The sequence below is a fragment of the Silene latifolia genome, chromosome 11, assembly GCF_048544455.1.
Source record: "Silene latifolia isolate original U9 population chromosome 11, ASM4854445v1, whole genome shotgun sequence".
NCBI classification, from domain to species: Eukaryota; Viridiplantae; Streptophyta; class Magnoliopsida; order Caryophyllales; family Caryophyllaceae; genus Silene; species Silene latifolia.
Window position 1 is genome coordinate 207,806,865 of NC_133536.1, and position 72,089 is coordinate 207,878,953.

General features: G+C 36.8%; 4 protein-coding genes and 1 long non-coding RNA gene across 5 annotated transcripts; 1 reads left to right on the plus strand and 4 right to left on the minus strand.

Annotated features, from left to right (window-relative positions):
- Nucleotides 1–16,269: 16,269 nt before the first annotated feature.
- On the minus strand, nt 16,270–17,772 carry LOC141612486 (ribulose bisphosphate carboxylase small subunit, chloroplastic-like). Its single transcript, XM_074431279.1, has 3 exons — nt 17,455–17,772; nt 16,836–16,970; nt 16,270–16,744 (listed from the first exon to the last, which is right to left on the minus strand). The coding sequence occupies exons 1-3, from the start codon at nt 17,626–17,628 to the stop codon at nt 16,520–16,522; spliced, it is 534 nt and encodes a 177-aa protein (XP_074287380.1). The 5' UTR covers nt 17,629–17,772; the 3' UTR covers nt 16,270–16,519.
- A 2,445-nt stretch (nt 17,773–20,217) lies between these two features.
- Nucleotides 20,218–21,779, minus strand: LOC141612487 (ribulose bisphosphate carboxylase small subunit, chloroplastic). Its single transcript, XM_074431280.1, has 3 exons — nt 21,458–21,779; nt 20,759–20,893; nt 20,218–20,663 (listed from the first exon to the last, which is right to left on the minus strand). The coding sequence occupies exons 1-3, from the start codon at nt 21,629–21,631 to the stop codon at nt 20,439–20,441; spliced, it is 534 nt and encodes a 177-aa protein (XP_074287381.1). The 5' UTR covers nt 21,632–21,779; the 3' UTR covers nt 20,218–20,438.
- Nucleotides 21,780–26,131: 4,352 nt separating this feature from the next.
- LOC141615406 (uncharacterized) lies at nt 26,132–28,340 on the minus strand. The gene is made up of 3 exons (XR_012529841.1): nt 28,194–28,340; nt 27,986–28,095; nt 26,132–26,263 (listed from the first exon to the last, which is right to left on the minus strand). It is a non-coding gene; the product is annotated as an uncharacterized LOC141615406 (long non-coding RNA).
- A 9,599-nt stretch (nt 28,341–37,939) lies between these two features.
- LOC141612488 (small ribosomal subunit protein eS7-like) lies at nt 37,940–40,858 on the plus strand. Its single transcript, XM_074431281.1, has 6 exons — nt 37,940–38,025; nt 39,229–39,322; nt 39,424–39,497; nt 39,584–39,707; nt 40,006–40,188; nt 40,505–40,858. Exons 2-6 carry the CDS (start codon nt 39,248–39,250, stop codon nt 40,625–40,627), a joined length of 579 nt encoding a protein of 192 aa, XP_074287382.1. The 5' UTR covers nt 37,940–38,025; nt 39,229–39,247; the 3' UTR covers nt 40,628–40,858.
- A 1,912-nt stretch (nt 40,859–42,770) lies between these two features.
- Nucleotides 42,771–47,432, minus strand: LOC141612482 (mannose-6-phosphate isomerase 1-like). The gene is made up of 5 exons (XM_074431274.1): nt 46,543–47,432; nt 45,721–45,888; nt 44,831–45,043; nt 43,741–43,998; nt 42,771–43,233 (listed from the first exon to the last, which is right to left on the minus strand). Exons 1-5 carry the CDS (start codon nt 47,077–47,079, stop codon nt 42,919–42,921), a joined length of 1,491 nt encoding a protein of 496 aa, XP_074287375.1. The 5' UTR covers nt 47,080–47,432; the 3' UTR covers nt 42,771–42,918.
- Between the last annotated feature and the right edge of the window lie 24,657 nt (nt 47,433–72,089).

Consider the following 72,089-nt stretch of genomic DNA (forward strand, 5'->3'; position numbering starts at 1 on the left):
GGGACCATAGTGGCGGTGAGGTGCTTATTGCTGTCAAACAAGTACACAACTCTAAACTCAACCTTCGGCTTGACCTTTTGGCAAATCTTCTGGATCTTTGCTTTGACAATGGGGCCAAGCCGGAGTCCAACGGAAATAAGGTCAATCTTGTCTATAAATACATGTCTTAAGGAAATCTACGTGATCACTTGTATGGTTTGTCTGAAAGAGAGAAAAATGTAAATTTTTGTGATAGGGGGACATTCTTACAAATGTCATTCTTTTAGCTATGACTCTTCTAGGAGTTTTTGCTTAAATGGGGTTGAAACCCAAACTATTTAATAAAATAGGGCGGATTTCAAACTATTTACAAAAAATGGGTCCACGTCATCATTTCTTAATTTTCTAATTTTTTTTCTTGAAAATTAGACTAGTCGCTGTCCCGGACAGCGACTTGTTGCTCTCATATTCGGGTTTTTGACAAGCTACCTTCGTCGTCTCCGTTCTCCTTACTCCGACCACCAAATGATGAGATACGACTACCTTTATCTTCTTCTCACTTCCCTTATTGTATTCACATCGTTTCTTGAGTTATTAGCTCCATGGTTTGCGCAAAAAACGACCCGCAATATCGCCGTTCAATAACAAATTTGCTGCGAAACCATTTATACGTATTAAATTAATAACTCATGTAAAAGGATAGCTGTGAAACCAAAACCGAAATGGCTGAATGTTTTATGTTCACTATTGATTTACCATATAATGAAGAAAATGAATATGCGGGTAACAATGTGTTTCGAACGTCTCCATTGGTAGGAGTAGTACCATCAATGTCTATGATGCGGGATTGATGAGAGGGATTCATTTCTTCGGAAACTTTCGTCGAAAGTTGAGCAATGAAGTAAATGACACAAGCAATACTTAGATAATTTGGCTGAAATGATCTGTGGTTGAACATTTTCTATAGGAGGCCAATTTTCTGTATAGTTCTCATATTTGTGGATCGGTGCGAAAGCGAAATTGTCAGTGAACGGCGATATTGCGGGGTCATTTTTTGCGCAAACCATGGAGCTAATAACTCAAGCAACAATGTGAATACAATAAAGGAAGTGAGAAGATGAGAATGGTAGTCGTATCTCATCATTTGGTGGTCGGAGAAAGGAGAACGGAGACGACGAAGGTAGCTTGTCAAAAACCCGAATATGAGAGCACCATGTCGCTGTCCGGGACAGCGACTAGTCTAATTTACAGAAAAAAAAAATTAAAAAATTAACAAATGATGACGTGGACCCATTTTTTGTAAATAGTTTGAAATCCGCCCTATTTTGTTAAATAGTTTGAGTTTCAACCCCATTTAAGCAAAAACTTCACTCTTCTAAGAGATGGACTCACATCTACGATTGTCTTAGACAAGTTTTTGTTTGATGCGGCTTCTTAGGTTCGAGCAACACATTTTTTAATAGCTTGTTTTCTTAGCTATTCCATAATCAAACCTGCTCTTCTTATCAGACTGCAAACGATATACTTGGGCATCGTTACTCTGACAAAAGCGATTCTTTATATCAACCCATACCTGTTTTGCCTCGGGGCGATATGAGATCAACTTGCGAAGACTTGGTTCAATAGAATTGTAGATCTAGGCGGTCACCAAGGCAGTGGTGGACCTCCAAGATGCAAAATTGACGCTGTGTCAGCGGGTTTGGACACGGAGCCATCAATATAATCTTGTTTTCCTTTAGCAAGGAGCGCAAGCATGAAGGAGCGAGACCATTCGTCATAATTTTCGCCATTGAAAGCAACTTGTGTGATGTTGCTCCCCGGATTTTCCACATGTACCATGTTATACGATGCGACGGCTTTTGGATCAATTAACTGAGTATCATCTGAGTTTGTCATGGAGATTGTTCTCCTAATTTAATTTTTTTTTTCGAGAAGGAACAGAAGAACAAGGAAACGAACGATGTTATGAATTTTGTGAATCTGATACTGATACCATATTCGAACATGAACATGATATTTAGAGATTATTGACAATTGTATTATTTCAATCACTGTGTTTTCAAGGTATGTTAACAAGCTATATATATATATATATATATATATATATATAGGAATGGGATCATGTAAGTATGGCTCATATATTTGAGGATTGAGGATTAATACAAGACGTCGGATTTAAGAGATCCAACGTCCATTACTGTGCGCGGACAATAAGGGCAAAATTGTCATTTCGCGCGTGCATATATATACTCCTTTCCTCAGTAAACTCCTTTCATTCTCGCACAAATCACTTATCCCTCTACCTTCTCTCTTCTCTTACTCTTTCTTCCTTGGATTCCCCAAATTTTAAGCGCTTTCTTTCGTTATTTCTAGGTTTTTTGGTCAATCTCAACCCATTCTTCTATTTTCGATCAATTATCATACTATTTCAATCATAATCGCGATGTCGAAGTACGTTATTGTTGTTAATTTCAGATTTATTATCTCTTTAATTTGTAATTTCAGCTTTAAATCACATGTTATTTTTGTTTTTTCGTACATATATTTCGAATTCGTAGTCATCTTACTGCGTTTGTAATAATTTTCTATCTAGATTTTCAATTTCATCTAGTTTTATTGTTATTTCAGCTTTATTTGATCTTTTCCGATTTTGTTTACCCTAATTTTAATTTATGTGTATTTTTATTCTTATTTTCATCTACTTTTATTGTTATTTCAGCTTTATTTGATGTTTTTTCGATTTTCTTACAAAAGATGATTGTTGTGATATGAATTCTCAAATATAGCAGCATATGATGGTTCTGATATGTATACAGACTGTGTGATATTGTTTTAAAGACTATGTGATATTGTTTTACAGACGGTGTGATATTGTTTTACAGACTGTGTGATATTGACAATTTTGTGGATTTGAGTTTTCAATGAATATATTGGTTCAAATACATGTTATTTTTCAATGATATTGACAATTTGTTATATATTTAGTAATTTTTCCCGATCTATGTTCAATTCACCTTGTGTTCTGATTTTTTGTTCTCGATTCGTAATTTGATGAGATTGATTCATATTGTCTTGTTATTTGATTGTGATTTTAATTTATTGCACTTTGTTCGAGTTTTTTTGCCATGCACACCTAATTTCCATGTGTACTATTTTGTTTCAAATCTTTTTAAATTTGTGTCAGATTGATTTACATATGTTTTACATTGTTACTCTTTAATGTTAGCTAGTAGTTGGCATTCTTTTACATGTGTAGTATCTTGATCTCGCATGTCACAATGTTTTGATTGGTTGGAAGGTGTATACAAATGGTACTGTGCTACAAATAATGTCATTGTGCCCAAGGCTTTGTTATATGACACTTTCGCTTACATGTCTTATTTCTCACTTTGACTACCTTTTTTTTGTCCAGGTTATAGAATGGTGGCTGAATGTGCTCATAAAGCCTTGTTGATCATGTTTCTTGACAATAAACAAGATGTTAGTATTGACTGCTGGCCATCCTCTAAGGAATATGCCTTCATTTTCTTTCCAACATGAAAGTCCTAATGTTTTTGGATAGAGGACCTTCTTTACAAATAGTTTTAGAATAGTTGATGATCTTGATCTGTTAACAATTTTGACTTTTATACTTCATTGGTGTTGCAAAGGCAGATAAATTACTAATGAATCAACATGTGATTGGAATTCATTTATGCTGGTGAATGTCACGTCTGTCGTGGTTATTTGATTATGCATTTAATGTACAGAGGACCTAATTGCAGAGAAGATGCTGAAGATCATGGACAACAGATCGAAATAAGACCAGTATGATACAAGACCGTTGCAAATCATAAGAATAGAGGTAGAAGAAGCAATTAGAATGAGAACTAGATATGTTGGACAAAAATGTAATTGAAAGTACATGGATGTAATGATGGTAGAACTTTTTTCATTCGTTACTCAATCCTCAATTATTTCTGGTGTAGGTGAATATTATTGTATCTCAAGATTACAAAAGTAGTTATAGCTAAACAATTTCTTTTGGCTCTGATATAATTCTTGGTAAAGTGTGATATTGTTTCAAATATCATGTGATATTTTACTTTAATGGGTGTGATATTGTTTCTCTGTAACAAAAGCGGATAGGGATTTAAAAATCCTTTTTACTTCAATATTGTTTTGTATATAGTGTGATATTGTTTTAGATACAGTGCGATATTTTATTTTACTAGTTGTGATATTGTTTCAAAGTAGCATAAATTGGAGAATCCTTTTAAAATACTTTTATTCTTGATATCATTTTGTATACAAATGATATTGTTTATAAGTACATGTGATATTGTATAACAATATCAATCAAAGGGTATTGTCTACAATTAAGTGCGATGTGATGATATTATTTCAGAAGAATGGTGATATTGTTTCAAATGAAGTGTGCTATTGTTTACAATAACTTGTGATATTGTAAAATACAAAAAGCAAATCTTGGTAACACTATATTATTGATTCTGAGGTTTTATGATATTGTTAACCAAAAATGGAGAAAGAATACAAAATTGTTGTCTACATCTAAGCATAAAAAAAATTGTACATGTGAGTAAAAATGATTAAAAAAAGACGATTTTGCTAAGTTGATGATGTAATATAGACTTTCTCAGCATGAAGACAAGCTCTTAATCAACATCTGCAAGTGAAGAAATCTGCAAAAAAAGAAAAAGAAAAAAAGAACAAAAACATAATGTCAGGAGTAAGTTTAACACATTAATAACAAAACTGTGATATTGTTTCTAAAGACTCGTGGTATTTTATTTTAATGGTTCTGATACTGTTTCACAGTATCACAAAATTGGAGAGTCATTTAAAGCACTTGTGAAATAGTGATATTGTTTTGTATAAGGTGTGATATTGTTTCTAATAACGTGTGATATTGTTTCACAATATCACAAAAGTAAAATATAAGTAACAAATATGTTCGTCTGTCTTTTACAAGAATTTTGTGATCAGGAAAAAAAAGGGCCTAGTAACAGTAGTAAGCTTAAAGTGAAAGGCGGAGATTGGTGGAGACCTGAATTGGGAATCACTCTCATCCCGATTCATCCTGTAAACGAAATCCATAAACAAAAACAAAAACAAAAACAAACCTACAAAGACTCCCACAAGGCATCATTATTTCACCAAAAGCAAAGTTATTGTGATGCTGCGTAATTACTAGTACTATTACACTTGTACAGACAACGCTAGCCATAAATAATCAAAAGTTGCCACAATTTACTCCATTCCATTTATAACGAAATTGAACTTTCTTTCAATAAAACTTTCAAGCCAAATCAATAGAATCCATAACTTGCTAAACCATCACCAGTTCACTACCACAATCACTACAATAATTTATATCCATTTACTCAATCAACATAGTCAAACTAATTGTTTGGCTGTATGCACATGATATCAAGACTAATGGCTTGGCTGTATGCACACAATCATCTCACACGGGATGTTGAATCGCTGTTTACATCCGTATATTCCATCGACATAACAAAACCGTTCACCTTGTTGCACTTCAAAAATCTTAATCCAATAATATAAAACAAAAACTCCAAGTAAATTATTCATAATCATCTATAACTCGAGGCGAATTTGACTAGAAATTCAGAAACAAAGATAAGATAAGTACACTCAAGTTTGCACAAAGCAGATTCACTGTTGAACCCTAAATTTCACAATCGAACAATATTAAACCCTAATTTTCGGGATTGAAACAAAAAACATCTAATTAACAACTATAAATGCAATTGATGATAGTAATTGGTTCAATTATATGAAAATAAATGAAAATTAATAAATTTTAGTAATAATTTTTATACCTAATTTGAGCAAAAACGAATCAAAATCTGAAAATAATTGCACAATTTCCCATAATTATACCTAGTTTTTGATTATATCACAAATTCAAAACAATGATACAACATTTATTGAATAATTACTCGATTTTAGCAATTAATTCACTAAAATATATCTAAATTCAAAAATTCGAGAGCATTAAGGCAAAAATTGTACCTGAATTCCGCTCAAAACGCAATTATCATGAAGAATGATCGGTATTGCTTCGTAATTTTGATTGATTCGCCAATCTAATCCCTCGTTCCCTTCGTTTTTGATTCAGTTTTAGAGAGAGAAAGTGTAGATTGAAAATATAATCTTATGCGTTTTTATTTTTCAAGGCTGAGTGTTTTTTTTTACCTTTAACAGCGACTGATATTGTTTAGAAGAACAAGTGATATTTCATTCGTTACTCAATCCTCAAATATTTAGGAGTTCTCACCGGATCCCGACTCTATATATATATATATATATATATATATATATACTTACAAGATCGATGTATATACGGAAAGAAATAACCAACAGCTATAATATTTACAATATATGGAAAGGACGATATTCTTGCCGTGAATTGTGAGATGATGATCAAGAGAGCAACGCCTCTCCTTGGCAACGGCTATGCGTGTGATCCTCGCTAATAAGGTATGGATTTGACTCATTCCAAATTCATACCTTATACTGAATGTTCGTAAATTTATTAACCGGAAACCCTAAAATCGCGTAATTTTGGAGAATCAATCATAATTGCAGCCCAATAGTTAGTTAGGGGAAAAAGATACAACATGGAATGCAACTTAAAAAAACTAGATTGAATAATGCAGAATAGATATTCAATTAATCGGTTACGGAGTACTCCGTATAATGTAGTGCATTCTCAAGTAAATCGATTTGTTGTTCGAATTTTCATTTATTTTCCCTGTAGTTTTACGTATTTTTTCCCCATAGCGGTTTCGCTCTGACTCGGTTCTTTGTACTGCAATTGTAAACACTAGTTATGCCATCTTAAAATTTTCCGGATAAAAAAATTGAGTATTTTGCGCAAATTGTCAAACCTCAAGGGCACCGCGTGCATTATCCGTAATTTTTTTTGCGCTATGTATGTGGGCGCAAAATCTTATTTCAGACGGGCACTTTTCCCGTCTGAAATAAGACCGACAAATTGTTGCCATTTTTTAAGAAAATGTAAGCAGTGAATCTACAAAATGTTATCACTAGAGGTGTCACTTTTTACCCTGAAAATAGTGGGAAAAATAATGGTAACATGTTATCACAAAAATACAAACATTTTACTGTCAAATAATAACATGTTGTACGTCTTATTTCAGACCAAAAGCAATGGTCTGAAGCAAGACCCACTGGTATGTGGGATAGTCCTGACCAACGAAAATTGAAATGAACCTAACTCGAATTGACATGAATAGAGTCGGCCGAACTGTTAGGGTGCAAAATCTTATCCCACATCGGTAGAATAAAAATGGAAGATCATCTTTATAAGTGTCTAGAAAATATAATAGTACGAGGCCTTTTGGGAAGGATCACAAGAGTAAAACCGTGAGGGCTTGGCCCAAAGCGGACAATATCGTACTATTATGAGCAATGGACACGGGTACAGCAGAGGCCCAACACGGATATTCACGCCTCCGCACAACAAGTGGTATCAGAGCCCAAGGTTCGACTTGGGCTAGACACGAGGATGCATCAACAGGCCCAAGACTTGAAGTTGTACACTGTAAGGTATGGAACTCCTAGCTCGGGGTGAGTCCTTGAGCAAGCCCGGTCCAGGGCTAAATGGATGAAAGGCGTCATAGGTCTTGTGGAGTAAAGACCATTTGTGTACTAGAACTGTTGATCAGGTGGACCCTTATCAGATTGGGTGCCACAGGTTTGGTGGGTCCTTTCCAGGTTGGATGTCAGAGACCGTTTGTGTTCTAGGACTTCTGAAGTGATGGACCCGGTCCAGGGTATATTGGATGCAGAGGATGTTCGATATGCATGTGTAGCAAAATCCCCAAGAAGGGCACATGGACATGCTGGCTCGTGGTAGCATGGTGTGTCGGCTAAGGGGAGGTTATCAAGACTTGTGATGTCTCAGGTGTCTAGAAGTTGGGGCTGTAGAGTGTGGGAGTCCTCCATAGAAGTCAAGGTGCGAGTCAAGATGATGGTCCTTGGTTTGAGGGGAGGATTGTTAGGGTGCAAACCCTTGTCCCACATCGGTAGAATAAAAATGGAAGATCATCTTTATAAGTGTCTAGAAAATATAATAGTACGAGGCCTTTTGGAAAGGAGCCCAAGAGTAAAACCGTGAGGGCTTGGCCCAAAGCGGACAATATCGTACTATTATGAACAATGGACACAGGTACAGCAGAGGCCCAACACGGATATTCACGCCTCCGCACAACAAGTGGTATTTGTGCCTTGAATTTGTGTCGAAGACAGACTAAGTTAAGGCAAGAAGAAAATAGAAACTAAGGCAAAGGAATTTATCCGAGCAGCATGCGAGTCGCCTGTTTTTCTGTTAAGCTTTGGAATCTCGCTGCTGACCTGATCTCGTAAGTGACATCTATGCTTTGAAGAGTTGGACGTCCGTAGCCTTTGTTTATTGGGAGGTAGTGGGTGTAGGCCCCACTTAGAGTTTTTATTTGATCTTTGCCTTAAGTGTGTTTGTTTGTACGTAGGTTTGTATTAGGAAATTAGTGATTAATTTCCTATTAGTCTTATTTCTTTATTAGTCTAGATATTTTATCTTGGATGGAATAAATATATAAAGACCCAAGTTTTATTCTAGGTTAATTGCAAATGAGAGAGTTTTAAGAGCACAATAAAGAGGGTCGATTTGTGAGGTTCCTTCTGAAGAAGAAAACTCAGTTTGTTTCGGGCTCTATTATTGGTATTCGTCTGTCTTTGAAGATCGGAGGAGTTTGTTCAGATCTTGGTAGGCCTCAAGATTATTGTCCTTCGTCTTATTGGGGTAGTCTCTTTTGTTCCTTTGAGACTACTATATTTGTTGGTAGAATAGGGTATACTTTTGGCTCATATTGAGCGCGTGTGTACCGGTCTACTGCTGTACTATTTTCTCCACTATAATGAAATTTGATCTCCTCGCAGGGTGGACGTAGCCAGTTATTTTACTGGTGAACCGCGTAAATCTTTGTGTCAGCTTTATTTACATTCGTTATTTATTGTTCTTATCGCCTTATCAATTAACTGTTTGGGTAACGGAACGCCTCTGTTACAACAATTGGCACCAGAGCTAAGGTTCTGATTTGGGATCTGCTTCCGCATTAGTTGTGTTTTTAGGCGTTATTTGGGTTTCTTGATTTTCAGATGAAAATATGTCGTCTACGAATGTTTTGAATGTTGAGAAGTTCACTGGGAGAAATAGTTTTGGGCTGTGGCAGTTAAAGATGAGAGCTTTGCTTAGACAGCAAGGCGTATGGTCTGTTATCTCAAAGGCAAATTCAGCAGGTAGTTCGTCTGATGCAGCAAAGACAGCAAAGACAGATGCAGATGTAGTGTAACACCCCGGCCCAACGGGCGGGAGTGGTTACTTATGATAGCTCACCAGGTTGTGTACATGGCCCACAGATCAACACGGGTCCTTTATAGCGCATTTTGTCCTCACTCATGCGCATCCCGAAAACCTTCCCAGGAGGTCACCCATCCTAAGACTACTCTCAGCCAAGCACGCTTAACTTTGGAGTTCTTTCGTATGGATGGCCATAAAAGAAAGTGCACTTTGTTGATATGAGTAGTACTTCCAATCCCTTTAAGCACTAGTCATTTAAGCCTATCATTGGACCTCTTCAATTACCGTGGGGTGTTACAGTCACCCCCACTTGAAGAACGCAACGTCCTCGTTGCACCTGGGAGCATAACCGCTAACCCAGAATCCTCTCCCGCTAGGTGTGTGATCACAATAGAGCGTATAACCACTGCCTCCAGGAGCGTATAACAACTGCCTCCGATCACCACACGGTCGCAGGGTTGCTCTGATACCACTTGTAACACCCCGGCCCAACGGGCGGGAGCGGTTACTTATGATAGCTCACCAGGCTGTGTACATGGCCCACAGATCAACACGGGTCCTTTATAGCGCATTTTGTCCTCACTCATGCGCATCCTGAAAACCTTCCCAGGAGGTCACCCATCCTAAGACTACTCTCAGCCAAGCACGCTTAACTTTGGAGTTCTTTCGTATGGATGGCCATAAAAGAAAGTGCACTTTGTTGATATGAGTAGTACTTCCAATCCCTTTAAGCACTAGTCATTTAAGCCTGTCACTGGACCTCTTCAATTACCGTCGGGTGTTACACTGTTCTCCAAACTCCACCATTTGTAAGTTGAGGGGCCTAGGCTCAAGTTGAACCATGGGCTCTTGATACACTTGTTGTGCGAAATTGCGCTTTGGGTCATACCCTCAACTGATTTACTATTAAATTCCTTCTCAAAAAGACTCATACTATTATATTTGTGGAACACTTATAAAGATGATCTCCATCTGTTCACCACTGATATAGAACATGAATTTTCACCCTAATACGCTACATTAGTAATAGACAATATTTATGACATACACCCTATATGATAATTGGTAAATGGTAGTCTCATCAATGTTTTTATTTATTTATTTATTTATTTTATTTTAGTTTTTATTGTGTAGTTTTCAAAAGGTACACATTTATTTAAAATGACTTTATTTTAATTGTTACTGATAATTTTTTTTTTTAAAAAGAAACAAATAATGTTTATAGTTTGTTATTGTATAACTAAAGCTCATATTTGATATACTTTGATACTCATTAATGATACTTAAATACTCCCTCCGTCCCGGTCAATTGTTGTCCTTTCGTTTTGGCACAAAGACCAAGGAAAGAAAAGAGGGCCAATAACTAAATGACAAGTGGAACAAATTGAATGAGAATGATCAAATTACTCATCAAGTTCATTATTAAAATAGAAAGGACAATAAATGACTGAGACACCTCAATATGGAAAAGGACAACAAATGACCCGGAGAGAGGGAGTCTATATATTCACAAGTATATATATTCACATCATTGTATTTTAGTACAGTATGAGTGTATGACTTAGTAAGTGGATTGTTAACTTTGCCAAGTTCATTTAAAAAAAATGATCAGTTATTAGAAACGTAGGAACCAGAGAAGCATTTGGAATGAATAATTCTTTCTATTGTATTTTCTTGATTGTGTTAATTACATGCTATTATGTGCCTTATATACAAGCTAAGAGAACAACTAAATATGGTAAATAATATTTACAATATCAAACATATGGAAAGGATTATTTTGTAGCCTTGATTTGTGATATGTGAGGAGCCTTTTGCTGATCTTGAGCAACGACTCTTTGGGGTCCTATTACCCCCCCCCCCCCCGCAAGTTGGAGTGTGGATAGTTGACACACCCAACTTGGATAGAAGATCATCAAAGGAGGCACGGCCGAGAGCTTTCGTCAGAATATCTGCTAGTTGGGCTTTTGTATGAATGTAGCTTGGCGCGATGACACCTCGTTGTATTTCGTCACGGATGAAATGACAATCGACTTCGATGTGTTTGGTGCGCTCGTGAAAAACCGGGTTTCGGGCAATGTGAAGAGCCGACTTGTTATCGCATCGAAGCGGGATTGGCTGTTGTTGAGAATTGCCGAGAGACTGAAGAAGGCCTTTAAGCCATTTGAGCTCACAAATTGTAACAGCCATGGCTCTATATTCTGATTCGGACGAAGATCGTGAGACGGTGGGTTGCTTCTTTGTTTTCCAAGAAATGGGAGATGATCCCAAGAACACAATATAAGCCGAGAGAGAACGTCGACTGGTGGGACAGGCCGCGTAGTTCGCGTCACAGTAAGCATTGAGACGTAAATCACTGTCGGAACGAAGAAGTATACCCTGTCCCGGAGAGTTCTTCAAGTACCGAACCACTGTAAGAGCTGCGTGCCAATGGTCACTAGTTGGAGCATGCATAAATTGAGCTAGAGTGTGGACCGAGTATGTAAGTTCGGGTCTAGTAATTGTAAGGTAAACGAGGCGGCCCACGAGTCTTCTATAGGGTTGTGGGTCTTTTAGTAGTTCGGCCTTTGAATGAGCAAGACGGTGATTTTGTTCCATAGGTGTGGAGACGGGTTTGGTACCCAGAAGGCCCGTTTCCGTTAAAATGTCTAGAGCGTATTTTCGTTGAGAAATAAAAATTCCGGAATTATTTCTTGCAACCTCGAGTCCGAGAAAGTATTTGAGGACCCCGAGGTCCTTCATGTAAAAGCACTTGTTCAAGTATTCCTTGAATTTTGTAATAAAGGGAACATTGTTCCCGCAAATAACCAAGTCATCAACATATACTAGTACGTGTACCTCGGTGTTGGCGTGGGAAATGGAGAATAAAGAGTGATCGAGAGGACATTGTTTAAAACCGTATTCGCGAAGGGCAGTAGCGAGCTTGGCATACCAGCATCGAGGTGCTTGTCGAAGGCCATAAAGGGATTTTCTGAGACGACAAACCTTCCCGTCAGTGGAGGGAAGAAAACCTGGCGGAGGCTTCATATAGACTTCCTCATGAAGGTCACCATGGAGAAATGCGTTATGAACGTCCATTTGGTGAATGACCCAACGTTTTGCGGAAGCAATGGCAAGAAGAGTACGCACTGTAACCAATTTAATTGTCGGGGCAAAAGTTTCATTATAATCGACCCCTTCTATTTGACGATTACCCATCACGACTAGACGAGCTTTGTAGCGTTCGATGGACCCATCGGCATTATATTTAATTTTGTAGACCCACTTCGATCCAATAGCTTTCTTGTGGGGAGGAAGAGATTCGAGGGTCCATGTTTTATTTTTCTCGAGGGCATCAAGCTCCTTTTTCATAGCCTCTCGCCATTCGGGTACCTGTGCTGCATCTTTATAAAAAGTAGGCTCGTGGTGTTTAGTCACGGCCGATAAAAAGGCTTTATGGTTAGTAGAAAAATTTGCATAATTGAGATAATGAGAAATAGGATAGACGGTACCTGAAGACGATGATGTAGTGAGGAGTGAATTTACCGAAGGGCGAGGTGTCGAGAGAACAAAGTCTTTGAGATTCGAGTTGGGTATTTTTGTTCGATGCCCCCGTCCCATGTTTGGGATATCGTTGGAGGGCACCTGATCAGTGGGCGGGTCACCAGAAGACGTGTCAGAGGTGTGCTCGGGTTGCTGCGGGTTTGTGGTGGATATGGGCTGGTCAGATGGAGGTGAGTCGGGTGTTGACGACGTGGTGGAAGTGGAGGACTGTGACGTTGGTGAGATAATGACCGGAGATAGAGTGTCAAGAGTGTAGGAGGTCGGATCATTTGTTGAGTCATGGATGTTGAGTTGTTGATACGGAAATTCGGTTTCGATAAATACAACATCCCGTGACTCAAAAAATGTACCGGTGTCTAAGTCGTAAAGTCGCCACCCTTTCTTCCCAAATGGGTACCCAATGAAAATACATTTCCGGCTTCGGGATGCAAATTTATCATGAGTTCGATTTAAGGTTTTGGCATAGGCGAGGCACCCGAAAATTCGAATATTTTCAAATGGAGGGGGTTTATTAAAGAGGACTTCATATGGCGTTTTGCCTTTTAGAATAGGTGTCGGGGTACGATTTATTAAGTAGACCGCACTTAAGACACATTCTCCCCAAAAATAAATAGGTAAGCTTGCTTGAAAAAGAAGAGCACGGGCGACATTTAAAATATGACGATGTTTTCGTTCTACTCTCCCGTTTTGCTGTGGGGTGTCGACATTAGAGGTTTGAAATAAAATGCCATTTTCTTTGAAAAAGGGAATAAGAGGTCGAAACTCCGTTCCATTATCGGTTCTAAAAATTTTAATTTTCGTTTCGAATTGTCTTTCTATCATAGCAAAAAAATTGAGTAGTTTTTGTTTAGTATCACTTTTGGAGCGTAAAAGATAGACCCACGTAGATCGTGAGAAATCATCAACAATTGTGAGAAAAAATTTGGAACCACAAGATGCATTTTCGGAATAAGGCCCCCACAAATCGCAATGTATAAGTTCGAAAGGAGAGGTAGCATGACTAGAACTTAAAGGAAAATGTTCGCGAGTTTGTTTAGCACGTAAACAAATGTCACAATGTTTGCTATGAAAATCATCGCTAGTGCAAGAGTTCTTATTGAGAAATGATAAAAAACGAGAAATGTTGGAAGAGGGATGCCCCAACCTTCGATGCCAAAGTTCAAACGAATTGCCTTTAGTAGTCATATGTGCGTGAACATGATCATGGCGAACACCCTTCAAATGGTAAAGCCCTTCGTATTGTTCACCCGCACCAATCACCGTCTTCGAGATACGGTCCTGGATAAGACACATATTGTGAGAAAATTGTATTGTTAGAGATTTATCCATTAAAAGACTAGAAACAGACAGTAAGTTGCAATGTAGATTAGCCGCGTATAAAACATCGCGTAAAATAAGACGGGGAGCTAAATGAATATCGCCACTTTGAGTGGCAATTGTGAGGTCCCCATTCGGCAATCCAACAGAGAGGGGAGTAATAGATTTTAAATTCGAAAAATGCAATAGACAACCCGACATGTGGTGGGATGCCCCCGTGTCAATAATCCAAGATAAAGGAGAAATATTACCATTGAGACGATCATTGTCGGTTTCTGATTTCCGAGCTTGTAATAAACGGCCCAGTTCCTCCAAAGCTTGTGGCGTGAGGGAGTTAAGGTCTATATTATCAAACTGGGCAAGGGGTTGGGAAACAGAGGCAGACGGGTTGGGAGTATTAGAAGCAGAGGTTTTACCCGTTGCCATATGTACCTTCGGCGACGCTACCTGTTTCCCACGGTCAGTCTGAAACTTGCCACGGGATTCTGTCATAGATAGAGCAGCAAGAACGGATGGTTCAAGGTTGACGCGGGGACGAGGTCTATCACCCCATGTCTCGGGATAATTACCCGTCACCTGGTAACAAAATTTTAAGCTATGTCCAGGTTTCTGACAGAGAATACAAAAATATTTGGAGGGTTCATTCGGATTTCGACGACCCCCACCATGTGTTTGTCGAGACCCATTAGAAGCACGAGCCGCAAAGGCCATAGCATCAGGTATATTGTCAGTTTTAGCAGAGGATAAATTTCTAACACCCTCATCTTGTAAGAGACGATTATAAATAATATCGAGAGAGGGAAGAGGACTAATACCAAGAATTTGAGATCGTGTATTAGAAAAACGAGCATCGAGACCCATTAAAAAATCACGTACCCGCGTCTTTTCCCTGCGATTATTGATGAGAGTGACCCAGTCGCAATTGCAGGGGTTGCACGAGCACCGCGGAAGCGGATCTTGATCGACGAGGGCATCCCAAATCGCTGTCAATCTGCCATAATAATCCACCAGTGATTCAGAAGCCCCTTGTCGACAAGAATGAAGGTCCGTTTGGAGTTGATATATGCGTGCTTCGTTGGCCTGACAAAATCGATTTTTGATATCGAGCCACACTTGTCTTGCTTCCGGCCTCAGAGAAATTTGTCGTCGTAAAGACGGAGCAAGTGTATTGAAGATCCACATGGTAACCAAAGCATTGGTTGACTGCCATGCCGCAAATATTATTTACCATATTTAGTTGTTCTCTTAGCTTGTATATAAGGCACATAATAGCATGTAATTAACACAATCAAGAAAATACAATAGAAAGAATTATTCATTCCAAATGCTTCTCTGGTTCCTACGTTTCTATTATGGTATCAGAGCCCAAGGCAAAAAAGACCTGGGTCTCGTGTTTAAAACTGAGCCTTTATGTGCCCCGACCCGCCGTGAGGATGTCCAGTCCCTCCGGTTTCAAAGATGAGGAAGTCCGGTCCTCGGGTCGAGTGAGCACTGTGACGGCTGTGAGGATGTCCAGTCCCTCCAGACCGATCTTTAAGTGGGCTCACAAGTGAGGGGGTGTGTTGGAGTATAAATCCACTTGTGAGTCCCACATCGGTGAAAAAGAGAGAGATTGTCTATCTTATAAGGCCTAGGGGTGTTTCTCCCATTGCCAATTGGTTTTGGGAGATAAGAGCATTCTTGGGCTTGTGAGTTAGACTTCTCTCCCACACCGCGGGTAAGGCCAGACCCATCTCGTGTTTATTATCAGTAACAATAAAATGACATCACAACGATTTTGTTAGGGTGGCAGATTAACTCAAACACTTCATTCTAAATTTCTAATGCTAATTGCTGTGTACAGTGCTCCTTTTCTGTTGATGGATGGCTAGACCGTCCTATTTGTTAATTGGTTTACGATATTTTAGATGACTGATTGTCGAGTAAGCTCTAACCATACCATTAAGAAACTTGAGACTGTATAATTGTTCTGGACGCCTTTCAGGGTGTAAGGAAATATCGCGCAGTATAAAAAAAAAAAACAGAATTATCGCGCAGTATAAAAAAAGCATTCCATTAATCCGGGATGCACAAATTGAGATACAAAGAAAGGATGAACATAGAGAACTCTGAATAGCAGCAAACAAGAAGCTAATATCAAGAGTAGAATATACTCTATATTACATTCCATTAATCCGGGATGCACAAATTGAAATTAAAAAAACAGAATTGGGAACGGAAATATTCAACAAACATTAATTATGAAAAAGATAATCAGCAACAACAACATAATTTGAACAAGCTTCCTTCTTATTCAGGTTTGTAGGCAATGAAACTGATGCACTGGACTTGACGCTTGTTGTCGAATCCAATGATTCTGATGTGGGCATCAGGGTAAGCGTTCTTGCACTCGACCACCTCAGCTGCAACTTGTGCTGCGTCAGTGCATCCGAACATGGGTAGCTTCCACATTGTCCAGTACCTTCCGTCATAGTATCCTGGGGACTTGTTGTTCTCACGGTATACAAATGCCGTCTGCCACATCACATCATTTTTATTAATTAATGTCTTATTATTGTAAAACCGTCTTATATATCAGAATATCAAAAAACAAATTAGGACTTACTCCAACTTCGAACTCAATGCAAGGAACCCATCCCTTGACTAGAAGGTAGTTAATCTCCTTCAACAATTCCTCCTCTTTTAGAGGTGGAAGGTATGATAGGGTCTCGAACTTCTTCAAGTTACGTGGTGGCCACACCTACGTACATAATATTACCAGCATCGTCACCAAGATTAGTTCATAAACATCTTAAGCAAATTACTACTATATTCCGTATCATTAATATTAGGATATTAGGTCCATTAAGACAGTACATAATACCGTACAGAAAACCTAAACATATCAAAACGCTAGACGACAGCGGGCCTTAATGGGCCTAATATCCTAATAATTAATATTTCGGATTTCTCATTTTAGTACATAATTCAGCCAATTTCACATTTGGTCATGCTCCTACAAGAATTTATGAAAATGGTTTACGGATTTTAGCTCAAATTACGTATCAGTTTGTTCAACCGTCCACTGTCCTATACGAATTAACCTGCTTGAGTCTATGTGGTCGTCTATAGTCTATACGAATAATTAACCCTACAATTGGTTCATGGATAAAAACAACGGAATATAAATGATCTGACGATAAACTTATTATGAAACCGAGTAAATATAATATAATATAATATACCTGCATGCAGTTGACTCTGCCACCGTTGCTAGCAAGAGAGGTAATGTCAACGTTACTCTTCTTGGAAACAGGGAAAGCAGAGGTGGATTTCAAACCACTGAATGGTGCCACCATGTTAGCCTGAGCGGCTGAGCTAGCGGTAGCGACCGCCGCGTTAGACATCAAGGAAGCCATTGTCTACTACTGTATTTGAATTTACCTTCTTTTTTTTTCTTGCTTGTATGTGTGAGGGTTATGCACAATATTATTGTACAATATATAGCATGTACATGATCATCTACATCCTTAAATGTAAGGTCATAGTTTTGTTACCAAGATAAGGTTTGAAAAATTCTTGTATAGTGCCAAACTTCTAGTTGCTAATAAAATTATTTCTAAACTTCTCAAGCTAATTCGAATTAGCTTTTGGTGAGATAGTTACTCTTTAGTAACCATTTTGTTTATAAGAAAACTCTCTCATTATTCCGTAATGAATGAATAAATGAGAGACCGTCTCTCCTAAGTTTTAGTGAAAGAAAAAACACTCCTATAAATAAACGAATAAAAAAAAACAATACCGTGCAATAATAATCTTATCTTTATTAATTCAGAAGACAATACTCAATCCAGGACGTGCCACGTCATTAATTCAGCTTTTTTTTTTTTGAAATACATGTTATGGTGGGACATGTTAGTGTGCAATGTATTTATTTCTTCAGAATTCCGGCTATACAAACATGCGACAAATTCCGTCTTAGAACAAATACTATGAAATAATTTTATACATTCCGAATAAATGAAATTAATGGCATATAAGCGGAATGAATTACAAATCGGAATAAATGAAATTAATTACAAATAAATGAATTACATAAGTTTTAAAAAAAAAAAATTACATAATTACGAGAAGGAATTATATTTAATTAAGGGATTGAATTACATATAATGTGAATAAATTACATGCATAATTTTTAAAAACTAGATAGTACGATATATTGTTAAAAAAAATATCTTTAGTTATTTTCTCTTAAACCATTGCATGTGAACAATTATTTATAACAAGTTTAAACATTAATGATGTAGATCACAGATTTAGATCAATTAGATAAGTACAATAGAAATTCAAAAAAAAAATATATATATCCAAAAATATTAATATCGGCTCAAATACATGCCCGTGCAATTTTGCACGGGTTTAAAACTAGTAGTGTTCTATCAGTAAAAAAAACACTATATTGTGCGGAAATGTGAATTATATCTTCTGTTGTGCCTTTGTTGCACCGGTCTTCATTGTCTATAATAGTATGATATTATCCGTTTTGGGACAAAGTCTCATGTATTTACAGTTGGGCTCCTCCCAAAAGACCTCATACTATTATATTTGTGCACCTATAGGGATGATCTATTGATCTTCCATCTTTTCACCACCGATGTGGGACATTAGTTTGCACTAAAACAATCATCCCTTCAAACCAAGGAACATCATATTCACTTGGAACCTTAACCTCTATGGAGAACTTTCACACCGTACACCCTCAACAAATTTCGAGGCACCCCAAATATCACCAAGTCTTGATAAGTTCCTTTAACTGACACACCATGCTATGAGCCATGTTTACACCACATGTCACCGACAGATCAAGTAAGTGCTCTCACATGCTCCTAGTCCCGCATGTCCATCTATAAATGTGTCCCAATGGGGCTGTGCTACACTTGCATATTGTACTTCCTCTGCATCCAATATACCTCGGATCATTTCAGAAGTCCTAAAACATAACGGTCTCTACCATTTAATCTGAAAAAGATCTACCAAACTTCTGGCACCCAACCTGATAAGGATCCACTTGATTAACAAATCTAGGACACAAGCGATCTCTAACGTCCCACGAAACTTATGACGCCTTTATCCATATCGCTCTGGACCAGGCTTGCTCAAGATTCCTCCACCCCGAGCTAAGAGTTTCATGCCTTATTACAATATACGACCACCTTCAAGTTTTGACTCGATGCTTTACCAATGTACCACCCATGAACTTGAGAATTTCAAACAGTTTGTCACATCGAGTCCACACGTTGGTGACTCACGAGTATTATCTGTTCTGTTCTTCAAACACCACCATTTTGTACGTTGAGGGGCCTGAGCCAAAGTTGAACCATGGGCTCCTGATACACTTGTTGTGTGGAAAGAGGAGATGACTAATTATTTGATGACAAGTGATCAAATTGAGTGCGGAGGATCACATTGTTCATCAAAAGCATACCCAAAATAGAAACGTAAACAATTGATTAAGACACCTCAAAATATAATAAGTAAACAAATAATTGGGACGAAGTTCTCAAAATATAATAAGTAAACAAATGATTGTGACGGAGTTAGTATTCTTTTATGAAATAATTTATTATAATGATGGGTTTAGGGAGAGTTTTGGCCATTTGATTCATGAAGTAGGCAGAGTGTCAGTATGGGGACCTTATACATCCCTTAGCAGTCTTGCAGGCCTGCAGCCATACAAGGTAAGGTAAGGTAAGGGACTTCCTTCACACCTTGTTCTTTTGCCAACCATGTCGTTTCGATATCTTCCACATTGTCCTGTACTCCAGTACCTTCTGTCATAGTATCCTGCTGAGTTCTTATTCTCACAGTATACAAACGCGGTCTGCGACATCACAACGATTTTGTAAGGGTGTGGCAGATTAACTCAAACACTTCTAATGCTAATTGAACTTATATACGTTAAATGAATTATGGCAATATAATAAAAGCATTAATCCGGGATGCACAAATTGAGATAAAAAGAAAGGATGAACATAGAGAACTCTGAATAGCATGCAGCAAACAAGAAGCTAATATCAAGAGTAGAATACTCTATATTACATTCCATTAATCCGGGATGCACGAATTGAAATTAAAACAAAACAGAATTGGGAACGGAAATATTCAACAAACATTAATTCAGAAAAAAGATAAATCAGCAACAACAACATAATTTGAACAAGCTTCCTTCTTATTCAGGTTTGTAGGCAATGAAACTGATGCACTGGACTTGACGCTTGTTGTCGAATCCAATGATTCTGATGTGGGCATCAGGGTAAGCGTTCTTGCACTCGACCACCTCAGCTGCAACTTGTGCTGCGTCAGTGCATCCGAACATGGGTAGCTTCCACATTGTCCAGTACCTTCCGTCATAGTATCCTGGGGACTTGTTGTTCTCACGGTATACAAATGCCGTCTGCCACATCACATCATTTTTATTAATTAATGTCTTATTATTGTAAAACCGTCTTTTATATATATATATATCAGAATATCAAAATTAGAACTTACTCCAACTTCGAACTCAATGCAAGGAACCCATCCCTTGACTAGAAGGTAGTTGATCTCCTTCAACAATTCCTCCTCTTTTAGAGGTGGAAGGTATGATAGGGTCTCGAACTTCTTCAAGTTACGTGGTGGCCACACCTACGTACATAATATTACCAACATAAGATTAGTTCGTAAACATGTTAAGCAAATTATTACACTTACAATCTATTTCCGTATCAGTAATAATATTTTGGATTTTTCATTTTAGTACATAACTAGTATAGATCCGCGCGAGTTTTTAGGTAGGAATATTAAAGAAAATAACAATTATACAACTAATATTTAACTCAATCTGAAATTTAATTGTAAAATTTATTATTATTAGTATTTTGTATTATTAAGTGGAAAAGAGAAAATTTATTATAATCCAGGTGTAGATATTATAATATAAGAAAATTATTGATATCTCTTATTCTTTTTTAGGTATAAGGGGGATTCAGCCAATTTCACATTTGATCATGCTCGTACGAGAATTTATGAAAATGGTTTACGGATTTAAGCTCAAATTATATTTCAGTTTATTCAATGTCCACTGTCCTATACGAATTAACCTAATTAACCCTACAATTGGTTCATGGATAAAAACAACGGAATATAAATGATCGGACGATAAACTTATTATGAAACCGTGTAAATATAATATAATATAATATAATATACCTGCATGCAGTTGACTCTGCCACCGTTGCTAGCAAGAGAGGTAATGTCAACGTTACTCTTCCTGGAAACAGGGAAAGCAGAGGTGGATTTCAAACCACTGAATGGTGCCACCATGTTAGCCTGAGCGGCTGTGCTAGCGGTAGCGACCGCCGCGTTAGACATCAAGGAAGCCATTGTCTACTACTGTATTTGAAATTACCTTTTTTTTTTTCTTGCTTGTATGAGTGAGGGTTATGCACAATATTATTGTACAATATATAGCATGTACATGATCATCTACATCCTTAAATGTAAGGTCATAGTTTTGTTACCAAGATAAGGTTTGAAAAATTCTTGGCCTATGAAATTTTTTAGTGATGGGCTGAGTGATATTGTGGGTCCATCTTTATTTTCTCATATAACCACATAATTTAGAAAATTTATTATCTCACTTTTTTCTAAAAAAAATTTTGGAAAAAAAATTTGGACTTTTCTGCCTCAAGTTGTACTATGATCTATGTTTTTTTTTATAATAAATCAGACTCAGTTTTCGCGTTGAAGTATCTGACAGGGGTGCGTATTCAAATGTCGGATTTGACTATTTTATGTAAAAAGTCATGTAGTTGGTCTAAAATAAATGTCTGAGTGTCTTATCCTTGTTTGAGTGTCGAGTGTCAGACAAGGATATGAAAGGTAAATTGAATAATTGAGCAACATAGTCTCTCGTCATTAAAACACACAATGTGGCGTATGTTTGACCCTCTACTAAATTTTCTTTACCTTTTATATTCTTTGTGAGGGAAAAGAATTTTATTTTCCCTTAAATTCACTACATCGATGCTTGGAGAGGAACGAAACACGAATACAGTTAGGCAGTAGTGCAGTACTGTAAGTCTGTAATGCACTGGACGCTTATGAGTTGTAGCCTGTAGGTGCAGTTGTCTTAGAGCACCAACAATAGAGAGGATGAAGCCTCCTCTTAGCACACTCTCTCCTTTAAGAGGAGATCCTCTCTATTGTGGAGATGCATGAAACATCCTCTTAGCAAGAGGATACTTCCTCTACTTAGAGGAAGTATAGCATTGGCCCTTGTGCCAACTATCTAATAATATTTTTCCACGTGGATTATTTACCTTTATTTTTTTTTTCTTTTGTAAGAAGTTAAAATGTACATTAATGGATAGAGGATGCATAAGAGATCCTCTCTAATGTGGACAAAAATATAAAGAGGAGGATAAATAAAGTGGAAATAAAGGTGGGTCATAGCAAAGGTGATATGTAAAAAAATGGGAGGGTGAAAGAACAAATAAGAGGATCACACCATCCTCTCTATTGCTCATGCTCTTAGTCTTTGCTCGAACAAGGATACAAGCATACAACGATAAGACCTGGAATTGGCCATGCAACTTAGGTTCGTGTTGTAATGGAGGCGTTCCGTTACCCAAACAGTTAATTGATAAGGCGATAAGAACAATAAATAACGAATGTAAATAAAGCTAACACAAAGATTTACGTGGTTCGCCAGTAAAATAACTGGTTACGTCCACCCTGCGAGGAGATCAAATTTCACTATAATGGAGAAAATAGTACAGCAGTAGACCGGTACACACGCGCTCAATATGAGCCAAAAGTATACCATATTCTACCAACAAATATAGTAGTCTCAAAGGAACAAAAGAGACTACCCCAATAAGACGAAGGACAAATAATCTTGAGGCCTACCAAAATCTGAACAAACTCCTCCGATCTTCAAAGACAGACGAATACCAATAATAGAGCCCGAAACAAACTGAGTTTTCTTCTTCAGAAGGAACCTCACAAATCGACCCTCTTTATTGTGCTCTCAAAACTCTCTCTTTTGCAATTAACCTAGAATAAAACTTGGGTCTTTATATATTTATTCCACCCAAGATAAAATATCTAGACTAATAAAGAAATAAGACTAATAGGAAATTAATCACTAATTTCCTAATACAAACCTACGTACAAACAAACACACTTAAGGCAAAGATCAAATAAAAACTCTAAGTGGGGCCTACACCCACTACCTCCCAATAAACAAAGGCTACGGACGTCCAACTCTTCAGCATAGATGTCACTTACGAGATCAGGTCAGCAGCGAGATTCCAAAGCTTAACAGAAAAACAGGCGACTCGCATGCTGCTCGGATAAATTCCTTTGCCTTAGTTTCTATTTTCTTCTTGCCTTAACTTAGTCCGTCTTCGACACAAATTCAAGGCACAAATTCCTAACAAATCTCCACCTTGACTTGAATTATTCAAACACGAACCCAATATAGAAGAACCAAACCCAAACCAGCTTCAACAGAGTCGGTCCTCAAGTCACTACATGTCCCAGTAGTCTCCACTTTGACTTGAACACAAGTCACAAAACGGACAAATGAACCAAGTGTGCAACAAATGTGACCAACATACGAAGTACCCAATGTAGTAAGCTGAAAACTACCAATTGTACTAAGTACCCAACATATCTTCATACCAATAGGAAGGCCAAACGTAGCAAACTCCGAAGAGGACAAAAGCTACCAAACGCCAACACAAATATATAAGATACCCAAAGTCATTATGATGGAACGGTGTACCAAAACAACGCACACAAGACTCCAAACAAAATCCCCTCCAAAATACATGGCTAAATGTACCGTCGTACCAAACTGTCCCAAAAAGAACACAAACGCCATGAACAAAACAAATGTCTCACTTGAGTAAACTAGGTGTCATGACCACCACAAAAATGTCTACACCAAGGCAACAAAACTCAAGTGGAAACCAAAAAAAAAAAAAACATTCTAAGCGAGCACAAATTACCTCCATCAAAGGTACAAATTGTTAGACGAGATAGTCCAACCCAAAAGCTCCAAAGAATAAACTCCCGTCGAAGTTTCAAATGATCCCTTACGAGGTCCCAAATGGCTCTCTTTCAAGAGCCACAAACAGCTCCACCTGGAGCCCCAAATCGCCCCACCTTTTGGGGCGCGGACCGCCTCATTGAGGCAAAGAGACAAAAGTAGATAGCTTGTCTTGAGAACCTTGTAGCTTGACCTGTACTGGAATAGACTCCACCTTACTGTCAACACTACCATTCTCACTAAAGCTATCCAAACCCAAATTATCCAGAATATCACCAAGTGACCCAAACTGGATGTGCTTCAAAGTATCGTTCACATATCCAAGTTGCATATGCCCCAACTTAGACTCGAGAGAGACAGAAGAACGACTACCTGATGCTCCAACAGTCAACACAGTGCCTTGAAAGACATAAACAGTTCCTTCCTTAACACCCCTTCAAGTAACATAAGAACCCTTACCAACGCACAACGATCCACCATCACCTTGAAAACTGTAGCCCTGATCAACTAACATTCCAAGTGAAACAAGATTTCTCTTCAAACGTGGAACATGCCTAACACCTTCTAAGAAGACAACAACACCATCACATGACCTAACCCGAATAGTCCCAACTCCAAGCACCTCACAAATAGATCCGTCACCCATGACAACATTAACCCCATGTGAAGCTTCATAAGAAGTAAACCATTCCCTAAAAGGACACATATGATAAACGCATCCCGTATCCAAAATCCAACTATGCGAAGAAGGTGGAACAACATCAACAACGAGAGCATAATCTTCCTCAGAATCGTATTTAGCAACCTTTTGTGCAACAGCAGAAACACCAGCTTCCTTCAACTTAGGACACTGATTTTTCCAATGACCAAGGGTTCCTTGCGAGAATTGCGAGACATTCTTACGAGGACCCTTAGACTTGGCTTTACCCTTACTAGAACCCTCCGAATTCACAACAAGCCCTACGGGACTCGTCTACAACACCACCCGACGCTACTCGGCGCAAATCCCTAGTGTGAAGCGCTGACCTCACCTCCTCTAGGGTCAAAGAATCTTTACCAACAACAAACGACTCCACAAAAGTCTCAAACGAATTTGGCAAAGAAACTAACAAAATCAAGGCAGCATCCTCATCATCTACCTTAACATCTAAATTACGTAAATCAAGTAAAATAGAGTTAAGACGGTCTAGATGGTCCTTGAGAGACGTACCTTCTTGCATACGAAGACCAAACAAACGCTGCTTAAGAAGCAACTTGTTGGTTAGAGTCTTTGTCATATCAAAGCGTCTTGCTTGTGACGGACAATATCCGTCACAAGCTGAAGACCTCTCACAATAAAGCAAGTGGGTTGGCAAGTGGGAGGGAAAATGGAGCACCCATACATATTGCCACTTGCCTCTTGTGAGAGGGGCACTACCCGTCTTCAGCTTGTGACGGATAGTGTCCGTCTTCAATGAAATTTTGTGTTGTCATATACAAAGATTCCAACTTCAACCACAAACCTATAGCAGTTTCCTCATCGGCAACTTCAACCATAATGTGATCAGCTAAACATAACAGAATTAAAGAATGAGCCTTCTCCTCCAAGACTACATGTGACACCCTCATTTATTACGAAAAAGTAAACACATAATTCTAGATAAAAACTGCATGGATATGTTTGTAATAGGTTCATTTGGGTAAAAACCTGTAATTTTTAAAACCTGAACCTGTTATAAAAATATCCAAATGGGAAGGTGTCAAACATGCAAGGTCTAAATAAATCTCATAAATAAAACATCGCTAAAGTCGCGAAACAAAGTTATACAACCCAAATATGAAAAAGGGAGACATATGTCCCTAAAAAAAGTATATGACATAAAAAGTGTTTAAGGGTCGCAATAAAATAAAGCCAATCTAGGTCCCAAGGTTACTTTGCTCGCTAGCTCGTCCATGTACCCCGTATATGCGTCACCTACCTGTCAATCGCATTTTATACAAATACGAAAGCCACAGTCAGTGGGGAGTAACTCCGAGTTCTCCCAGCCACGAAATGTCATGGTTAATATAACATGTAAACATAAGAATATGAATATGAATAACACATAGCCTTAGCATATAGATGCTAGACAATCATGCTTATCATGTGAACAACAATATAACAACACATAGTCCTAGCATGTGAATACTAGACCGACTCATACTACACTATCATGTGAATCACATAACATTCAGGAATCCAAACTCTATCAACCATAGCTGGCTTGCATCTCACCTTCTATGATTCATAGAATCATCAAACAAGAAAGGACAATATATCTAGAGACGGGCATAAGTTCCTAGTACAGTCAATAGTCATTCTGTAACTCGAGTCTATACCACGAGGTAAGGTAAACACCCTAGTCCTAGACCTGCGCAGACCTAGCGACATGCGGAAAATACCGCATCCAAGACCCATGATCACACACATGAGTACCCCTAAGGAGTCCACCAAAGGGTTGGCTAGTACTTAAGCTGACCACATACTTCTACGAGTACGTCAGGAGGTCATGCCCTAACTTGGATATAAACCCACCAAACTAAGACACAAAGGCTATTAAGCCGCAAACATACACTCGTCAAAGACTATAATGGCCTATCTATGATGAAGGCCGAAATACTCACCTAGGACCTAGTCCCAGCTTGAATACTTTAACCCACACCACACAAGACAAGTAGGACACCCAATTAACCATAAAAGGGGCAAAGAGTCCAAACTTGCACACACAAATGATCATACACACCCTAGCATATGAAAGGCTTCGCAAGAGCATATTTAGCTGACAATCCAACAATATCTCAAATATCAATAATAATCCAAATTCCAGCTAACCACTAGTACCATAATCCATGAAAACAAGCTAAAATGGCAAAGAGTCAACAAGACTCAAGCATAAGGCATCCAAAACATCCAACAACCAACATGTGAAATGATAATTACAAATATCAAGGAATTAACATAAAACATCCAATGACAACCAATATCACCTCAAAGACAAACCCTCGACCCTAGTCCCGCGACGGGTCATCGGTCAAATCGAGGCTGACCGGTTTAAACCTAGTTTGACCAAACTCGTTCGGTCAATCTGGCCCAGCTCAGAGTCTTGGCCTACTTTGGCCCAAATCACAAAATTCATTACATATCATTTTCATGCACTATTCCAATTTCTATCATGTGAAAGACTATCAACATAAGAAAATATATTCCAACTTACAAAATAACTATTTCCACAAAATTCTCGCATAATAAAATAGCATAAATAACCGTCTCACACAAGGGTAAACTTTTCTATAAATTTTAATCGATAAAACGACGCCATTTACTCATACGGACTCCGAATTGAGTGATTCAAGTGGCTAAACCACCTAATTTTTCGACGCCGTTCAATCTGTCATAATTTTGGAAACATTGGAAACCATCTCGGTCTGGTACTGACGCGTTCCAGCCAAAAAACGGACTTGTCACAACACATAATTCCTCATCCAAATTTGTTCCAAACAATAATATACAAATGGGTAACATAAATTAAACATAAGCATACTCATATTACTCCATTCATTCATTTATCAACAAGATCATCTCAAACAACAACAAACAACAACAAACAACAAATACAACTACTAATGTGACATTAATTCGTCGAGTAACTCGGAATAGTTACCTTAAGCTAGCAAAGAGACAAGTAATAACTTGAGAAAGCTTCTAAAACCCAAAATTACTCTTCATTTTCAACAACATATGAGTCACCTAACTCATCTTCAAATTCTTCACCTATAAGAACAACAAAAACACAATTATTAAGCTTAAATTCGAAACCCTAAAAAAAAGTGTCTTAAACAAAAATTGGAGGAAATGAAAATAAAGCTTACTAGTAGATGAGGATTGAAGAGAGGATTCCAAATATATAATTTTTATGAAATTTGGTGGAGAAATGAAGGATTTATGGTGGATTTAGGAATTGTAAGGAGGATTTTTAGTGGGTTTTTGGTGTTTGAGAGAAGGAGGAGATAGATTGAGTTATGGAGGAAATGAAAATTGGAAGAGGGGACAAATGGAGGGTAGGTGGCCAGCCAAAAGCATGGGGAGATGGGTCATTTGTTCACGTTTTGGTTCGTTTCGACGAAAATTAGAAATATTCATCGAACGCGATTTTCGAGAAAATTAAAGTTCTTAAACACGATTTTACTAAAAGATTAAGTACTCATATGCCCAATATCCAAACTCGTTTACCCAACGACCGTAAGAAATGGGAAAATCCCAATTTTACAACTTTTATCCGAAATCTATTTTATCAAAGGAAAAGGTTTAAATATAGTTTAAATCACTTTTAAACATTTCTAAACTATCAAAAATGATTACATTTCTTCAAAATAAAATAAGGTTATATTTTATCAAATAAATTTTATTTCAAATAAATTAATATTAAATTAAAATAGATTAAAATATTACTCTTAAAATATAATAAAGGTCTTCAAATTTACGGGGTGTTACAATCATCCCTCCTTTTAAGAAGTTTCGTCCCCGAAACTTAGAAGAAGGAACATTGTATATATGTAGGTCTATCTCTTTAAAATCAAGTAAACAAAATCTTCAAAATATGAACGTATGAAATATGTCTTTTCAATGGAACGGAACATCCTCGTCGGCCGTCCAAGAACATCAACATTCCAAATCAAAGACATAAAAATATATATATTTTTACACCAACAAATGAGAAAACCAATTATCAGACGTCTCCAATAACGAGCTTTACCACTCATTGACGTTAAAACCAGTGGAAAAACATTAAAACATTTTCAAAAATCTTTAGTTCGAAACTCTATAAAAAGGATAATGACTCCACTAGCTATGACCAAACTCTAACTACGACTTTTAAACAACTAAGCAAGGACTGCTAACGCGGAGAGTATTTAAGAGAAGGAGAGGAACACTCGAAAGGATAGCTAAAACTCACAAGAATTAAATAAAGGAAAGAGGATTACTTCACGAGAAAAGTTCGGGATATTAAGCTAACATAGAAGATTCAGGCTCCCAAGTTTCTTCTTCGACATTTCCACAACGCCAAAGGATACGAACTAGGGGCACCACTTTGTTTCTAAGTTGCTTGTTTGCTCTTTCGAGGATTCGGATTGGCCTTTCTTCCAAAGTCAAGTTAGGCTCCAAATCTGGGATTTCTTCTTGAATGACATGGCTCGGATCACTAATGTACTTCCTCAACTGAGATACATGGAAGACATCATGAACCTTGCTCAAATTCGGGGGCAACTCCAAACGGTAAGAAACGGGACCAATCTTCTCAAGCACACGGAAAGGTCCAATGTATTTGGGACTCAGCTTTCCTTTCACACCAAAACGTTTCACCCCTTTCATAGGTGATACCTTAAGGAACACTCGATCATCAACCTCAAAGATAAGTGGTCGACGACGGACATCGGCATAAGATTTCTGTCGGTCTTGAGCGGTTTTCATACGCTCTCGAATGATCTGAACCTGATTGATGGTCTCAGTCACCAAATAGGGTTCTAACACATGAGCATCTTGGACTTGATCCCAACAAACAGGACTACGACACTTCCTACCGTACAAAGCCTCATAAGGTGACATCTTGATAGAAGTATGATAGCTATTGTTGTAGGAGAATTCAACAAGAGGTAAGCACTTCTCCCAAGAAGTATGGAAGTCTAAAGCACAAGCACGGAGGAGGTCCTCTAAAGTCTGGATAGTCCTCTCTGTCCATCCATCCGTAGCGGCATGAAAAGCGGTACTCATCGTAGCTTACTACCCATGGCTTCTTGCAAAGCGAGTCCGAAACGGAACAGAATCTCGGGTCACGATCTGAAACTATATCCTTAGGCACTCCATGGTAGCGTACTATCTCCTTCACGTAGGCACCAGCTAGGGCATCTAAGTTCCATGTCTCCTTGATAGGTATAAATCTAGCACACTTGGTCAATCGATCTACAACTACCCAAACAACATCTTTTCCGCTAGTAGTCTTAGGTAAAGTCATCACAAAGTCCATGGAAATGGACTCCCACTTCCAAAGGGGGACATCCAAAGGTTGTAGCAAACCTCCGGGTTTCTGATGCTCAATCTTCACTTTCTGACAGGTAAGACACTTGCTAACATACTCTAGGACATCAATCTTCATCCTAGGCCACCAGAACTGTAATCTCAAGTCTTTATACATCTTGTCACCACCAGGATGAATAGAGTAAGGAGAAAGGTGAGTTTCATCAAGGATCTTCTTCCTCAACTCGGCTACTCTCGGAACATACATCCTACCTTGGTAACGAAGGTATCCATCACTATCCACCACACAATCCTTAGCTTGCCCAAGTTGGATTTTTGCTTGAATGGACTTGAAAGTAGCATCCTCAGGTAGGCAAGTATGGATCTCACGGTAAAAAGTCGGGTTCTGCACTCAAGGCACTAAGATAGTCAAAGTCCTTCCCAACAAGGCTTATCCCTAACTTTTGAAATTCCGTGGTAAGTTCATCAGGTAACACGCGGATAGTGCTCAAAGAGTGACTAGTCTTCCTACTCAAAGCATCGGCCACCACATTTGCTTTCCCTTTATGATAAATCAACTCGGCATCATAATCATTCACCAACTCTAGCCATCTTCTTTGCCTCATATTCAATTCTTTCTGGGTAAAGATACACCTCAAACTCTTATGATCGGTATAAATGCGGCAATGAACTCCAATAAGGTAATGCCTCCATGTCTTCAAGGCATGTACCACGGCGGCTAATTCAAGATCATGAGTCGGATAATTCACCTCGTGAACCCTCAGTTGTCGAGAAGCATAAGCAATAACTCTTCGATTTTGCACCAAGACACAACCTAAACCATGCTTTGAAGCATCACAATAAACATCGTAGTCCACACCATCCTCAGGTAAGGTCAACAAAGATGTCAAAGATAGAGTTTCATAGGTTATGAGTTTCAAACTTAAAGGGGGAGCATGATGAAGCGAGAAAGAGAGGTATGAATGGTAACCCTTATGGTCAAAGAAGAAAGGAATTAGACAACAAGGAAATGCCAGGTACTCAAACCTCAAACAACAACATCATCCTAAACGGTTCCAAAAACTTCCTAACATTAAAATTTATAACCACAACACTTCCAAGGATTTCCTCAAAACACTCATGTTACTTCATCCTAAGCAATTTCGTGAAACAAGGTACTCCACTATAAGTGTGATCTCATCACTCCAAACCCTCAAACATCCACAAACAACTCCCACAACATCATGGTCAGCACTCCAACAAAGCTATACTCGTATCCAAAGTGATCATGGAAGCCAATCAAAAACTCGACTTACTTAGTCAATTCTACATCCTCAAATCCACCATTCAATATCATCCATTTTAAGTCAAGTTCTAAACATTGGCATCCCAAGACACGTCTCACTACACTTCCCAAGCCTTTCTAATCCCAAACATAAACAACAAAGCCAAGTTCCATAACCTTAGCCACAAGAGCAACTCACACTCGTTAACACAAATAACTCCACTAAGCAACCACACTCACTTTATCAAGGAACTGGGTATAAGAATCACTAAGTATGTCTCATCACACTACCTAAGTCTTTCCAACATCAAATCCTCTCAAAACCAGGTTTAAGGGTCAGACACAAACAATCTCCTCAAAAGTCAAATTTTCCAACCAAGGTCAACATTCCTCAAAAGAAAGAGTAGTATCAAAAAGGCGTTAAGAGAGGATAAGCAAGGAACAAAGCACAAGTTGGGGAGAGTACAAGAGTAACTCATAAGGAAAGAAAAGGGAGTTTAGAAGGAGGATAAGCGCCAAGAGATAAAGAAGAAGGCAAGGTACGTAAAGAATGAGAAACATCTTCGAGGAAGTAGAAGCATTCTTCAAGGTTGAACAAATCTTCAATCCTCGGCAATAAGCGCCAAATTTTGATCTTCGTGTTAGTAGGTTTGTGGTTATTGATCCAAGGGCACAACAATTATTAAATGACAATCAACAAACATGTTAGAACCTAACAAAGAGCAGACACAAAGAGACTACAACATAAAGTCCTAAGTCTACCCATCCTACCCATCTCTCAAGTTTATTATTTTCAGGTCAAGTTATTTATATTTGGGGGTGCACAAACGTGCGTCGGGAGCAAATATGCTCTGATACCAACTGTGACACCCTCATTTATTGCGGAAAAGTAAACACATAATTCTAGATAAAAACTGCATGGATATATTTGTAATAGGTTCATTTGGGTAAAAACCTGTAATTTTTAAAACCTGAACCTGTTATAAAAATATCCAAATGGGAAGGTGTCAAACATGCAAGGTCTAAATAAATCTCATAAATAAAACATCGCTAAAGTCGCGAAACAAAGTTATACAACCCAAATATGAAAAAGGGAGACATATGTCCCTAAAAAAAGTATATGACATAAAAAGTGTTTAAGGGTCACAATAAAATAAAGCCAATCTAGGTCCCAAGGTTACTTTGCTCGCTAGCTCGTCCATGTACCCCATATATGCGTCACCTACCTGTCAATCGCATTTTATACAAATACGAAAGCCACGATCGGTGGGGAGTAACTCCGAGTTCTCCCCCACGAAATGTCATGATTAATATAACATGTAAACATAAGAATATGAATATGAATAACACATAGCCTTAGCATATAGATGCTAGACAATCATGCTTATCATGTGAACAACAATATAACAACACATAGTCCTAGCATGTGAATACTAGACCGACTCATACTACACTATCATGTGAATCACATAACATTCAGGAATCCAAACTCTATCAACCATAACCGGCTTGCATCTCACCTTCTATGATTCATAGAATCATCAAACAAGAAAGGACAATATATCTAGAGACAGGCATAAGTTCCTAGTACAGTCAATAGTCACTCTGTAACTCGAGTCTATACCACGAAGTAAGGTAAACACCCTAGTCCTAAACCTGCGCAGACCTAGCGACATGCGGAAAATACCGCATCCAAGACCCATGATCACACACATGAGTACCCCTAAGGAGTCCACCAAAGGGTTGGCTATTACTTAAACTGACCACATACTTCTACGAGTACGTCAGGAGGTCATGCCCTAACTTGGATATAAACCCACCAAGCTAAGACACAAATGCTATTAAGCCGCAAACATACACTCGTTAAAGACTATAATGGCCTATCTATGATGAAGGCCGAAATACTCATCTAGGACCTAGTCCCATCTTGAATACTTTAGCCCACACCACACAAGACAAGTAGGACACCCAATTAACCATAAAAGGGGCAAAGAGTCCAAACTTGCACACACAAATGATCATACACACCCTAGCATATGAAAGGCTTCGCAAGAGCATATTTAGCTGACAATCCAACAATATCTCCAATATCAATAATAATCCAAATTCCAGCTAACCACTAGTACCATAATCCATGAAAACAAGCTAAAATGGCAAAGAGGCAACAAGACTCAAGCATAAGGCATCCAAAACATCCAACAACCAACATGTGAAATGATAATTACAAATATCAAGGAATCAACATAAAACATCCAATGACAACCAATATCACCTCAAAGACAAACCCTCGACCCGAGTCCCATGACAGTCATCGGTCAAATCGAGGTGACCGGTTTAAACATAGTTTGACCAAACTCGTTCGGTCAACTGCCCACTCAGTCTTGGCCTACTTTGGCCCAAATCACAAAATTCATTACAATATCATTTTCATGCACTATTCCAATTTCTATCATGTGAAAGACTATCAACATAAGAAAATATATTCCAACTTACAAAATAACTATTTCCACAAAATTCTCGCATAATAAAATAGCATAAATAACCGTCTCACACAAGGGTAAACTTCTCTATAAATTTTAATCGATAAAACGACGCCATTTACTCATACGGACTCCGAATTGAGTGATTCAAGTGGCTAAACAACCTAATTTTTCGACGCCGTTCAATCTGTCATATTTTTGGAAACATTGGAAACCGTCTCGGTCTGGTACTGACGCGTTCCAGCCAAAAAACGGACTTGTCACAACACATAATTCCTCATCCAAATTTGTTCCAAACAATAATATACAAATGGGTAACATAAATTAAACATAAGCATACTCATCTTACTCCATTCATTCATTTATCAACAAGATCGTCTCAAACAACAACAAACAACAACAAACAACAAATACAACTACTAATGTGACATTAATTCGTCGAGTAACTCGGAATAGTTACCTTAAGCTAGCAAAGAGACAAGTAATAACTTGAGAAAGCTTCTAAAACCCAAAATTACTCTTCATCTTCAACAACATATGAGTCACCTAACTCATCTTCAAATTCTTCACCTATAAAAACAACAAAAACACAATTATTAAGCTTAAATTCGAAACCCTAAAAAAAAGTGTCTTAAACAAAAATTGGAGGAAATGAAAATAAAGCTTACTAGTAGATGAGGATTGAAGAGAGGATTCCAAATATATAATTTTTATGAAATTTGGTGGAGAAATGAAGGATTTATGGTGGATTTAGGAATTGTAAGGAGGATTTTTAGTGGGTTTTTGGTGTTTGAGAGAAGGAGGAGATAGATTGAGTTATGGAGGAAATGAAAATTGGAAGAGGGGACAAATGGAGGGTAGGTGGCCAGCCAAAAGTAGGGGGAGATGGATCATTTGTTTACGTTTTGGTTCGTTTCGACGGAAATTAGAAATATTCATCGAACGCGATTTCCGAGAAAATTAAAGTTATTAAACACGATTTTATTAAAAGATTAAGTACTCATATGCCCAATATCCAAACTCGTTTACCCAACGACCGTAAGAAATGGGAATATCCCAATTTTACGACTTTTATCCGAAATCTATTTTATCAAAGGAAAAGGTTTAAATATAGTTTAAATCACTTTTAAACATTTCTAAACTATCAAAAATGATTACATTTCTTCAAAATAAAATAAGGTTATATTTTATCAAATAAATTTTATTTCAAATAAATTAATATTAAATTAAAATAGATTAAAATATTACTCTTAAAATATAATAAAGGTCTTCAAATTTACGGGGTGTTACAACAGAGCAGATAACATTCGCGAGTCACCAACGCGTGGACTCGATGTGACAGATTGTTTGAAATTCTCAAGTTCATGGGTGGTACATTGGTAAAGCATCGAGTCAAGACTTGAAGGTGGTCGTACATTGTAATAAGGCATGAAACTCTTAGCTCGGGATGGAGGAGCCTTGAGCAAGCCCGATCCAGAGCGATATGGATGAAGGCGTCATGGGTTTCATGGGACGTTAGAGATAGTTTGTATCCTAGAATTGTTAATCAAGTGGACCCTTTTCAGGTTGGGTGCCACAGATTTGGTAGATCTTTCCCAGATTAGATGCTAGAGACCGTTATTTTTAGAACTTCTGAAATGATCCAGGGTATATTAGATACAGAGGAAGTACGATATACGAGTGTAGCACAGCCCCATTGGGACACATTTACAAATGGACATGCAGGACCAGGAGCATGTGAGAGCACGCACTTGCCCAGTGACATGTGATGTAAACATGGCTTGTAGCATGGTGTGTCAGTTAAAGGGACTTATCAAGACTAGGTGATACTTGGAGTGCCTGAAAATTTGTTGAGGGTGTGCGGTGTGAAAGTTCTCCATAGAGGTTAAGGTCCTAAGTGAATATGATGTTTCTTGGTTTGATGGGAGGATTATTTGGGTGCAAACTAATGTGTCGCACCGGTGGTGAAAGATGGAAGATCAATAGATCATCCCTATAAGTGTCTATAAATATAATAGTATGAGACCTTTTGGGAAGAGCCCAACTATAAATACATGAGACCTTGGGACAAAATGAATAATATCGTACTATTATAGACAATGAAGATCACTGCAGCAGAGGCACAAGAAAAGGTATAATTCACGTTTCCGCACAACATAGTATTTTTTGACTAATGTAACACTATTATAATTGCACAGTATCGCTTTTTTACTCATTTATTTATAAGAGTGTCTTTTCTTTTTACAACAAAGTTATTATACTCATTTATTCATTCAATACGGAATAATGAGAGAGTTTTCTTACAAAAAAAGATGGTTACTAAAGATTAACCATCTCATCAAAAGCTAACTTGAGTTAGCTTGAGAAGTGCTAGAAATAATTTTAATAGCAACTACAAGTTTGTAGACTTTCCGCAGCCGTATTCACAAATGACAAAGCAATACTTATATAGTTGATAGCCATAGCCATGCCCATGCCATTACCTATGGCGTATATAAGTTCCCAAACTCGTACTCTCTCCAACTAGGTGGAATCTAAACCCTTCCTTGCCCTATATACCCACTAACCCATTATATCATAAATTTCGTCAATATCTTTTTACATTAAAATGTAATTTAATCAAATCGAATTTTCTAAAAATTTCATTTTATTTTATAATTTAAGGGTTAAAAAGTTAATAAAAAAAAACATTATAAATAGTTATTAAGTTTTCATAAATGGGTAGGAGAGCAGTATGTAGATTATACTATGAACCTTCATCATCATGATTGATGTAATGATGAAGATGTACTAAGAAAGCTTGACGAAGATGAATGTGTGAGAGAGAGTATGGAAGAGAAGAGAGAATTATAATTTTGTATTCTGATAAGTCGTGTTGTTACAATGAGAGACTTCCTTTATATATAGGAAGATCATGTAGGCTAGTCTAACAAACTTTCTAACCGACTAACAACTCCTATAACAACCTTGTAACAACCTTATTATAACTAATTAAGTGTCTAACTACCTTAGTTAGTTCATATATACATCTGATGTAGAACATCAGATGGTATAGTTTTTGAGCATTAAGTTAAAATTTTTGAGTTTTAGTTTAAAAATGTTGAGTTTTATTATAAAATTTTTGAGTTTATTTACTTAAACTTTAATCTCAAAAAGTTGTATTATAACTCAAAAAAATTATATATAAGCTCAGAAAAATTTGATTTTTGACATTATAAAACTAAAATATAATTTATAAACTCTATAAAACTCAAAAAAAAAAAAAAATACACAAAAGCTCAAAAAATCATTAAGTGTGATGTACAATCCTTTTTCTCGTAGGAGAGGGCATGAGGAAAAATCCACCCCGCCCTACCATATGCGAAAGCTTTACCTATTTCCGTTTTATTGAGCGGGTGTGATGCGGTACCCGCCCAATTGACATCCCTATTAATAATCATATCGTTCCCACTAAACAATCTTACTTAAGATTTTGTATTATATAACAAAAAAGTAAGAAATGGTGAATAAATTTTGTATAAAATCATATTTAATAGTTTCAACTTAAATTATAGTTTCAATTGCAATTAACGAATATCAAATAATGAACCTATTAAAAATAATACGATTAAATATTTGCCTGGAGAATAAGACGTGATTTTGAGACACTATCTGGATCATTACGATTACACTTGATCATAAAATGATTACAAAATCTCGTCTTATTGTTTAAGACAAAAATGGCCGGTATGAAACAATATTTTGTGGCTTGTTAGTATGTGGGTTGGCCCATGTAGCAATTTTGTCTACCAATTTGATCCATAGCACAAAAACCCTAATACTCCAATATAAGTACCACTACTACACTCGTCCCTCACCCTTCATAATACTACTACACATTCTTTGTGCGCAGCTCTCATTTCTTCTCATTTCCGCCGCTCAAAGGTAGATTCCAACGATTTCTGCGTTTTTCAATCTGATATTATTTTCTATGCATGTTTTCCATTAAAACTTTTTTAACCATATTTAATTTTATTTCTTCAGTTATATAACACAGAGTTTAGATGTTGTTAGAATGTGGTAATTAGATGAATTTAATGAATACCTAGATGTTAGTATGCGGTAATTAGGTAAATTTGATGAATACGCAGATGTTAGAATGGGGTAAATTAGGTAACTTTGATGAATACCCAGATGTTAGAATGTGGTAAATTAGATGATTTTTGATGAATATCCAGATGTTAGAATGGGGTAAATTAGATGATTTTTTTTATGAATATCCAGATGTTAGAATGGGGTAAATTAGGTGAATTTGAGGAATACCCAGATGTTAGAATGGGGTAAATTAGGTGATTTTTGATGAATACCCAGATGTTAGAATGGGGTAAATTAGATGATTTTTGATGTTTCGTGTGATGTGAATTTGATGAATAACCCAGATGTAACGATAATAAGGTTTATCAAGATGTAATTTTGATGAATACCTGGATGTTAGAATGTGATGGAAGTACTGAATTGGGGTTTTGGCAGATTAATGATTCCGCGAATTGAGTAACTCGAGTAAACCCTACTTTGTTTCGGTTAAATGTGTTATTTGATTGTTTACCTGTAATCTGTAATGTTTGGTGCTCGTAAGCCGTGATACTACCCCTTTGTCCCAATCGTTTGTTTACTTATTTTTCTAAGGTGTATTTTATTCGAGTATACATACATATGATTGGGACGAGGGAGTCGTAAATATGATTCAGAGGTCTTAGGTGTGCCCTTTGCGTCCATTATAGCTAATTAGGGGGTCTTCTTTTATTCCCTCCGTCCCTATAATAGTATAATACTCCTTACAAAAGATAAAAAGGTAAACAAATGATTTAACAAAGCTATGTTGTTCTTATTGTGCCGCTATACCTAGTTGTGTGCTGTTATTCCTAGTAAATCGTGTGGTTGCACAATTGTTTGCCTTGTGCCTTGTAACTTGTTGATGAACAGATCCTTCAACTAAGCTTACATATGTTATTGTGTGGTAGGGAATGTTTATGGACATTGGTGTCAAATTAGCCATTATAATTGCATTGGTGACTTTTATTTGGAAATTAGACGCGAATTTTGAATCTCTCATCTGAATATTTTTCTTAAATTTGTTTTGTCTAATAGTTTGTTTAGCGCTGCAAATATGTTTACTGGTGCGAGGAAAATTCAGAAAGACAGGGGTCAAGAGACTAGTGAGTTTGAGGAAAATGTTGCTCAGGTAGGTTATCTTATCGTTGATATATTTGTCATCTACGGGTTACTATCTTTCAAGTGATTTTCTGTCATCATTAATAATATCTATATTGGTTTCTTGTACAGACTTTATTTGAGTTGGAGACCAACAACAATGAGCTCAAACCTGATTTGAAGGATCTGTTCATCAACTCCGCTGTGTATGTAGTCTGACTTTCGCATCAGCATGTAATTTCTAATTAATGTGTGTTTACGAGTCTCATTTTTGGTATTAACCTCAATGCAGCCAAGTCGATATTTCCAACAACAAGAAGGCTGTTGTCATCCATGTACCATACAGATTGAGGAAGGGTTTCCGCAAGATTCATCAGAGATTGGTTAGGGAGCTTGAGAAGAAGTTTAGTGGCAAGGTATATATATAACTCAGTTTGCTATTGGTATTCAGAGATGTTCCCTGATGCATAGCTTGTTTGAGAATTTCTATGTTTGAACTTTGAAATCAGTAGAGTTCCCTTCACCGAACTAAATCGAAACCAAGCCATGAAGCACTTTATACTTGATTGAGATTGCTTCTCTCATCTGTGTTATTTTTTTGTTGATTGCATGTCATTTTATATACATTAAGGTTGTTACAGGCTATTCTACTCACGTCGAATTGTATAATTTACTGTGTATGATATGATATGATATTTAAAATCTATTGTACAGGATGTTGTATTTATTGCCACCAGGAGGATTGTGAGACCCCCAAAGAAGGGTGCCGCTGTCAAGCGTCCAAGATCCCGTACTCTTACATCAGTGCATGAGAACATTCTTGAGGACCTTGTTCAACCTGCTGAAATTGTTGGCAAGCGTTGCAGATATCGCCTTGATGGCTCAAAGATCATGAAGGTAATCTATACCTCATCTAGATTATGCGCAAGTATATTGTAAGCGTAATTTGATGATTTGCATATGAGAATATCTCATTGTGAAATCGGCTGAAACTCTTTAAACTTTTCAAAGGATTCAGAGTTGTCACAACTCACAAATATGGTAACTAGATGTTTAGGTCGGTTGCCTCACTCTATTAGTACGATACATGGTATTAGACCGTCTCATAAGAGACTAATGATAGTCATATGAACAATTAGTTAATCCCACGTGTATGTCCGGTTGTGGTTGCATGGTTGAATACCTAATGTTGATGATTTTTAATGCTAAATAGGTGTACTTGGACCCAAAGACCCGGAATGACACCGAATACAAGCTGGAGACATTCTCAGGAGTCTACAGGAAGCTTTGTGGAAAGGATGTCGTTTTTGAATACCCAATCACCGAGACAGCTTAGGTTTGCCCGCCGCTCAAGGATGACTTAGAGTTTGTCCAATATTTTGATCATCATGATCTTCATTTTCAGTTTTATTAGTAGAACAAAGTACATTTCTGAAATTTTCTTTCTTTTGTGCGCCTGAGATTTGAGTTTCAAGTACTTGTATGACATCAACTTTTGAACTATGTGTCTGCCATGTTTAGTTTATTTTGTTTGTCTAGCTTGATGCAGAAAGGCAATTTGGCTTTATCACCCCAATTCCGATTTTTTTTGAAAAGTTTTTTTGCCTTGTTTAAACATACACTTCGCTAGTAATCACAGGTGACTTGGGTCGTTACAAATAGGTCATTTGAGTTGGTATGAGTCGTCGAGTCATTTGATGTATGTTATAATCTGAGTTTGGTTAAGACAGATCATTTAAGGTGTTTGGTAATGTTTTTCTTTTGTGACTATTGGGATTTAGACGCTAGAATTAGTTCGGTTTAGCCCAAACTTGAGATGAATTTGGTAAATTTCGGTTTTGAGTTGTATGCAATGGGTTGAATTTGGTAAATCGTCTACAATTTTATGACAGTATTTGCTAGATGATCATTAATAATTAATAATATGAACTAATTTATGGTCCTGGTAGATGATTTCAAATAATTTAGATACTCTAATCTGTGTATCGACCCAAGATAGTTCAACAGCTGTTTATGGCCTTAGCCCAGTAATATTTTGTCGCAATTGCTAAATCCCAAACGCTAATTTGCTAAATTCCACACATTATCCTATTATTCTATAATTGCCCTTCATCTAAAAAAACTGAATTAATTAGACCTCTCTCTTCTCTCCCTAAATCCACCAACCCCTTGATTGTTCGATAATTATAAATCTTAATTTGGACACATCATACGTACTTTTGCCGTTTTATCAACGATTTAAATTAAGACCCGTATTTTAGTCGATTTAATTAATGTTTTTTTATCAACAAAAGGTTTTACAACTAGGTTTGGATTGAGTTGGGTTGTTGTAGGGTGGTTGTGCGGTTGTCAGACCGGAGTAGGGTGGTCGAGTGATCGGAGGGGGCGATGTTGGTGGTTGCTGCAAAATGAGCTTGAGTGTGGCGCGGCGTCGGTGGTTGTTCCAAAATGATTGGTTTGTGGAGGGATAATCGGAGCAGAGATGGATCGTCGGCGCCGGGATAGAGATGTGGAGGGATAGTCGGCGCGCTGATGGGGATGGACGGGTGGTCGACTTCGCTGAGAGGGTGGTGGACTGGTCAGGCAAGGGTTGTCAGGGGCTTGATTTTGTCAAGCGTTGGTTTCCTCTTTTTTTTTTGGGTTTTTAATTTTCTTGTTTCTCTCTTATTTGGTGAGGGTGACAAATGGAAGGGTACATTCGGCATAAGGAAAAAAAAGTGCGGGATTTAGCACGTCCCTATTTTGTAAGACATGTATGGATGTAATGTGGCCGCAAACTAGTGACGTTCCACCATGCTTGAATTTTCAAAATAATATTACATGCCAGATTATGTATATCGACGGATGTCACATGACCAATACAATAACTTTGGTTGGATTTTGTTGGTGAAATCGGACACTTTGTTAATAATGTTATTGTAATGAACCAAATACGACAGGCTAGCGTAGGGATATACGTGTATATGGAGATCGAACATTATACCCGACATAGAGATCGAACATTATACCCGACATAGGTGGTTAAAAGGAAATGAATTCACATCAATTTTTTTCAATCGTTTATCGATCATTCTTGTTGAATATTACCAATGTTATGCATTTTACGAACATTTTCTGCATTTGATGTTAAGAGGGTCAATCGGACAGGATGTACTCAGGCCGATACAGAGGTTTTGCTTGATAACAAACTAACAATACATACGAGTGAGCTCTTCGCTCATATCTTTCATTGGGCCCATGCCCGCTATAAACAATATTCTCATCCTTCGCCCTTGGAGGCTGTTGTGCTATGTATGACATCCTAGCGAAATATGATATGCTTACAAAATTGATATAAAGCGGAAATGATAATTATAAACCCATTGCTTTTCCAAGTAGTATAACTTTTCATGTCTACAAACAAAGTCTGGTTTAGGTAGAGTACATTCCTATACTTCTAGGAACAAAAGTTCGGAATACAAAAAAAAAAAAAAAAAAAAAAAAAAAAAAAACTTCCTGATGTCTATATACTTTTGTGATAGCATATCTAGATACAACAGCTCTTTCACAAAAACAACAAATGGTATATTATGGTAAATATATGAACACGTAAAAAAAACAGCAAACCAATTTGTTCGCTTTGTTGACTCACAAAAACTTGCTGTTGACTCCAGCCCGGTAGATTTCTAGCCGGGATTCAGACGAAATGCTTAGCTTGGAGTTGGCCGGGGCAAATAAAACATCACCAGCCTTGATCTTCTCGGTCGAGAAACCAGCTCTTAGTAATCCTGTTCCCTGAGTAACCAAAAACAGGGAGGGACCTGCTACTGATGGAAACGAGATGGTTCTCCCGTCAGAGAGATGGCAATGATCAACCTCGAACTCCTCAAATGGAGGACGATACCTCTTTGTACATCCATCTGTGCCTTCTACATTGAAACCCCTTAGGATTTCAGGACAACCCTGTAGACAAAAAGACGGAAGCTTCAGAAACGAAAAGCACACTTGCTTACATAACACTAGACACCTATCACAAATTACCCCCTTGCTTCAGAAACGAAACCAAAGATGTCTTAGTCTAGTGGTTAAGACGGAGGTATTGTGGACAATAGGTCCCAGGTTCGAATCCCCCCTCCCCTATATTGTAATGCGACTTAAGTGCGCGCTTCGATTGACCAAAAAAAAAAAAAAAAAAAAAAAATTACCGAAACCCAACTAGTGATGGGAAACGGCCCAGTGTTCAAGCGCTTTCAGAGTTTCGGTACATTTCTCAAATAATAATTCTCTTTAGAGATGTTCATGTTATATTCGTGTAAGAATGATCTATTTAACCAAAATATTCACGCAACTGCCAACTAACGTGTTCCCAAGTAAAAAAAGGGTAACATTGCGAGATTAAATAAGTGAATTAGGTAGTAATATGATTTGAATTAGACGGTGTAGGGGAAAAAAATCAAAACAAAAAATTACCTGCTTGTAGGTCAGCATTTCGCAAAGTGTCTGAACATCCCGTTGTTTTGGTGTAAGACCAGCTCGAACAACATTGTCTGAAGTGGCCATGCACTCGATGCATTCACCGGAAACATATGCATGGAGTTCATTTGCTCCCAAGCACAAAGCTTCACCAGGATTTAGAGTTATAAAGTTCATAAGAAAGGCTGCTAATACACCTACATCTCCTGGATACTGTTCTTCTAGCCGTAGTACCAGCTTTTCCTCGGGTGTCAACTGAAAACCACAAAAAAAAATCCAACACCATCAAAATCATGCATAATCACACAGTATTAACATCAACAGAACAATCATAGAACTTTCTCCATTTGGAAGACGCTCACTATCTAGTTTTTTCGTGCAAATTAAGTCACAAGGGCAGCACTTCCGATGAAGTGTTTTGAACCTAGATCACATGATTTTAACCACTAAACGCTGAATTCTAAGGTGATACTGGCACCTATTTTTATCTATTAATCAAAGATCTCAGTAAGAATACAAGTTCTCAGTCAAGTTTCCACATGTGGGATTCGTTGAAGACAATCATATAACTAAGAGCCCTTCAATTCGGGGAAAGCCTACTACATCTAGGGCGAGCAATGACAGTTAATATAACCTTGAAGATATGAGATCAATGATTAGAGAGAATATGCTACAAACCATCAAATTGAAAGCTTAGAAATAAAGACCAGACAAGGTTTCAGAATTATTATTACAAAAGTAAATACGAATGGCCTACATAACAACACTACGTTACTCTCATGAGTCTCATCTGCTTATAGTGGGGTAGGGGGTCGAAAGTACGCAGCTTTACCCTTGTGCTAGAAAAAGAGGCAAGATGACCCATAATAAAAATTCTCATAAAATGTGACGAAAGTCGCTACTTTATGATAAGCATAGAGAGTTTAATAGCCATTTTTTTAATCTTGGCTTCAAGACAACGACCTTTAATGGAAAACGCAATGATAAAATTTCATGTCGCAAACTTTGGAAGCAACAAAAATGAAAACAAACCACAATATTCAATTTATAGTGCATAATTATGGTTCTATAGTGAAGTAAAACATACTTTATCTTTCTTCCTTAAGCGGCTTATCAACAAAGACAGCACCTCTGCAATCAAATGGTCGCTTGCTGACATTATTTGTGTAAACAATTGTTTTAAAGCAGCTTTAACATCCTCTTCCTTGTCTTCAGGGGTTATCTTGGCTACTCGATCAACTACCGCTGAACCTACCAACTGTGATATTTCGGGAACATTGACAAGAGTTTTTTGAAGAGCCTACAATAGAAAAAGAGAAAACAATTAGGATGTCACATTCCAACTACCAGTCGTTTAATACAAACTACAGAGACAGGTTTCTATAAAAGAAGCGGTAAATATAGTTGATGATAATTGAACATAGATATCCCATATACGGGAGGCAAACAAACCGAAGCAAGAAAACATGACAAGACCATACAGAGATGTCTGCATCGCATAGCAAACAGGGTCCTCCGACACCAGAAAGCAAAAATAAAGCTTTTGTCCATTTTGGCAATTCACCAAAATTTCGTGCTTAAAAACATCAAAAATCCGTATATTCAAATTTTCACAACATACAACGGGACACCAAAAATAAATTTCTAGGTCACCGCTGCATATAGTGATAGTGATAGATGAAGGTAATCAGCAGAAGCTATCCAGTTAGACTGTAATGTTTCAATGAAGGATATTAGAGTTCTAAACCGTACACTAAAACGAACAATCACCGACATCTGACTTCCACAAGAATGCTTCATCAAGTCATGATAACTTATGCTCCTAATGATTATTTTGTGACCAAAATTATATATAGAGCATCCCAGTTGGGGTCTTGGGGACAAAAGCAATAAAGAAAAAGAAACCAAAGCAATAATATAAAGCACTTAAACTACAATCAAGCAGAAGTACGAAACAATAATAGATTAGTATCTCACCTCCATACCGACAAATCCACAAAGGATCTCGAATTTAGTTACAGCCAGAGCCATTTCTGGCTTATGATTTTCATCCTTGTAAACTGTAGGATACTTCAAGTGCAACGTTTTCGCCAACTCCTTACAAGGATGAGCTTGTATCGACAAGGGTTTCGCAACAGACAGCACCTAACATACAAATACAAAGCAGCAATAACAACAATGAGTTCATGCTTCAAAGTTCAAACTACTATAACCAAATATTAAGGATGCTACTTTTGAATTGACTTTAATCCGAATAATCATCCAGTCATCCATTTGTCATGATCAATAATTCAAATTGATCCAAGAATCTCCAAAAACAATAATAACAAAGTTTGCCTCCCTGAAGACCGCCTTAGGCTTATACCATAGAAGCTTTAGCTAGCATTAAATGAACCATATAGCATGGAAAAAAGCCGTCTTTAGACAGTCACATTGGTGAGACAGTTTAATCATGATGACACAAGGTTATGTGCATAAAGTTTAAAGTTCAAGATTCACCAAGAAACATGAATAAATTGACCTTATATCACCATACAATCAAACTACAAGTAAGAACAAACTAAACCAATCAAAATATATCAAGTCAACAGAAACTTCATCAAAGTTCAAAACTTCCAACTAAAACAACAATAAACATTACTCCAGTGCCTCAATGGCTCCTGCAAATTGAGGGGTCGGGGGTAAGAAGGGGTCGGATGTACGCAGTCTTACACTTATGTTAGCAAATAACTGTTTCCGAATAACCCAAGATAAAAATTGCGGCAAATAATCAAAAAACATAAAACACAAAAAAACTACCTTAAACAAGAAAGGCAGATCACAACCCCACTTCTCCAAAACCTTATTACCAAGAACATGAGGATGTTTCTCAATCCAATTCTTCAAAGTTTCGCCCTCGAAACCGCCACATTTTGCATGAACAACACTAAACCCATGATTAACATCCCCATTAACCAAAAAATTATCTTTTCTTTCAACAAAAGATGAACCAGATTCATGAGTACCCATCCATAATTCAGCATAAGGTTTATTTGGATCAATTGAACTAGAATTTAACCCAGAATTTGCTTTATATAACCTAAAAACTTCAGTATTTGTACCAAATCTACCCCAATCATAGTTCTTAACTGTACATCTAAGTCTTTGAAGTTTCTCTTCATTTCTCCATACACCATTATTATTACTATCAAGAACACCCATTTTCTTCTTCTTATGATTAATATCATCTAAAGAAATTTTCTTTCTTTTTAATAAGGAAATTAAACAAATACCCAGAAAAATTAATGAAATTCTGAGTAAAAGTAAGTATGATTCCCCATCAAAAATGTACTCCATTACTAAAAAAAAAAAATTGAATTTTTCTGGAAATTTACTTAAATTTTATTAATTAGATGGAGAGAAGAAAAAATCCCTCCACCTAGTATTAAAATTAATACAAAATTAACACAAAATTATGAACAAAAAGGGTCAAATTTGTGAAACTAAAGGGTTGCCGACAAATGTAGATGAAAAAAAATGAGGAAAATTGGAAAATTCTGGGTTTTTATTGAAGTGTGATGATAATACAATGGAAAATTAAATTGTGTAAGACATTGTTGAGGATTATATGTAAGGTTTTAGATCAAATTAAGAGAGATAAAAATGGAAAGTTTTAAGGTATTGTTGATTTGTTGTATTGTAGGAGAGATAAAGAGAATTGGAGGGAAGATGATGAGCATTTGTGAAGATTTATACATGGATGATGAAAAAAAAGAGGTGCATTTATTTTATTTTAATTTATTTTGTGTTTTTTTTTTGGGGGGGGGTTGGTGGGTCAAAAATTAATTTAATTTATTGTTATTTATGAAGTGTATTTATTTTGTGGAAATACGGTTTTTCAATAAGTTATTGACAGGTAAGTATTTTCGTATTTATTTATATGTGTACTGCGAAAATCAATACTTTTTTTTTATGTTTGGACATCAATCATTTGTTAAGTTATTTTATTTAAAATATTTTATTCATTTGTTTACCTCTTTATATTAAGAAAGTTTTGGAAAATAAATTATCCGGATCGAGGGAGTCCATGTATTCTGAATTATCATACTCACTTTTATCATAAATTATAATCATTTTTATTAATAAATTTTAAATTATTTTTGAAATCATTTTGGTTTCACATTTGAAAATGGTTTTGTTCCGGGTGTAATTCCAGAGCAGTTATTTGTTACCACCCGTGCTTGTAGAATGACGTCTTTGGTTGAATCCTCCTTTCGGTCTCCTGAAACGATGAACAAACTGAGGGCTCGGCTTTGGACCGAGCGAACTCACTCCGACGCTCAAGTCAGTTAACTTAGAGAGATAAGTTGTGATTACTTGGCGAAATATATATTGTAGAGAGATAAGGAAGATATTACCAGATGAATAGTGATTCTTAGGTTAAATTGTGGATCCTTTCCTCAATGAGGGTTGAGGAGTATTTATAGACTTTCACCTTTTGTCACGTAGTGGCCAAGTGGCCAAGTGGCTAGCAGGAGGAAAGACCGTTCTACCCTCGACCGATGGACCCATGGCAGGCCGGCCGAGGGTCTTGGATATGAGTACGCGGATATATGCCCCGGCTGGCTGGTTGTCTGGCCGGGACCCAAGTGACCGGCCGATAGGCTGCATCGGCTACGCTGTCTAAGTCGTTGACTTGCTGCGGATATCTTTGACCTTGCTCAATATGTTGACTCGGTCAGCGGGTGCAGAATATGCCCCATCAGGTTTCTTAGTAACCTAGTTCAAAAGAATTACGGTTATTTTATTTGCGTTAAGTAAGGGCTTGTTTGATTGCCCATTAAAATCATGGGATTTTAAACTTCCTAGGAAGTGTAAAACCACGATGTTGTTTGGTTGCCAAAATCATGGGAAGTAGAACTTCTCACATGAATCTACTTCCTCCATTATGTGGGAAGTCACTCACCAAGCCCCCCCTTGGTCATTGGAACTTCCCACATGAATTAACTTCCCACATGCAAACCAAACACTTTTTGGGAATTCACATGAATTGGAAATTCATGTGAACTTGAAGTTCCCGGGAACTTTAATTCCCTTATGTCAACCAAACAAGTCCTAAATAAGAAGAGCGTTAATTGTGGCAGTATGTCTTTCTTAAGACGACACTATCCGTTTAAACTTAAGACATGTCAAATACATAACACTTGAATGCATAGAGAAAGTCATATATTTATCTTATATACATATGTGGTATAATATTTGAGCAATCTTAATCTTAAAACGGATAGTAGAGAATTTGTGTAATGGTTGGAATGAAAAAAAAAACAGTTATAGATGTAAATGAAGGGTAGAAAAGTGATGACTATGATTGACAATGAATGAAATCAATGAATGAATCGTCACAATTGTGATTTGTGACACTTTTTTAAGGATACGGGTAAGTATTTGTGTACAGATCCTTTGGTTCTTGTGTTGCACTTTTTCTAAAAGTGGTAACTACTTCATTAGAGCAACCACAATAGAGAGGATTGAGCATCCTTTTAACTCTCTCTCTTTTCTAAGAGGACATTCTCTCTATTGTAAGGCATATGTTAGATGTCCTCTTAGCAAGAGAAAGATGATTACTTCCTCTACTTTTAGAGGAAAGTAGAGAAAAGTAAACATTGGCCCTAGTGCCCACTAACCAACCATTATTTTCTTTGTGTCTAATAATTTATTTATTTATCAAATATGAGATTATTTAAAGTAAGATTAATAATTTAAGAGGATCCTCTCTATTGTGGTAAGAAAACTAGTGGAGATAAAGAAAGAGGATGATAATAATGAAAAATAAGGTAAATGAAAAAATATTGAGGTGTCATAAAAATAGAGGGTGAGTGAAAAAATAAGAGGAAGGTAACCTCCTCTCTATTGTGGGTGCTCTTAACCATCTCTTACTTTTTAAAATCAAATAAATGGCATCGTATCGCGTATAATTACACCTCAAATCTTCAATTTAATACGGGGTAGTAAATAAAATATAAAGGTAAAATTAAATTAGAATTGAAGAAAAGTGTATTACTATATGAATTGTATACTACGTGGTAAAATGACTCATTAAACTGGTTGTGATTTCTTTATTGTAATTGTGAATAATATCATTTATTTAAGATAGTTCTTAACGAAGTTGTTATCTTAATCGTTCAGAAATAACTTTTTGACGTTGTTAATAGACCTGTACTCGGGTCGGGTTAGGGTCGGATCGGGCTGGCCAGGGGGCGGGCGGGTCGGGCTCTCCTGGTCAGACCAGGACCAGGCCAGGGGAGGGGCGGGCTTGGCCAGGGCGGGATATGCTTGACCTGGGCCAGGACCCGAGGCGGGCCAAGGGCGGGCCGGGCTGGAATTTTAGGATCCGAACCAGGACCAAGCCAATGACGGGCCAAGCTTGAAGAGTTTAGGATCCCGAAGTACCTAAGAGGGGGAGGGGGTGAATTAGGTACCTTTTAAAAATTTTAACTTAACTTAATTGATTTAAGTTAGTTAAATGAAATGATATCTCAAATACCTAACACAACCTCTTTTAAATGGAGATTAAAAGAAGTGTCGTTGGTTATGATGAAGGCAATGTGTAACGGATTGTAACTTGTTGTCTTTGTATAAAGCGTAAACAACGGACCAACGTGATAAAGATAGTAGATCGTTTCTTTGAAGATAATAAAAACGACAAACTAAGAATTGCAGCGGAAATAAATAAACGAAATAAGTTCAACACAATCAGTTTTGAATTGGTTCGGCCTACACTCTATAGGCCTACGTCCAATCTACTTCTCATTAATAATTTGATAATGTAATTAACTCTAACTACAATTATTCTATTACAATGAGATCCCCACAATCTACTCCGATTGTGCTATTCAAGAAACTACTCCGTTTCTAAAGCTCATCTAATTCTCAAGTAGTTACAAGATCAAATGTCTCTAATTTGTTCACTTAAGAACGGGAGAGACTCAATGTCGATCTAACTAAGAGAAAGAAGATATTGAGCTATGTCATACTAGATGAATAAACCATTTTGAGACTTGTAAGAAATAAGAAAAATTTGCAACCAAAAGGTTTTAGACACTTGAAAATATTAAGAGCTTTTGCAAATGTTTTCTATCTCTTTCTCAGATTTTAGCAATGTGTAGTGTGTCTTTCTCAAGGAGTGAAGCACTCCTTTTATAGAGAAAAAGGAGGAGTCTTTTAATATAAAAAATCAAGTTTGAAAGTCAATCCAAAGACAAGTAATATGTGACAAAAGATTTCAGTTTTTCTTACTTGCACCAAAGTGGTTAATCTGAAAAATAAGCTTTTGAAAAGTAAAATTTCCTTTCCTTGTCAAGAGTCACACATGTGACTTGCACAAGAAAGGAAGGCTTTGAAAGTGCTTTCAAAAAATCAATCCTAAAACATTTAACCAATTTGGGCAAAGTTTACAAGTTACCAACTAAACCAATTACTCAGAATAGTTGGTTAGGATTCCTCACAAACTTGTTCAACAATTTAAAAGACATCTTTGAAAAGCATGGTTTATCCGTTTAGAACGACAACGGTGGGCGATCTTTGTTGCCTTGACATAGCAAACTCAATATTTTTTATCTCAATTCTAACGACCCAAATTAAATACAAGGCGGTCTTCATCCAACGCTTCAATCGTCTTGAATCAACAAATCGACAATTCCTATTAAGTGAACTTAAGAAAAAACATTAGTAACATTTGGTTTGTCATCATCAACACAATAAGCTCAACAAATTCCCCCTTTGATGATGACAAGCCAAATATAATGTGTCTTTCCCCTTTTGGTTCCCCCTTAACAAGATAATCAAAATCAACTAGTCATTAGAATTAGTGAGCAATGAGATAAGATCATATTAGAAATTAAAGAGAGTAAACACAAGAATAAAATTACTAATATTAAACACTTATGAACACTAGCAAGAGTATGAGCAATACCATCCGCACACATTATAGATCCACTTCCCCCTCTTGACATCATCAAGAGAGTGAAGGCAAAAGAAGACGGACACAACAAAGCACCAAGGTTAGGATATAGAGAGTATTTAAACATATGAAGGCAAATTAATGTAAATAAACCAAATAATTTAAGATAAGATAATAAAGCAAGTGAGCAAAATAAGGGGTTAATTTGTGGGTTAGGCTTGGGAGAAACCGGGTTTCAAAGTTGAGGAAGATTCATTCCCGGAGAACGCAAAACAATGACCGGAGCAAAAATGATTTCCGGCGGTCTGTCGAACACACAAATTCCACTCTTGGCAAGCTTTGTAATCGGTTGAGTATTCAATTCAGATCTAATCTTGACATATGTCCACAAATTCCTTCTTAATTTCTTCAATTAAGATACCTTTTCCTGCATCCCTTACATTCAAAACCTTTGATTTCTTTCCACTTTCTTTCCTTCAATCCAACATAAGATTATTGGAAACTTTCACACAAACCTTTGTAATCATTGGGTCATCTTCAATCATATTCATATATTTCGTTTCAGCATATGAATGAAGAGTTTTCGTTTTTTTTTTTTTTTTTTTTTTTTTTTTTTGGACGATTTCAGATCATGTCACCTTGGATCGCTTTTGGCGATGGCGTTCAGGAGCAAGTCGATGAGCATTTGGAGTGAATTTTCCTTTTCCTCTTCTTCAAGGTCAAATTGTAGCTATCATGGATTACGAGGTGATGAACATGTGGGTGGTTGCCATTGTTGACTTAACTTGGAGGTGATGGAGGGTTTAGAATGTATGTTGGGTTTATCATGTTTAAAAGGGAAGAGTAATGAAGGATGTTAGATGAAGTTTTAATTGGACTTAATATTGGACAGTGGGTGGGAGTTTTGTGGAGATGTGTAGAGGGAGACTTGCATTATCATAAAATACAAAAATCTTTGGAGAATAAACACAAATTTGAATAAATACACTTAAACACAATCATCAACCAGGTTTCTTAAAATGCTTTGCCAGGGTGATCAAATTTTGCACTTATACACTCTAATTAGTCAATCATATGAGATAATGTGAATAAATAAAGTGATTACATGTTATTAATCAAGCCAACCTCTAACCTAAGTTTTTCAAATTGTGCTCTTGCAAGTGGTTTAGTGAAAATATCCGCAATTTGATCCTCGGTTTTACAAAATTTAAGACTAATATTACCTTTTTCTACATGATCACGAAGAAAATGATGTCGGATTTCAATATGCTTAGTTCGTGAATGTTGGATGGGATTTTTTGAAATGTTTATAGCACTTGTATTATCACACATAATGGGGACGGAATCGTAAAACATACCAAAGTCGGAAAGTTGTTGTCTCACCCATAAGAGTTGAGAGCAACAGTGCGGCTACCTGATGACATATTCGCTTTCGGCCGTAGAAAGAGCGACCGTATTTTGCTTCTTCGAAGCCCAAGAAACAAGACATGGGCCCAAGAAAGTAGCAACACCGGATGTACTTTTACGATCCACCGTACACCCCGCATAGTCCGCATCGGAATAACCTATAAGATCAAAGGGACAATATAAGGGATACCATAGGTAAAGATTTTGTGTTCCAATCAAATACCGAAGAATTCGTTTAACCGCTTTGAAATGAGATTCTTTCGGATTTGCTTGGAACCTAGCACATAAGCAAACACTAAAGAGAATATCGGGACGACTAGCGGTTAGGTAAAGTAGCGATCCAATCATACCTCTATACACCTTTTCACTAACATTCTTACCATGTTCATCTTTGTCCAATTTGGATCCGGGTACCATAGGTGTATCGTGAGAGTTACCTTGAGTCATCCCAAATTTCTTTAGCATTTCTTTAATGTACTTTTGTTGATGGATCATGATTCCATCCTTAGATTGCTTGATTTGGAGCCCAAGAAAGAATCCTAACTCACCCATCATGCTCATTTCAAATTCCGATTTCATTAGTTAGAAAAATAGACACAAAGAAGTTCATTAGTTGCACCAAATATAATATCATCAACATATACTTGGACAATCAACGAGTTCAAATAGATTGTGTCTTTAAAAACAATGTTTTATCAACGGAACCTCTTCTAAAACCGTTTTCAATGAGAAATTTAGACAACCTATCATACCAACACCTAGGTGCTTGTTTTAAACCATAAAGAGCTTTGTCTAATTTGAAAACATGTTTAGGAAAATCATTGTCTAAGAAACCCGGAGGTTGCTCCACAAAGACATCTTCTTCCAAATATCCATTTAAGAAAGCGGTTTTGACATCCATTTGGAAGAGTTTAATGCCTTTGTGAGCCGCAAAAGCAATGAGTAATCGTATGGCTTCAAGCCGGGCTACCGGTGCATAGGTTTCATCATAATCGATTCCTTCTTGTTGATTATAACCTTGCACCACTAGCCTAGCTTTATTCCTTACAATTTCACCCGAATCATCAAGCTTATTGCGAAAGACCCACCTAGTACCAATGACGGTATGGTTGGGTGGTCTAGGGACTAAGTGCCATACCTCGTTCCTTTTGAATTGATTTAGTTCCTCTTGCATGGCAACTAGCCAATCATCATCGGCTAAGGCGATAGTCACATTTGAAGGCTCGATTTGGGATAAGAAGGCATTATGAGCACAAAAGTTTTGTAAGGATGCCCTTGTTCTTATTCCGGAATTTAGATCACTTGTCAAGTTGGAAAGAGGGTGAGAGCTTTGATGCTTCCATTTTCTTAGGACAAAAGGGGTTTCTTCCCCCTCAGAGGCAACGATCTCGAGAGTCGTTGTCTGTTGATTAGAGGAAGGATGCGGAACAGTGTTTGAGGATTCTCCCGAGGCAACGAGTGTCCGAGACTATTCTTTGTTTCGAAAGGGGAGGCAACGATCGTGGGAACTGTTCTTTGAATGAGATGTTGAAGCGAGAGGCAACAGTGTCTCTGTTTGTTCCCCCCGAACTGGTGCTTGCATCGAAGAAAACGATGTCTGTGTTGTTGCCCAACGTCATTGTTTGGAGCTTTTTCATCCTCAAACACAAAGTCTTTTCTTACAAGACCTATCTCAAATTCATCATCTTCATTATCTTCATCATCTTCTCCATCATTTTGTACCTGTCCAAGAATGCTAGATTCATCAAATATGACATGGACACTTTCTTCAATTAGCATGGTTCGTTTGTTATAAACTTTATAGGCCTTGCTATGGTCGGAATAACCAATAAAAACCGCTTCATCACTACGAGGATCGAATTTTCCCAAGTTGTCTTTACCATTGTTGTGAACAAAACACTTGCTCCCAAAGCATCTAAAGTATGAGATATTGGGTTTTCTACCACGTAAAATTTCATAGGGTGTTTTATTGATTATGCTTCTTATCATGACTCGATTATGAATATAGCAAGCGGTGTTTACCGCTTCGGCCCAAAAGTCTTTAGGCAATTTACTACACAACAACATGGTTCTAGCCATACTTTCAAGGGTCCTATTCATTCGTTCGACCACTCCATTTTGTTGTGGTGTTCTAGGAGCCGAAAAATTATGGTCTACACCATTGTCATTACAATAAGCGCTAAATGATGAATTTTCGAATTCGGTTCCATGATCGGTTCTTATGGAAACAAGTTTGAGATCAAGTTTGTTTTGAATCTTTTTCAACCAAATTAAAAATTCATCAAATGCCTCACTCTTGGAACTCAAGAAAAGTGCCCAAACAAACCTAGAATAATCATCAACAATGACACACACATAACGACTACCTCCTCTACTTCTAGTTCTCATTGGTCCACATAAGTCGATATGCAAAAGTTGTAATGGGCGAAGAGTACTCACAATTCTTTTAGACCTAAAGGAACTTCTAACATGTTTACATCTAGCACATTCATCACATACTTTATCAAAGTCAAATTTCATGTTAGGAAATCCTTCTACTAAGTCAAGTCTTTTAAGAGTATTAAGAGTTTTAGCACTAACATGTCCAAACCTTTTGTGCCACAACCAAGGATCATTTTTCATTACACTCATGCATGACATGGTATGACCGGATAACGTGTTTAAGTCGGTTAGGTAAACATCTTTGACACTTCTCCCTTCGAGAATAATTTCATGAGTTGTGGCATCAATTATTCGACACAAATTAGCACTAAATTCCACAATATTACCTTTGTCACAAAGTTGAGAAATGCTAAGGAGATTATGTTTCAAACCTTTGACAAGCCGCACATTGTCGACACAAAGTAACGATGACTTACCGACCTTTCCCATGCCTATTATTTCACCTTTCTTGTCGTCGCCAAAAGTTACCTTGCCACCATCATAAGCTTCTAGTGAGAGGAATTGGCTTCTATCTCCCGTCATGTGACGAGAACATCCACTATCCAAGTACCAATTGCGGCCGCCTCTCACCAAGCCCTACACAAAATTTAGACTTTGAGTTTAGGAACCCAAATGAATTTGGGTCCCCTCTTGTCCTTCACATTTCGCAACAAATCTTTTCGAATCCAAATTTGTTTTACAACCTTAATATTTTTGTTAATGTCACTATGTCTTTTCTTGCAAGCATTAAAGACATGACCGGTTTTACCACAATAGTTGCAAATGATGTACTCGGGAAGACCAACATATTTCCTTCTTCTAAAGTCGGTTTGAGTTGGATCCGGTTTTTCGAGGCAACTTGATCATGGACCGACTGTTCCATTTGAAACCAAGACCGGCAGTTTTATCACATCTCTTGGACTGATTAGTGAGGAAATTTAAGACATTTTGACTTCCTTCCCAATTTTTAGAAACATTCTTAGCCTCAACAAGTTCTCTCTTTAGTTCCTCGACTTTAAAGGTGAGATACTTGTTCCTTTCTTTAGAATTTTCTAACTCCTTCTTCATTAGAACATACTCGGATTTCAATTCTATGAAACTTTCAGATTTTTGTTGAGCATTAAGCTTAAGACTCGATATGCGACTATCTAAATGAACAATTTTGGATCTAGATGAACTACATTCGGGAGATTCATTTTGAATTTTGACAAGTTTTTCATGAAGTATTCTAATCTCCCTTTTGTAGGCATCTAAGTTGACTTTGAGACACTCATTCTCTTTAGATAAATTAGTAACTAGTTCATTTGACACTTCCTTGACATTGTCAGAGGCAACAGTCTGAGACACTGTTGTTTTAAGTTCTTCTATCTCATCAACTAAGTCATTAATTACACCTTTAGATATGGATTGTTCATTTAGAAGTTCATCACGTTCCTTAGTTATCATGGACATCTGTAAGATCAGAGTGGTATTGACATTTTCAAGATCGGAAACATCATTGGGGTTCGACCTAAGACACTCTAGTTCGTTAGACAACTCCTTGTTCAATTTGTTTACTCTTTTCACCTCATCAGAGGCAACACATGACCAGACTGTCTGTTGCCTTAAGTTCACTTTTAAGGTGATAGTTTTCTTGAGCAATTTCCTCTATTTCATTTTGCATGAGATCCAACTTTTCAGTTTGTGAACGACACTTATCAAAGAGTTTGTCAAGAAGCTTACATACTTTTTCTTTGGAGTAAGTCCTAGCTTTGGCCTTTAGAAGTTTTACCTCATTGTCGGAATCGGAGTCGGAATCATCGGGGTGAGCCATAAGACATCTAAGATGTTCGGTTTTAGAGGGTTTTGAGACTTTGTCCTTGAGACGACTTGTAATGCACATTTTAGCCTCTAATTCCTCCTCGATGATTTCATCGTCCTCGGAGTCGGACATTCCCCATATGGCGGACATGACTCGATTTTTGTAGTCCTTTTTAGCCTTATCTCGCTTATCTTTAGACTTAATATCATCCCACTTAGGACATTCTTTAATTTGATGTGATTTGTCACCACATTTAAAGCATCCGATAGTGGTGGAGGGTCTTTTCTTTGGAAAGCGTTTTTTCGTGTAGTTATTATTGAACCTTTTATGACCATGGCCATTCACCATTCCAACTAAGTTCCTAGAGAACAAAGCAAACTCATCCTCTTCTTCATCCTCATCATCAATTGAAGAGGATGCTAAAGCAAGACTCTTTCCCCTTGAGGATTCACTAGAATGCTTATCGAGATTGAACTCGTGAGCCATTAGTGATCCCATTAGTTCATGAAGAGATAGAGTGGATAGATCTTTGGCTTCCTCTATGGCGGTAACCTTAGGTTGCCATTTAGTGGTAAGACTACGAAGAATTTTTCGAATGATGTCCTCGGACTCGAAATTTCTTCCTAGGCTTTTTAGTTCATTTATAATACACGAAAAGCGAGATGAAAAGCTATTTATGGACTCGTCCTTTGACATGTGAAACATCTCATATTGTTGCATGAGAAGGTCAATACGGTGTTTTCTAACTTGAGACGTCCCTTCATAGGCAAGCACAAGGGAATCCCAAATTAATTTAGCCGTAGGACATCCAGAAATCCGACTCACTTCGGCCTCACCAACACACCGTTGAAGAATCGACATCGCTTTTGAGTTTTTCTCGGCCAATTTAAAATCGTTTTCATTGTAATCTTTCTCATCTTTGACCTTAGTAAAACCCGTAAGAATGTCGGTTTCCTCAATAGTAAGAGGTCCGTTTTCGATGATTTTCCAACATTGATAATCAATACTTTTAATGTAATCTTTGCATTTTGAGCTTCCACCATCCAAAATTCTCACCGGTAAAGACCGGGATCTTGGAGTGTTTTGAGGGATCCATTTCCCAAGATTCAAACTCTAAGGTGATAAACCTCGATCAAGAGCACGAGGCTCTGATACCAATTGAAGAGTTTAGGATCCCGAAGTACCTAAGAGGGGGAGGGGGTGAATTAGGTACCTTTTAAAAATTTTAACTTAACTTAATTGATTTAAGTTAGTTAAATGAAATGATATCTCAAATACCTAACACAACCTCTTTTAAATGGAGATTAAAAGAAGTGTCGTTGGTTATGATGAAGGCAACAGTGTAACGGACTGTAACTTGTTGTCTTTGTATAAGCGTAAAACAACAGACCAACGTGAAGATAGTAGATCTGTTGTCAAGATAATAAAAACGACAAACTAAGAATTGCAGCGGAAATAAATAAACGAAATAAGTTCAACACAATCAGTTTTGAATTGGTTCGGCCTACACTCTATAGGCCTACGTCCAATCTACTTCTCATTAATAATTTGATAATGTAATTAACTCTAACTACAATTATTCTATTACAATGAGATCCCCACAATCTACTCCGATTGTGCTATTCAAGAAACTACTCCGTTTCTAAAGCTCATCTAATTCTCAAGTAGTTACAAGATCAAATGTCTCTAATTTGTTCACTTAAGAACGGGAGAGACTCAATGTCGATCTAACTAAGAGAAAGAAGATATTGAGCTATGTCATACTAGATGAATAAACCATTTTGAGACTTGTAAGAAATAAGAAAAATTTGCAACCAAAAGGTTTTAGACACTTGAAAATATTAAGAGCTTTTGCAAATGTTTTCTATCTCTTTCTCAGATTTTAGCAATGTGTAGTGTGTCTTTCTCAAGGAGTGAAGCACTCCTTTTATAGAGAAAAAGGAGGAGTCTTTTAATATAAAAAATCAAGTTTGAAAGTCAATCCAAAGACAAGTAATATGTGACAAAAGATTTCAGTTTTTCTTACTTGCACCAAAGTGGTTAATCTGAAAAATAAGCTTTTGAAAAGTAAAATTTCCTTTCCTTGTCAAGAGTCACACATGTGACTTGCACAAGAAAGGAAGGCTTTGAAAGTGCTTTCAAAAAATCAATCCTAAAACATTTAACCAATTTGGGCAAAGTTTACAAGTTACCAACTAAACCAATTACTCAGAATAGTTGGTTAGGATTCCTCACAAACTTGTTCAACAATTTAAAAGACATCTTTGAAAAGCATGGTTTATCCGTTTAGAAGAAGAACGATGGGCGACACACTGTTGCCTTGACATAGCAAACTCAATATTTTTTATCTCAATTCTAACGACCCAAATTAAATACAAGGCGGTCTTCATCCAACGCTTCAATCGTCTTGAATCAACAAATCGACAATTCCTATTAAGTGAACTTAAGAAAAAACATTAGTAACATTTGGTTTGTCATCATCAACACAATAAGCTCAACAAAGCTGCATAAAATATCGGGCCAAGGCGGGTTGGGTCCGGGCCAGGCCGGGTCAGCCCGTGCTGATGGCAAGCTCTAATTGTTAATACAAAAATAAGATGAAAATAAAAGATTTGTCTTAAATAATTAAGTAAAATGATATTTAACCCGTTTTACTTCTAACTTTTAACACAAAATCTCATTGAAGACGGACACTATCCGTCTTCAGCTGTGTCCATCTCACAAGATGCAAGTGGCAATATGCATGGGTGCTCCATTTTTCCTCCCACTTGCCAACCCACTTGCTTTATTGTGAGAGGTCTTCAGCTTGTGACGGATATTGTCCGTCACAAGCAAGACGCTTTGAACTTTTAATGTTAAGACAGAGACCGCCTATTCAAAAATTGACCCCACTTGATCAAAGCGTTGAGTAATCGAATTCCCGATAAAGTAGTATGTACAAGTTTTGTAGCTATCATAAACTCTCACTTTCTTGTGGATAGATACGTACTAGTAGATGTGTACTGACTATTACGCTGCTAACGCTTATGCAACTGGGGACGTGGATACTCTCCCGTCGCTCATGCACTACCGTCTCTTACTACATACACCAACAATTTACGATACATGTTCAATTTAGTTTGCCATATTACCAAACTATTTTTTGATGGTTAAGGTCCCTCTCTACAACATGGTGTTGAATTTGGTCGCAATATTATCTGCCACTCGATTTATTAATGTTTTGATGGCGGAGAACTTGTGGTTAGTGTTTTAGGGTGTCACAAGTTCTCAAATACTCCGTATGTGATACTGCGCAAATCACGTATACTAGATTAGTTACTTTCTTAAATCTTAAGTTAAATGTCTTAGTACTACGTATTGCTTCCTCTGTACTACGTACTGCTTCCTCTGTTGCTAATTTGAGTACATGGGTTAATTTGAGTACGCTCGAGTTGTTTTCAAGATAAATGTCTTATTACTACGTACTGCTTCCGCTGTTGCTAATTAAATTACCACTCACAAGAATAAAAAGGATAAAGAAATAATACGACTAATGGAGTAATCTTACTTATATTAAACTCGTTAATTGACCTAAGAAAATAAATAAAGATAATGATAAGGTGTCACCGTATATAGCCACTCTTTCAAACTTCACGATCGGACAAATACAAGTCATATTCCTTGGATTATATATTAAAGTTTCGTGATACATCTCTCTCTAAATTCTCCCTCCCTCTCTCTAAAAAAAAAGAACAAAAACCCTAAAATCCTTTTGAGCCGCCGCCTCTACCATCCACACACTTCATCTCCTTCTTACCCTACCCTATCGCCGGAGATGGTGTCTTTCATGGACCTATCTCCGGCGATCGTTCACACCTCCCCTCTAATGCCGCCCTCTTTTGTCTGATCTCACTCCCCTTCCTTTGACGGTTCTTGATTTCTTCTTGATCATTCGGCTTGATGTTTTTGTGGTGTTTGACGTCGCCCTGAGGTCGTTCCGTTCCGCCATCCCTGTCCTGTCATTGAAAGCATTACATGCAACCCAGGGGTGTTCCCCTCTCCCTCGCCCCTTTCCTCACCCCTGGTAAGCTCTCGGTTTTCTGGTGTTTTGTCGATCTGGTCGATGTTTTGTTCGATTTTGGTGTCGCATGGGTTGCTGTTTGTTAGTTTGTTTGTGGTGTTGGTGTACCAATTTGGTGTTTCCCTCTCCCCTTGCCCCTTTCCCCACCTTTTTGGTCCCATCTCCTGGGTTTGGTGTCGGTCGCTGTTGTTTATGTGGTTTGGTTTATTGCATGTTTGCCGATGGTCCTGGGGGGATTCGTTTGGAATTTGGAGTCTCAGGGACTAGGTTCATGTTGTTGTTGTGTCTGTTTTGATGATCGTTTTTTGCCTGGTCGAGTCCGTCGTTTTCGTTGTTTGGAGTGAGGTGCTGACTCTTGGGGGTTCTTTGCTGTTCGTTTTGAGGTGTGTTGGGTAGGGTGGAATCAGGGTTCTTTGGGAGTGCTGCTGGTTTGGGCTGGATGCGGTGGTGTTGTCGATTAAGTAAATGTCTATCCTTTTTATTTTGTGTTTTGTTTTTAACCGCATAATAAACTCTCCTAGGTTTACTTTTCCATTTTCACAAAAGAGGTTTGGAGTGTCCTGTCTCCTCGCCTTTATCGGGTTAATAATGACGATAGTAACTTTACATCTGGTTAGTGTTGTGGCCATCTTTGTTAGATCATTAGAGGTGGTTTTCGATTTGGTCAGGGGGCTGTTCAAGGGATGTTCTTTTTTGTCAGCTAGTTACGTGCTCGCTTTTCTGGGCGAGGAGTTTTTGATCCGTAGGGATGGTGTCCAAAAGTGTAGGAGTCTTTTCTCCTTTGGAGGCAGATTTTTCGGGTCTGTTTTCTTCTTTCCCTTTCTACGTCTGTGTGGCGTAAGTGCACTTGGTTCTCTCTCGCTGGATCAAGGGCCTCGTTGGGTTCCGGATGTTGTGTATCATAGCCAAGGAGATGAATCTCTGAGACACTCTTTTGGGTCTTGTTGCAGGTATTTCTCCGAAGCTATGACTTTCAAGATGAGTGATGTTTTGGTCTATGTTTTGGCCAGTTTACTTCGTCCCTTCAAGAAGTTTGAGGATGATGATGTTGGATTCCGTGTTCAGCCAGCCGTACACCATCGACATGTGTTTGTTAACCGATGTAGTTACTTTTTCGTTTTAGTTTACGATTTTAGTAGTAAAAGTGCATTGGACCATATGAGTCCAATGCCAATTGTAGTATAGGGACATCTTTCTTTACCGCTGCCAAAAAAAAAAAGTCATATTCCTTGAGATTTTACACATTCTTATCATGTTATGTTAATGGTGTATTCTTAAGTATTTTTACATTAGAAAAGATTTTAATTAGATGTTAAAAAACCATAGATATTTAAGTGAAATGACAAGTTATTTTATGATGTTTCTAGGAAATTAGGTTTTACACCAAACTCAGTGCAATAATTTGACAAATATGAGTTTGTACGTGTTTATTCGCCTGATCCTTGACTTTGTTTAGTCAATATTCTAATTCCTACCAAACTACTCGTACTAATAATAATGCATTTGTAACAACCTTTTCCCATTGAATATAGTCAATTCATGTCTTATTTTTCAATCCTTTTGTCCACATAAACTGTTATCAAACTATCAAAGTACACTCTATTCTATAGTATAAAATAAAACTTTTCTTCTTTCAATATTTTAAAAAATATGGAAAATAATGTATAAAAACTATAGATGCACCATCTTTCTTTTCAGAATATCCGAATTAATGATTATTTACGTTTTCACAACCAAATCCAGTTATATATACCTATGCCTTGTTCCTTCTGACTTAATTTCAGCTTATTTTTAGTTTAGTTTAGTTCAGCTCATTTCAGTTTTGTTTCATTTAGTTAAATTCAGCTAGTTTCAATCGGAAAAAAAATGGCTTTAGTCTTTCCAAGTAATAAGACGCTATTGACTAATGGATATCGCGGGTTAATTATTCTACGTCCAAATTACAGATTTTGTTGTCCAAATAAAATCGATATTTCTCATGTTTTTTTCCGAGGAAAAACAATTGATACGAAGTACGAGTAATTACTAACTACTCCACCAAGGGGGGGTCGGTGTTACAAAATTGTGTTAGAAGTGTTGCAAATCTGCAATGCGTGTTGTACATACAGCTAGAAGGGTGCACTTGCAAGCTAGAAGAAAGTGAAAGGAATGTAAAATATATAAATAAATTAAATTAGAATAAAGTTTGTTTAGGTCAAACACAATATAAAAATAGGGATATGATACATATACATTGATACTAGATACATACGTGCTTTCCTTCATATAAACTCAAGACAAACGTACGTCCTTAATGAAAACCCATGCTTAAAATATGGGTTGAAATGTTTATAATAGTGTATATAGGGCAACTAACACATACTTGCCCTTTCTTCATGCACACAAAAGGTTGCATTTTTGCGTCATTGCCAAACTAACCCAATGATTGTATCTATTTTTATAGGTTTGAGGTACCTGTGCCTTGTTAACAAAGTATCTAAAGGTGCAAACATAGCAATACCTTCTACTAGTTTTAATCCCGTGCAAAAAATGCACGGGTCAATTTTTGGATTATAACATACGAAACATGTTAGTTAATACAATAGTTAGAGGTATTTAAACTTTATTACAACTTTTAATATCTTTTAGTTTTGATTGTGTATTTGTTAACATACAATACAAAAGTAAGTCTACAATTATTATTTTCCATATTTATTTAACACAAATTAGTACTATTTCCAACTTATTTATTTATTTACCTTTTTTCATAATATGAGAAATATTTTAATAAAAAATAAATAGATAAATGAGACGGAAGGAGCATGAAGCCTAGTAGCTATTCTAATAACGGCTATTAATCAATAAAATACAACACCATCATGGCCTCATACATCCAATAAATCATAGAAAATTTACTTAAAAAGAGAAAAGAAAAAAGAAAAGTTGAAATACAACTCTAGATATTTCTCTTACTCTCACCCATCCCATCAATTTGTGTACTTCGCCGCACATACATCAAAATTCAAACCCTTCGTTTGTCTCTCTCTTTATCAGCTATCTTTTTATGATTCATCTACTTGATCTCTTTATTCATCTACCTGATCTTATGCAAATTTAAAGTATTTGACTTTAATATTGAGGTCGATTAAAGAGAATAATCGGAAAAATTTCATGTAAGTATGATACAAAGCTTATACTCCGTATTTGGTTCTTGTTATATTCCGTTTCATTTATTTTAAAATTTATATTTTTTCGATTTGAAAAAAAAGTCTTATTTTTATATTATTTTGCAAAAAATTTCAAATCTACTTGTAATATATTGGTTATGTTAGATTTCATTTTTTTATATTTGTTTGTATTTATTTTAAAGTTTATATTCTTTCGATTTGAAAAAAAATCTCTTATTTTATTTTTTACGAAAATTTTAGATCTTCTTGTAATAGGTTATGTTTACGAAAATTTATAAAATATCATGTCAGTAATTGTATAATGTATAGTTTTGTGTAAATTTTTAATCGGTAATTAAATAAGAGTAACAAAAGAATAGAAGTGCAATTAATTCTACTAAGATAGTGGCGGTCCCTACATAAAAAAATGGCTTTTTTCATCCCTAAAAAGCAGGAGCCAATGAGAGTCCTTTAAAGAACTCGGTTTTTATACTAGGTAGATTTTTCACTATTTAGCTGTTTCGGAAATATTTTTCATTTTCCGTATAAATCCCATTTTAGAGGTATAGTTAATTTCATTTTTGTATAAGTTTGTACGTAAATATTGTGCACTTATCGCATGACATCATTAGTATTTTAAATAAGTATTTTTAATTTGAAAGTGAGACGAGTAAATATGGAATCACAAAATAACTCGCGTTGCAATTGAACCCGTCATGCATTATTGTGTTTTGATATCAAACTGCTTTGTTTCTCTTAAAACGAGCATATCCGTCTTAAGACTAAAACGAGTCAAATAACACCCACTTGAATAGATATGACAAGTTTTTTGTTAATTCCGAGATATTATGATTTTGTTCTTTTTACTTTATTTAACCCGTTTTAAGCTTAAGATGAAGATACCGTTGTAAAATAAGAATTGTGTTTTGCTTCTCTATTTCTCTTATGGAGAATTAAGTAGGGAAAACGTTGATTAGATTGTTGGTGCATTAACACTCGTACGTTCATCACTTACGTCTTTTGACCCACTTTCAAAGAAGTAATGATCAGCTAAATCTCCATGTTAAGCCAAATTAGGCAGTGTAGTGATCCCTTTTTGTCAATATTTACACACTTTTTTTCTTCATTTCGAACAGAAATTGCGAAAAATGAAATGAAATGTTACATTGTCAAATGTCAACCACATAGACTCGAAAGAGATTAGCGGCTATCACAAATTAAAGTGGCTAGTATTCACGTGGTCCTTTATTTTTAAGAATATACCCATTGATACTAGAACATATTCATGGGTGTGGGCAGTTTGGTCTTATTATAGATGCTACTCCCACAGTCTGACTGATTAGTTATAACTAATTTCAGCACAAAAACAAAGAAAATGTGAGAGAGTGTGTTTCCGTTAATAATAATATTGAACCAAAAATCTCTATATGAGCACTTGTATGGTAAAGTTTATTATAAATAAAAATTAGAGTAAATTACAAATAACTCCCTTATATAGTCATCATTTTTGAAATAACTCCCTTTTATAATTTTTTATCCAAATAACTCCCTTTTAAAACTTGTTTTTCAACAAATCAATGCCTCTTCACCGGAACTAAATTTATTTTTTATAATTTGATTGATTTACCCTTTTTATAACGTAATCCTTACATCCTTACTAAGTTTTCATAACCTGTGACCAATTCCAAATCTCTCTCAAATATAATACACTCAAATACTCAAATAATGCACTCTGAATGAAGAAGAATCAAGCATAAATTCCTCGTTTCGTCGTATTTTAAAGAACAACATAGTGAGTAAACGGTCAGAATAGTAATTTAACATCTTATATAAGTGAAAAATGAAAGAAAAAACGGATTTTTGGCTGGAAAATTTAAAAATAAGTCTCATTCCGGTGAAGAGGCATTGATTTGTATAAAAACATGTTTTAAAAAGGAGTTATTTGAATAAAAAATTATAAAAGTGAATTATTTCAAAAAAGTCGATTATATAAGAGAGTTATTTATAATTTACTCTAAAAATTATAACTATTGACTGATACACCTATAAATGAAAAATGATAGCTATTGACCGGGACAGAGGGAGTAAATGATAAATGTCATTGTTTTTTTGGGGTAATTAAATTAGTTGATATCTGGATAAGTGACATCAATAATCAAATAATCAATCAATACTTCTTCTCGTTTATTTATATTTTTCTATTTTTGTGCGAGCATTTTAAATAAAGACAAGCAAGTAAAATGTTTTTATTGCCGTTTTTTATTATTGTCAATAAATTAAATACCAAACCTTTAATGAATGAAATAGAAAAATATCTTAAGAAACGATCTCACATTCTCTCGTATTAATAGTTTTAACATGTACATTTACTCGTGACACAAACTCGTTATCAATTATTGGTTCAAATTGATGTATTACTGTTTTATTTGAAAATTTGTGAAGGTAATTATAGATTGAAAAGTGACAATATCATTTATGGGAAAGATGTTGATCTATGAAATGTCAAAAAATCCCCATCTCCTCAATCAATGGAGAAATCTACTTCCCGTGCTTACGTTCTTGGCTGCTACCATGCATGTCATGTTAAATCAACAAACTGAATAGAGTGGTCTCACTAATACTTTTCAAATAAGAAACTTGAATTGGAATGTCATCTTTAATGGGAATTTGATGGGTTATCAATGGTTGTTAAATTAGGGACATCTAAGGCCCCAGATCGAGGGAACAACCATTGAATTTACAAGCCTTATTAATGAAAATCAATCGAAATCTTGAAGTATGCTACTGTACATGTTTACACTTGTAAATTCATACATAGAGTTTCAATTTTTCGTGGAGTACACTGTACAGGACCTCCGTTTGATTTATGACGCCTGTGATGGATGTATTTAAATTTTATATGGAAAACATAAATCAATATTACAATTTACACAATAATTTAAGAAACTTATTACTATATTTTCATTAACTCGACCACATAATCGTATTTACTCATTTTTGGAAGTTAATTTAGTGAAAAAAAAGATTTTCTGTATTATATAAATGTTGTTTCTTGCGTAAGTATGTATAAATTTATTATGACACTGAATTTATTATTGTCATGTTAAATTTTGCAAACATATTTTATCATTTCATCATATCTGTATTTTTATTTAAAAAAACGAATTTACTTATCGGAGTGGAATAGGAGTTTTCCAATTGTGGAATGATGATTTTTGTCAAATAATTTGCTTATTTGCCAAGAGATGCCAATCCATAGATTTATAAACTACACATATGAAAGTGAACGTGAAACCATTCATGTTTGTAAGAGCATTCACTCAAAAATGTTGCCGTATCAATGCAAGCATTGAATCACAAGTTAAACCAACTAAAGAGTCCTTGAGATTGAAGGGTGTCTCCTTAAGATATATTCAATGATGTTCCTCTTACTCTTCGGTGGACCTTCATAAAGCAATGCTTAAGGTTCCTATAGGCAATAGTTGTCTCAATACTTAAATAAAGATAGTGGTTTTGACATTTTGTCTACCTAAAATATTAATTGGATTTAACTATAACACTACAAGAAACACGCATATTTGAGACTGCCCAAAGCGGTCATAAATATACTTTTGTGACCGCTTTTCCAATTTCACGACCACCTTCCTAGCCAGTCTTAAAACATGGTAGTAAATCATAAATTCTCATTTGTGACGGGTGATATCCGTCACAAACTTGTGACGGGTTAAATAAAACCCACTTGGGTAGATAAAGACAAGTCACTTGTGATTCCCTAGGCACTCTTACTTTTGTCTTATCTACCACCCAAGTGAGAAATACTTGACCCGTGACAAGCTTGTGACAGATATACCCATCATAAGGGAGACTTATTCATACTCCGTAGTAAATACTTCGTACAATCTTTGGGATCGTCAAAAGCTAGTTGAAATAAAGGATCCTAATTTGATGTTATACACACCCCGTCTTAGTGAGTAAAACACTTACTTTTTTATTCTTTTGTGAAAAGTATTTTAATGAAATATAAAAAATCTGTTAAATGAGAGGAAATATAAATTATTCAGGTGTCAACAAATCAATATGTAGCATAACGATTTTGCAATTCCTTACTTAAAACTCAAAATGTATAATTTTTGTACAATAATGAGTTACAACTTTTCATCGTGATACCATGTATACAAAATTTTCTAATAGATTGTATGCATGGATTCACGAATGGAAATAGATAGCGTAGATTGTATGAATTGAGTGGAGAGATCGAATTTGGGTATAAATATTCAATTTAATGTAATTAATTAATTAATCTTTTTACTTAAATAGGAATATATCAATGACAACAAATGTAAAATTATACTTAGCATAGTCTTCTAGTCTTTGGAAATTATTTTATTAAAAATGCATGAGTTCTTAGTTTATCAAAATAGTTGAACATTTTGTAACAAAAAAAAATATGAAAAACAAAATGCAACGACGTAATCTTTCAGTAAGTAGACTATACAAGCAGTTATGTTACAACTAGTGATATAATCCTATTTATCGTAGCTTTGATTAACAAATAATTAGACTAAAAAATGCACGATGAAAGAACAAATAGAAAGACCCATGTTCTTGAAACCCACTACTCAATTAGAAAACTTAATTAAATGATGATTAATTAGGTGATTATAATTGTTAATTGTCACACTATGAGAGTACAAATTATCAACGTATAATATTCTTTGTAATGAATATTAAATTACAAAGAATAGTCTATAACAAAGACATATTGTAAATTTGTAATCATAGTTTGTTCAAATGAAATGCCTCGACCGACAATATATCAAAGGCAATAGAAGTTGTCCAAAACTTTAAGGTAGGGTGTCAATTAAAATGATTAGTTGATTTGCACCTTTACAACCTACCTCACCTGTATTTTTTGCAATGTCTCTACCTCAACTACTATGCTTAGATATTGTCCTTTTTTTGCTAATTCAAAAAATAGGGAAATTCCCACTTGTATTCTTTTGCTATGGGTTAATCCCACTTATATCCCTACTTTTTAGGAAAGCTCACTTATACCATTCAATTTACTAGTTATTCTCACTTATGCCCCTCAAATATAAACTAGTCTCACTTGTACCGTTACTTTTAAGGAAAGTCCACATTCCAACATCATAATACTAAGAACCAACAACAAAGACGTTAAGTGAATTCTCGCTTGTCACTATGAAGCGGGGAAGAAGTGTTAAGTACCCTTACGTACGATGTTAATGGTTATGTAAACAATATGATACTTTAATTGAAATATTTGTTTTCTCCCCAACAAACATCGTTTTTCCTTTCAAATTCATTTTTATATGCCTCCACTTCATCTTCAACGTTCATCCGTTACCCTTTTACCACACTTCATCATCAATATTCATCATTTACTATACTTAAGGGGTAAATGTGAGAATAACTAGGAAGTTGGAGGGTACAAGTGGGCTTTCCTAAAAAGTGGGGTACAAGTGGGATTAGCTCATACCAGAGGGGTACAAGTTGGAATTTCCCAAAAAAAAAAAAAACATCGTATTATAAGATGAGTAGGGTTGAATATTGAGCAAGATTGTTATTCATTCGAATGTGTCATACAGTATACAACTTCTATCTATTTATACATACAAAGGGAATAATCTACTGCAAAGAATAAGGAACTATTCTAGGGAGGCAATTATTCATTGCCTATATTTACATTATTTGCAACAGCTATATCGCTTGATTTGAGCACCGATATATTCCGTGTATTACCCCCCCTCAAGTTGGAGCGTGTAGGGTTGAGACGCCCAACTTGGAAAGAAGTTCTTCGAATGATGTCCGGCCGAGAGCTTTGGTAAAGATATCTGCGAGTTGACTCTTTGTGTGGATGTAGGTCGGGTGAATGAAACCTTTAGTGTATTCATCGCGGATAAAATGGCAATCCACTTCAATATGTTTGGTACGTTCATGAAACACGGGATTGCGTGTAATGTGTAGAGCCGAGTCATTGTCACAATGTAGGTCGATAGGGGCTTTTTGAGTAATGCCGAGTGATGAAAGTAATCCGTTCAACCATTTTAATTCGCATACCGTGAAAGCCATGGCGCGGTATTCTGCTTCGGCGGAGGACAAGGATACTGTATTCTGTTTCTTGGTTTTCCAAGAGATAGGAGAGCTACCCAAGTAGACCAGGTAAGCGGATATGGACCGGCGTGTATTAGGACACGAGGCGTAGCTGGCATCGCAATATGCGTGCAAAGTTAATGGAATGTTGCTGCTGTATAAAAGCCCTTGTCCGGGTTGATTTTTGAGATAGCGCACGACATTCAAAGCGGCGTTCCAGTGATCGAGTCGGGGAGCGTGCATGAACTGGGCTAGAATGTGGACGGAGTATATCAATTCGGGCCGTGTGATTGTTAGGTATACCAGGCGCCCTATAAGACGTCGATACGGTTGTGGGTCATGGAGCAAGTCGGACGTGGAAATCCCGAGGTGATGATTGGGTTCCATGGGGATAGATGCGGGCCGAGAACCGAGGAGTCCGGACTCTGTTAAAATATCGAGGGCGTATTTCCTTTGCGAAATAAATAATCCGGTTTTATTTCGAGCAATTTCAAGACCCAAAAAATATTTAAGGGCTCCGAGGTCTTTCATATGAAAACACTTATTTAAATAGCTTTTAAATTCTCGAATTTTGGCCGAATTGTTCCCGCAAATAACAAGGTCATCAACGTAAATGAGTATGTGTACCTCAGTTTCAGCCTGTCGGAATGAGAACAGGGAATGATCATAAGCGTTTTGTCGGAAGCCGTATGTTTTTAAGGCGGATGCTAGTTTTGCGTACCAACACCTCGGAGCTTGTCGAAGGCCATATAGCGACTTTTGTAGTCTACATACTTTCCCGTCCGTGCGTGAATCGTAGCCCGGGGGTAGTTTCATGTATACCTCTTCGTGAAGTTCGCCGTGTAAAAAAGCGTTGTGGACATCCATTTGTTGGAGATCCCAATTTTTGGAGGCGGCAACAGCAAGTAGAGTACGGACAGTAACGAGTTTAATGGTGGGAGCAAATGTTTCATTATAGTCGATTCCTTCTACTTGTCTGTTTCCCATAACAACGAGCCGAGCCTTATGCCTTTCGATTGTTCCATCAGCGTTGTACTTAATTTTATATACCCATTTGGATGCAATAGCCTTCTTGTTTGGCGGAAGTGTTTCAAGTGTCCACGTCTTGTTCCTTTCGAGAGCTTCAATTTCGGACTTCATGGCATCCCTCCATTGAGCAACCTGCACGGCCTCTTTAAAACTCGTAGGCTCGTGATTTTTAGTCACGGCCGATAGAAAAACACGATGTTTGTGTGAAAACTTATTATAAGTAACAACATGAGAGATGGGGTATTTCGTACCTTGAGACGGTGCTGATGCGGCGTGAGTGGAGGGACTGATCGGGGGTTGTTCGTATCCGGAAAGGCGAGAGTTGGGAAACTTCGTGCGTTGGCCTTTGCCCATGGTGGTGGGGACGTTGGTTGTTGTGGAGGGGGTGTCTGGGTTTTGAGTGGAGGTAGGGGTATCGTGGGTTTCGTG

Bases quoted from the DNA above. Each gene is read 5' to 3' on its own strand.
- LOC141612482 (XM_074431274.1), bottom strand. From the start codon at position 47,079: ATGGAGTACATTTTTGATGGGGAATCATACTTACTTTTACTCAGAATT. The intron at 45,044-45,720 runs GTGAGATACTAA...TTTCTATTGTAG, and splicing joins GTGGATTTGTCGGTATGGAG to GCTCTTCAAAAAACTCTTGT. The intron at 43,999-44,830 runs GTATGTTTTACT...TGTGGTTTTCAG, and splicing joins GCTTAAGGAAGAAAGATAAA to TTGACACCCGAGGAAAAGCT.
- LOC141612488 (XM_074431281.1), top strand. From the start codon at position 39,248: ATGTTTACTGGTGCGAGGAAAATTCAGAAAGACAGGGGTCAAGAGACT. The intron at 39,323-39,423 runs GTAGGTTATCTT...TTTCTTGTACAG, and splicing joins TTGAGGAAAATGTTGCTCAG to ACTTTATTTGAGTTGGAGAC. The intron at 39,708-40,005 runs GTATATATATAA...TCTATTGTACAG, and splicing joins AGAAGAAGTTTAGTGGCAAG to GATGTTGTATTTATTGCCAC.
- LOC141612487 (XM_074431280.1), bottom strand. From the start codon at position 21,631: ATGGCTTCCTTGATGTCTAACGCGGCGGTCGCTACCGCTAGCACAGCC. The intron at 20,894-21,457 runs GTATATTATATT...TTATGTACGTAG, and splicing joins GCAGAGTCAACTGCATGCAG to GTGTGGCCACCACGTAACTT. The intron at 20,664-20,758 runs GTAAGTTCTAAT...GTGATGTGGCAG, and splicing joins GCATTGAGTTCGAAGTTGGA to ACGGCATTTGTATACCGTGA.
- LOC141612486 (XM_074431279.1), bottom strand. From the start codon at position 17,628: ATGGCTTCCTTGATGTCTAACGCGGCGGTCGCTACCGCTAGCTCAGCC. The intron at 16,971-17,454 runs GTATATTATATT...TTATGTACGTAG, and splicing joins GCAGAGTCAACTGCATGCAG to GTGTGGCCACCACGTAACTT. The intron at 16,745-16,835 runs GTAAGTCCTAAT...GTGATGTGGCAG, and splicing joins GCATTGAGTTCGAAGTTGGA to ACGGCATTTGTATACCGTGA.